Raw genomic sequence first — 72,089 nt, forward strand, 5'->3', positions numbered from 1 at the left:
TGGAACATAGCAGACAAACTAAGCCTATTGAGAACAGCAAGTTCAAAAGGGTGATGATCTTGCCTCATTAACTTAATTGGAAATAAGTCTGTGCCCCCAGTGGTGTGCTGTCTATCTATGCAATGCACGCGTTGCATATCCAACCAGCTGTGCATTGTCCAACTGGATCCAGCCTGTGGGAGGAAGCTGTCTGGCTCCTGAACACACCTGTAGAACAAAATGTCATCCTCCGCACAGCGTGAGCTCACACGCACTGTGCGTACAAGGTCATGCCGCATGGAGGATGCCATTTTGCAGGTTACATCTTGCACGCAAAAAAGTCGTGGTATGCTTACTACAAATGTCATGACACACCACTGTTGCCCTCTCCACCGCATGCTTTAGAAAAGCAGACTTTGACTCCCTCAGAGAACTGATGGGCAAGATCCCCTGGGAGAATAACATGAGGGGGAAAGGAGTCCAGGAGAGCTGGCTGTATTTTAAAGAAGCCTTATTGAGGTGACAGGGACAAACCATCCCAATGTGTACAAAGAATAGTAAATATGGCAGGTGACCAGCTTGGATTCACGGCGAAATCCTTGCTGATCTTAAACACAAAAAAGAGGCTTACAAGAAGTGGAAGATTGGACAAATGACCAGGGATGAGTATATAAATATTGCTCGTGCATATAGGAATGGAATCAGGAAGGCTAAATCACACCTGGAGTTGCAGCTAGCAAGAAATGATAAGAGTAACAAGAAGGGTTTCTTCAGGTATATTGGCAATAAGAAGAAAGCCAAGGAAAGTGTGGGCCCCTTACTAAATGAGGGAGGCAACCTAGTGACAGAGGATGTGGAAAAAGCTAACGTACTCAATGCTTTTTTTGCCTCTGTCTTCACGAACAAGGTCAGCTTCCAGACTACTGCACTGGGCAGCACAGCATGGGGAGGAGGTGGCCAGCCCTCTGTGAAGGAACAAGTGGTTCGGGACTATTTAGAAAAATTGGACGTGCACAAGTCCATGGGGCCGGATGCGCTGCATCCGAGAGTGCTGAAGGAATTGGCGGTTGTGATTGCAGAGCCATTGGCCATTATCTTTGAAAACTCATGACGATCGGGGGAAGTCCCGGAAGATTGGAAAAAGGCTAATGTAGTGCCCATCTTTAAAAAAGGGAAGAAGGAGGATCCTGGGAACTACAGGCCGGTCAGCCTCACCTCAGTCCCTGGAAAAATCATGGAGCATGTCCTCAAGGAATCAATTCTGAAGCACTTAGAGGAGAGGAAAGTGATCAGGAACAGTCAGCATGGATTCACCAAGGGCAAGTCATGCCTGACTAATCTAATTGCCTTCTATGATGAGATAACTGGCTCTGTGGATGAAGGGAAAGCAGTGGACGTGTTGTTCCTCGACTTTAGCAAAGCTTTTGACACAGTATTCTTGTCAGCAAGTTAAAGAAGTATGGGCTGGATGGATGCACTACAAGGTGGGTAGAAAGTTGGCTAGATTGTCGGGCTCAACGGGTAGTGATCAATGGCTCCATGTCTAGTTGGCAGCCGGTATCTAGCGGAGTGCCCCAAGGGTCGGTCCTGGGGTCGGTTTTGTTCAATATCTTCATAAATGATCTGGAGGATGGTGTGGATTGCACCCTCAGCAAGTTTGCGGATGACACTAAACTGGGAGGAGAGGTAGATACGCTGAAGGGTAGGGATAGGATACAGAGGGATCTAGACAAATTGGAGGATTGGGCCAAAAGAAATCTGATGAGGTTCAACAAGGATAAGTGCAGAGTCCTGCACTTAGGACGGAAGAATCCCATGCACCGCTACAGACCAGGGACTGAATAGCTAGGCAGCAGTTCTGCAGAAAAGGACCTAGGGGTGACAGTGGACGAGAAGCTGGATATGAGTCAACAGTGTGCCCTTGTTGCCAAGAAGGCCAATGGCATTTTGGGATGTATACGTAGGGGCATTGCCAGCAGATCGAGGGATGTGATCGTTCCCCTCTATTCAAGATTGGTGAGGCCTCATCTGGACTACTGTGTCCAGTTTTGGGCTCCACACTACAAGAAGTATGTGGAGAAATTGGAGAGAGTCCAGCGAAGGGCAACAAAAATGATTAGGGGTCTGGAACACATGAGTTATGAGGAGAGGCTGAGGGAACTGGGATTGTTTAGTCTACGGAAGAGAAGAATGACTGGGGATTTGATAGCTGCTTTTAACTACCTGAAAGGTGGATCCAAAGAGGATAGATCTAGACTATTCTCAGTGATAACAGATGACAGGACAAGGAGTAATGGTCTCAAGTTGCAGTGGGGGAGGTTTAGGTTGGATATTAGGAAAAACTTTTTCACTAGGAGGGTGGTGAAACACTGGAATGCGTTGCCTAGGAAGGTGGTGGAATCCCCTTCCTTAGAAGTTTTTAAGGTGAGGCTTGACAAAGCCCTGGCTGGGGTGATTTAGTTGGGATTGGTCCTGCTCTGGACAGGGGGTTGGACTAGATGGCCTCCAGAGGTCCCTTCCAACTCTGTTATTCTATGATTCTATGTTAGAGAGTGACTACATGTAAAATCCGTATATGGCATAGATAAGCCCACATTGAGAAGAATATGACAATGCTGATAACAATGCAGGTGTGTATTAGAATCACGGATAATCCCTTACCAGGGAGCAGATAATTCAAAAGTGTCTAATATAGACCATACACTATAATTGCATCTTTCTTCTTGAGTCTCAATAGTTTTTAATTACTCTCTGGGTGCCAGAGGAAATGTTCAGGTGACTCAGAGATGGGTTCTGGTACAAAAAGAGAGGCAGAGTAGATTGATAACTGGGAGGATGGCTATGCAGCCTCCGGGATTTGGGTTACACAAACTATGCAGGACAAAATTCCGACATTCTGAACCTTCTTTAGAACCAAAATCTGCTTGAAAGGTGAGACTTAGGAGGTCGTTTGTGCTTTCACCCCAGTTTCAGGGGGAAATTATATTAAATACAAACTATATTCTCAGTTACTCTGATGTCAAGGGGATGGAATGAGAAAATTCATGGAATCCGTCTCAAGCTTCTAGTCAGAAGGGGAGTAAGAGGAATGGCTGGTTCTGCTCAAGGGGAATGACTATTAGTTGGTCCTCCGTCCTTTGAAGTAATGCTGCCAGGCATCTTGCCTAAACTTTCCCAAACTGCTTCTCCTATAAATCTTCCTTTCTCTTTCCCTCAGTGATTTTGAAGTCGATGGAAATTTGAAATGAGACTCAGGTTCCTGCGAAACAGACTAAGACCTTGATATTCCATAAAGGGAAGGAAATCAAACGGACTTTGTGGCAAAGGAACTGTGAAAAAAGAAGGTTGTGAAGGTGGGAGACTGGGAAGAGCCAATTCCTCCTGTTTCCCCCAAAACGTCTTCACATGTCTATTGCTCCAAGCAAATGGTGTCACTTTGTTTCATGCAGGTTGTAGCGTTATGAGGAACAGCCTCTTTGGGGCATCACTGTATGATCAATATTTACTCCATTGGCACCTAAGGACGCAAATCATTGTCCTAGGTATCGTCCACACACATGAGATAGTCCAAGTCCCAGAGAGCTCGTGATCTAGAATTGTGGACAAATCGCAAGACGTGAACAAGGAAAAGGGAGGAGGAGGGGACAGAAGGATGAACATTGTGTTTACCAAGGACTCCCCACTTTAAATATTTTCTTAATGATAAAGAAAGAGTCAGCCGGCTCACCAGCACCCTGCTGAGGACTTGTGTCCTGGCATTGCCGTGAAACCGCTCTCTCCAGGAGAGGCTGCGCTTGTGTTTTCGTACCGGGGCCTGTGTGTGTGTGGGCGCTTTGTGCTGTGCCTCATTTGCATACATTAAGCCAAGCGAGACATTCCATGTTTCTCAGATTGAACTTTAACCAATGAGCTGGAGTGGGATGAGAATCACCCTTCTTCCCCACCCCCCCTCGTTCCCCACTGGAGTCTCTGTCACAGTATCAGGCTGCTCCAGATTCCTGAGCTGCTCAGCAACATGCTAATGAAAGTCCCCTCCGGTTGTGCTTTTGCACAGAGTGCAAGGAAAGTGACAACCCAGATTTAATGTGAACCCTTGTCAGTGAAATTTCAGGAAATTTCACAGTTTTTTAAACTGCAAGAGGTACCTGCACACGGAAATAGATTTTACTCAATAGATCACAAGGAATGGGGTTGCATGGCTCTATCTCACTAGGCAGAAAGGACAGGAAGCCACTAGAAAGAAATAACCCCCATCAAAATAAATAAATAAATCAGTTGCGCTTGTTAATTCCTCCAAAGAGCTCTGAGCATTTTAAGTTCATCCTTTTTTTAAAGAAATCGCTGCTGAGCTGGGTTGGATTGAAGGCACGAATCATAAAATGTATTCCCACGAACAGGACGCATGGTTTCCGATTTTGTGAATCTTGCATGTCATAGAAGCTAAGGTGAGAGTGTGAGTCAAATGGAAAAATGCCGGAGGTGGAAGAGCTGTGGGCAGTTTCAAAGCAGGGTTCAGGGAGCCATGCATGGCAGGCCCTGGATGGTAGGGCTGGCTTGGTCAAAGGAGCATAAGGGAGCAAGGCACCAGAATTCCAGTGGAAGTTGGACCCCAGTATGACTGCGTCATTTCTATGAACCAGGCAAAGTGTGAAATTGCTGAACTGGATCAACACTGATAAAGGCAGAAGCTTTGCTAACAGCAGACAGCCGGGGGGGGGGGGGGGAGGGGGGGGTTAACAAATGCTTAGTCTTAGTACTCCCCTTGAATGGAGTAAATGGGCCTAGCTAGGCCAGAGGAAATACTGGCATGTGAGAATAAAAGGGACCTGTGTGAGTATTGAGCAGAGGTCCGAGGATCCTTCATTTTGGCTGGCATGTCTCGGTTGTTATGGGATGGCAAGTTGATGTCATCTGCAAAGTCAAAATCCTCTAACTTCTGTGTGAAAGTCCATTGTATGTCCTTGTCTTTCTCATTACCCAATCCACTCCCAGTAAAAAGGTCTTGGATGACACAGAGATCCTTGTCTGGTGGCCACAGTAACCTGAAATGGCTAAGGCAGTTCATTGTTCTGTATTTCTTAGCACATTATATTTTCATAGACTCTCTAAACGATGTTCACAAATTTCGGAAGGATTCCATAGAGTCATAGCAACTTCCATAAAACGGTTCTTTCCACTGTCTCAAAGCCTTTCTGGAAGTCTGTAAAATTCATGTAAAATGGTAACTGCCATTTGATCAATTAGTAGGGTTGAAAACCAGCAGCAAGAAAACTAAAACCTTGAGAATCAACACACAAGAAGAAACACCACTAATGCTTTCTGGGACTGACTTAGAAGAAGTCTGATATTTCACTTATCTTGGCAGCATTGTCAGTACAACAGATGGAACAGCTAAAGACATTTAAGCCAGAATAGTGAAAGCCAGACGTGCCTTTGTAATCTAAAAATGACCTGGAGAAACAGAAATTTTGCCCTCCAAACTGAACTTCATATATTTAACACTATTGAAAAGTCAGGCTTACTAGATGGAGCTTAAAACTTATTATGACCTTCATATCGAAACTCCAAGTTTTCATACGCAGCTGCCTGAGACAAATCCTCAATATCAGATGGCCAGAAAAAAAAAATCACAAATGAAGAACTCTGGATGAGGACAAAACAGAAACCGATAGGACTGAAAATTATGGAACAAAATGGGAATGGCTAGGACACACATGGAGGAAAGTTCTAAATAACAAAACAAGACAGAAATTGGCCTGGAACCCGCAGGGCAAGCGGCAATCAGATAGAGCAAGGGTAACGTGGAAAGTCACAACAGAAGCAGAATTGAAAGATATTGTAATGACACAGGAAGAAGCTAAGACTGCAGCAGGAGACTGGCAAAGATGGAGGGCAGTGGTGCAGGCCCTAGGTTCTGCCTGGGACAGAGAGGCATGAGAGAGAGAGCACACTGATGTTCTATGATCAAGACAGAGATAGAGCCAAGTCCAAAAAACTTCGCAACTGAGAGAACTGTCTGCAACGATTGTTAATGCCAGTAACTTGCCTCACACTTCACAAAACTGAGTCTATGAAGTTTCTTATCAGCTGGGCCAAAAAACAACACTGTGTATGAGCTGTTGTGATAACTGGGCCTGCACATTTACCTTAAAAGTGAGCAAAAATTCATAAGACATCACAATAACCTGTAACAAGAAATGTTGATGGGAAAAGGTGCAAAAAAGAGAGGGCAACTCTGAGGACAAGGATATATTGGCTGAATTAGGGGTTCCTGGTGGAGGGGGGATGCCATCAGGTCTCTGCTGCACTCCAGGGACTTTGTCTTTTGTCCCTGGATCCTGCAAGTGATCACATCATCGTGAAGCCCAGGTCTCAGTGAGGATATCTAACCAGTGCCACCTCACCAATGGAGACTCCAGAAAGATATGAGAGACCCTGCTGTGTTTCCCCTTCCCTTGTCTGTTCCATTCTGCCCCACTATTTTCTCCTGTCCTGTCTTTCTCTTTCTCTCTTGGCTTTTCATCTGATCATGAGGTCAACTGTGCCAGACGGCACAATGAGAGGAGATGGCCCATCCAGCTCTATCGTGTGCTGCCCATCCTAAAAGAGACCAGTTAAAGAGGAGGGGCCATGCCAGGTAGATGATGTCCCAGCTTGTGAAATGAGCCTGAGCCCAGGACAACTGCTGCTGTGGTCAACCTGCCAACACAGAGCATCCATCTGTGTGAGACCTACTGCCCGGAATCCTGAAAACATCAACAAATGCCATATTTTCCCTGCTTTTGTTGTCCTTTCCCTTCTCCCTTCCATGTCTGTCTGTTTGTCAAAGGCAAGAAAAGTGACCATCCTTCCCGTCTCAGAGCTGAGCAACAAGACTCACCAAGACGGGTTGTTCAGTGAAATAAAAGACAAACCAATATCCTCTCATATCTTAGAATCATAGAATCATAGAATATCAGGGTTGGAAGGGACCTCAGGAGGTCATCTAGTCCAACCCCCTGCTCAAAGCAGGACCAATCCCCAATTAAATCATCCCAGCCAGGGCTTTGTCAAGCCTGACCTTAAAAACTTCTAAGGAAGGAGATTCTACCACCTCCCTAGGTAACGCATTCCAGTGTTTCACCACCCTCCTAGTGAAAAAGTTTTTTCCTAATATCCAACCCAAACCTCCCCCACTGCAACTTGAGACCATTACTCCTTGTCCTGTCCTCTTCTACCACTGAGAACAGTCTAGAACCATCCTCTCTGGAACCACCTCTCAGGTAGTTGAAAGCAGCTATCAAATCCCCTCTCATTCTTCTCTTCTGCAGACTAAACATCTCCAGTTCCCTCAGCCTCTCCTCATAAGTCATGTGTTCCAGACCCCTAATCATTTTTGTTGCCCTTCGCTGGACTCTCTCCAATTTCTCCACATCCTTCTTGTAGTGTGGGGCCCAAAACTGGACACAGTACTCCAGATGAGGCCTCACCAATGTCGAATAGAGGGGAACGATCACGTCCCTTGATCTGCTTGCTATGCCCCTACTTAGACATCCCAAAATGCCATTGGCCTTCTTGGCAACAAGGGCACACTGCTGACTCATATCCAGCTTCTCGTCCACTGTCACCCCTAGGTCCTTTTCCGCAGAACTGCTGCCTAGCCATTCGGTCTTCTCTTTTAAGAGGGACATGGATACGTTTGGGTTAAGTTTGTTCTAAATAATCATTCACTTTCAGTTTTAAAGCGTTCTATAATTTGTTTCTCTTGTAAATTGTCTTGAGGCAAGTGCACCCCGTCACCTTGGGGGGTTGAGTAAGAGTGTGGTAGCCCCGTGGTTAAGTCTATGTGGCTGGCCTCAGCCTCAGGACTGCGTGGTCCAACGGTAGGCACCAATGGGACTCCCTTTGTCTGTAGGGAAGTGCGGCCCAATGGCCAGAGTCAGCAGGAGGGGGTGCGGTGGGTCATTCCCCTTTAAGGCGGGGCGGCAGGTAGGGGAATGTGGGCCCTTCCTGCTCCACTGGGTCCCAGGCCAGGGGCCTGGTAGTGTAGAAAGGGTTCACCACTAAGTCAGTGGGGAATCTGCCCACAACACATCGATTGCTGCAGGCACACTGTCAAGTCCCTCCCTGGACTAATTCCTACCGTGACTCCTACAGTTGATGTTGGAGTGTCTTTGGAGTCTCTGGGCTCCTCGGGAAACGACAGCAATCTCCCTGGGGTACAGCTATCTGGGTGTCTGGCTGGGCCTTGATGTCTGCTGCTCCCACAATCTGGGATCCTGACTGCTCCTTGGCTGGAGCTGGCAAGGTGCATCCTTTCTCATCATCAGTCAGCCCAGACTGACCTAGGTCTTTTACAGTATTCTTGCCACCAAGTTAAAAAAGTATGGATTGGATTAATGGATATAAGTTGTATAGAAAGCTGGCTAGATTGTTGGGCTCAAAGGGTAGTGATCAATGGCTCAATGTCTAGTTGTCAGCCAGTATCAAGCGCAATGCCCCAGGGGTCAATCCCGGGGCCAGTTTTGTTCAACATCTTCATTAATGATTTGGATGATGGGATGGATTGCACCCTCAGCAATCTCTGCAGAAAGGGGATTACAGTGGACGAGAAGCTGGATATGAGTCAACAGTGTGCCCTTGTTGCCAAGAAGGCCAATGGCATATTGGGCTTTATTAGGAGGAGCATTGCCAGCAGATTGATGGAAGTGATTATTCCTCTCTATTTGGCACTGGTAAGGCCACACCTGAAGTACTGTGTCCATAGAATCATAGAATCATAGAATATCAGGGTTGGAAGGGACCCCAGAAGGTCATCTAGTCCAACCCCCTGCTTGAAGCAGGACCAATTCCCAGTTAAATCATCCCAGCCAGGGCTTTGTCAAGCCTGACCTTAAAAACCTCTAAGGAAGGAGATTCTACCACCTCTCTAGGTAACGCATTCCAGTGTTTCACCACCCTCTTAGTGAAAAAGTTTTTCCTAATATCCAATCTAAACCTCCCCCACTGCAACTTGAGACCATTACTCCTCGTTCTGTCATCTGCTACCATTGAGAACAGTCTAGAGCCATCCTCTTTGGAACCCCCTTTCAGGTAGTTGAAAGCAGTTATCAAATCCCCCCTCATTCTTCTCTTCTGCAGGCTAAACAATCCCAGCTCCCTCAGCCTCTCCTCATAAGTCATGTGTTCCAGACCCCTAATCATTTTTGTTGCCCTTCGCTGGACTCTCTCCAATTTATCCACATCCTTCTTGTAGTGTGGGGCCCAAAACTGGACACAGTACTCCAGATGAGGCCTCACCAATGTCGAATAGAGGGGAACGATCACGTCCCTCGATCTGCTCGCTATGCCCCTACTTATACATCCCAAAATGCCATTGGCCTTCTTGGCAACAAGGGCACACTGCTGACTCATATCCAGCTTCTCGTCCACTGTCACCCCTAGGTCCTTTTCCGCAGAACTGCTGCCTAGCCATTCGGTCCCTAGTCTGTAGCTGTGCATTGGGTTCTTCCGTCCTAAGTGCAGGACCCTGCACTTATCCTTATTGAACCTCATCAGATTTCTTTTGGCCCAATCTTCCAATTTGTCTAGGTCCTTCTGTATCCTATCCCTCCCCTCCAGCGTATCTACCACTCCTCCCAGTTTAGTATCATCCGCAAATTTGCTGAGAGTGCAATCCACACCATCCTCCAGATCATTTATGAAGATATTGAACAAAACCGGCCCCAGGACCGACCCTTGGGGTACTCCATTTGATACCGGCTGCCAACTAGACAGGGAGCCATTGATCACTACCCGTTGAGCCCGACAATCTTGCCAGCTTTCTACCCACCTTATAGTGCATTCATCCAGCCCACACTTCCTTAACTTGCTGACAAAAATACTGTGGGAGACCGTGTCAAAAGCTTTGCTAAAGTCAAGAAACAATACATCCACTGCTTTCCCTTCATCCACAGAACCAGTAATCTCATCATAAAAGGCGATTAGATTAGTCAGGCATGACCTTCCCTTGGTGAATCCATGCTGGCTGTTCCTGATCACTTTTGATCAGTTTTGGTCCAGTTTTGGTCCCCCCACTACAGAAGGGATGTGGACAAATTGCAGAGAGTCCAGCGGAGGGCAACGGAAATGATCAGGGGGCTGGGGCACATGACGTACAAGGAGAGGCTGAGGGAACTGGGATTATTTAGTCTGCGGAAAAGAAGTGAGGGGGGATTTGATAGCAGCCCTCAATTAGCTGAAGGGGGGTTCCAAAGAGGATGGAGATCAGCTGTTCTCAGTGGTGGCAAATGACACAACAAGGAGCAATGGTCTCAAGTTGCAGTGATATTACAAATAGCCATATATACATTTGGCAGTAGTCAATGGGAGTTAGGCCCATAGACCTTTGAGAATCTGAGCCTAAGTGTCACACAGGAAGCTGGTGATAGGGCAGGGATTTGAACTGAGGTCACCCAAGTTCCAGGCCAGCTCCCTAGCACTGGCCCACCCTTCCTCTCACCTCTTACAAAATGTAGATGCATGAGCTGAAAATGGACCTTATAACAGAGCTTCCCTTCCTATCACCTCCCCATAACGCAGTGTGCACGCGGAGATGGCTCCGTTGCCTGAATTCACAGCTGCTGGTGCACCTCCCTAGATTGCTCCAGGGAGAACGTAAGGACGCAACAGCCGGGGTGCTCCTGGATTCACGGGGGCTGTGAGGATCTCTTGCCGATAATTATTGCCCTAACTCTTCCTGCTGTCACCCATATTTTTCAGGTGAGCAATCAGAGGCTGCAATTTTGTAGCCCATTAGACTATCAAATAAAACTTGTATTTTCACCCGGCAAAGGGATCTGAAAAAAACCTGCAATGGAGTGAAAACAATAATAAAAGAAAAAATAACATTTGAAACAAATTTTTGTTAGTGCGTAACATGGTTTACATGGCCACTGAGCAGCTGGAGACCAGAGGAGCTCTGGTTGGTCGGCGCTGTGATGCTGGTAGGCTGAGAGACGACAGCATTCAGAAGAGATCTGATTTCTAATGTTTCCCATTTGGGTACATGGTGGGACAATGGCTTTGCACACAAATCTCAGATTTCCAATATCCAACTACGCAGTGACATTTGGGATGCAATACAAATACAGGGAAGCAATAAAGAAAAACCATGACCAAAATCAACTCGCCTGGAAATAGCCATTCTTCTGGCAGGAAGAGGTTACAGAAATCTTTGCCGCTAGTGTTAGGAGTGCTAGTCATAATGTAGGATTCAGGTCTGTATTTTTGCCCGAGATAGAATTTTAGGTCTTGTTTGCCCATTTGATTCTTCATACACTTATATTCTTAACTAATGTGTGTGAACAGAGTACAAAGACACCGTGTGTATTGCTTCTGCCTGGCCAGAGGGTTTGTTCGTATAATGGGAACAGATAAGAGCAGTTAGCTGCATAGTGGGAGTACAACATACAAGTACACACACAAGACTGCCTCTACTCCTGTCTCAAGGCAAGGTCAAGCAACTGGTTGGGGGGGGAGGGGTACTGGGGGGGAGGTAAAACACTAAAAGGCCAAAGAAATGCCTGTCCCTGACTGCAGCACAAGTTCACTCTGTACCCCTCCCATGGGGTACAAAAGAGGGGGGATGAAGACCCCAGACTCACGGAACATGACCATAAGCTCTAAGGGGTGGGACCAAGGGTGTGCATTTCAGGGATAATTATGCCTGCTAAGGAGCAGGGCAGACAGGACACTGGGAAACAAGGCTCTGCAACATCAGAGTTATGGACATGCTTGCTGGAAATTAACCCCAATAAATATTGCATTGCCAGCACCTCGGACTTCGGGTCTTCTGCTTTCTGTCTGCCTGACAAGAACCAGGGTAGGAGGTGAAGGGAAAGCCTCTAACAAGTAGGTTCCCCCTCAAACATTCAGGTGTGCTTGTTTTGAATACAAGTATTTCTAGGTTGTAACCGTGAGAAACTTCTCTATGGTGTTGGTATTCTCCAAGAAAAAAAAATCGTATCATGGGCCCTAAGTTGGGAAGTGTCACATTACAGTGAATGGAAATTGTTTTAGTCATTTCTGCATAACAGCTGAAATTGAGAACAATGGATCTCTGACAGACTTGAGATCCCCAGGTGCTACTGTAATGCAAATAAGTACTATGCATTTAGAAATGAAAGCTAAATAAGAACTGTGCTCGATAAAAAACAAAACAAAATCAAAACCACAACCTCCGCAGAATTGCTCCTTATAGTGTATGTCCTAGTACTCTGGATTCATTTGCACCTTCTAAGTGCCAAGTGACAGAAATAGGGCTGGTATTCCGTAATATAACAAAAGTGGAGACATTTTAACCAAAGCTATGATGTGTGCTGTGTAAGGAGCTAGTAAACAGGATACTTTTTAAGAACTGAGGGTTGTGTTCTGTCTTGTGGTGTTACTTTTGCATTCATTGTGTACACATTTGCTTTCCATACAATGGACTGCACATTGTCTCAGAGGTAGAGATGATTTCCATGCAGTATCAAAAATTTCTGGTATGATTTAAGGGACCTTTCTCCAAGCTCAGCATCACAGGAACTGTGTTGGTGCAATGAGAGTAGAGACTTTATTCCACTGAACTAGCTTATCTTTTATATGCTGCACAAAACCAGGTCCCTGTCTTAAGTGCTGCAGAAACAGCTACAGTGTCCTCATTCAAAAAAATAAATGAGAAGACCCCTCAGTGCTTTGACTACCCAGTGCAAACAGAGCCACACTTTGGAAGCCTTCCATTTTCAGGCAAGTATTTTTTTTAATTTGATTTTTTGCTTTGCTGCAGCACATATAAGGCTTTGCATATTTCACCTGGCCACTGTTCCAGTTATTGCTGTTCCAGAAATGTTATCAACAAGAATATCGTTCAAAGCACATTTTTCTCCATGAAAAAACATGCCCTGGGTTACCTCTGCATATTTATGTGACTTGATCATAAAAAAGTCCATCCTCATGTGGGTATATATATTCAGAAAGAAGATTGCTTTCTGGCCTCCATGTCAGATGCCTCATGGCAAGAATGTTCATAAGTTTTAACACTTTCATGACAGCACCTCTTCTTTTCCGCTGGTTCCAACTGAATTGTGTGGACAGTACTGCAAGGGGAAATACTCCAGACAGGAATTTAAAAGAGTAAAAAGGAATGCAAGGAACATCCAGAACATCTTTGTGAAAACTCACAGATGTCGAAGCAGCTCAAAGAACCAAGCAGGCCTGTGAAAGAGACAATTAACCCTTCCCTGGCCACCCCCAAAATAAAAACAAACAAACAAACAAACAATGTCCTCCAATTTCACCATCTCATGAATCTAAGTATGAGACATTGTGTTCCAGGGAAGGGCCCACAGGACATGGACAGCGGAGCCAAGGAGCTCCAGCATGTTCATTGCATGGGGTTTCCTGCACAGTCTTCTTTCAAGCCTGAGGGACATGACTCATCACTTGCATGGAAAGAATTTTGGAGAACTCTGCAGCCTTCCTTGTGGACCGGAGAGCCCTTCCAAACCTGCCCTGCTGCTCCTCCTACCCCCAGTTTCCTGCTCATGTTATAGAAGGAGCCATGCAGGGGTAATGCTCCTTAGCAGGTGTAAGCAAGGTTTGAATGAGCTCTCCCCTGACAGCTAGTGATGAGCTGGGGAGGGGAAAAGTCTTCAGGACCAGACTGTATTTACACGATCACACCCACTCAGTCTAGGTCTGAGCAAACACAGCTGTGTTGAAAAAGTGACCACTTTTGGCTGGTGTTGGGTTGCAAATCACTTTAGAACATCTATTTAGAACACATCACCACAGGTCAGCAATGCCAAGAGAGATGAGCTGGAGTGCCATTGAGAAACAAAGCCCGGAAAGTAACTGAAATACTTCTCTGGTGGATTGTATTTACTGAGGGACAACCTATCCTAAATTCTGAGTTACTGAGGGACAATCTACACTCATTGCTGTATTTGCTTTCCACACCCTACTCTAAGTATAACTTTTTATGAGTGATGAACCAGGATATTTGGAAGCTAATATTTTTACTTTATTGTTAAATTTATTAACCTTAATTTGGAATAATAATAATAATGGGGGATTTCAACTCTCCCCATATTGACTGGGTACATGTCACCTCAGGACGGGGTGCAGAGATAAAGATTCTTGACACCTTAAATGACTGCTTCTTGGAGAAGCTAGTCGCGTAACCCACAAGAAGAGAGGCAATTCTTGATTTAGTTCTAAATGGAGCACAGGATCAGGTCCAGTAGGTGAATAGAGCTGGACCGCTTGGTAATTGTGACCATGATACAATTAAATTTAACATCCCTGTGGTGGGGAAAACAGCAGAGCAGCCCAACACTGTAGCATTTAATTTCAGAAAGGGGGACTACACAAAAATGAGGGGGTTAGTGAAACAAAAATTAAAAGGGGCAGCACCCAAAGTGAAATCCCTGAAAACTGCATGGAAAAATTTTAAAGACACCATCATAGAGGCTCAACATAAATGTATACCCCAAATTAAAAAAAAACATAGTAAGAGAACCAAAACAAAGCCACCGTGACTAAACAACAAAATAAGAGACACAGTGAGGGGCAAAAAGGCATCCTTCAAAAAGTGGAAGTTAAATCCTCATGAGGAAAATAGAAAGGAGCATAAAATGAAGTGTAAAAATATAATCAGGAAGGCCATAAAAGAATTTGAAGAACAGCTAGCCAAAGACTCAAAAAGTAATAGCAATTTTTTTAAGTACATCACAAGCAGGAAGCCGCTAAACAACCCGTGGGCCCCTGGACGATCGAGATGCTAAGGGAGCACTCAAGGACGATAAGACCATTGCAGAGAAACTAAATGAATCCTTTGCATTCTTCACAGCTAAGGGTGTCAGGGAGATTCCCAAACCTGAGCCATTCTTTTTAGGTGGCAAATCTGAGGAACTGGCCCAGATTGAGGTGTCATTAGAGAAGGGTTTGGAACAAATTGATAAATTAAACAGCAATAAGTCACCAGGACCAGATGGGATTCACCCGAGAGTTCTGAAGGAACTCAAATGTGAAATTGCTGAACACTAACTGTGGTTTGTAACCTACCATTTAAATCCACTTCTGTACCAAATGACTGAGGATAGCTAATTTTATACCAATTTTTAAAAAGGTCTCCAGAAATAATCTCTGCAATTATAGGCTGGTAAACCTTACTTCAGTACTGGGCAAACTAGTTGAAACTGTAGTAAAGGACAGAATTGCCAGACACAAAATGAACGTAATTTGTTGGGGAAGAGTCAACATGGTTTTTGTAAAGTGAAATCATGCTTCACCAATCTACTAGAATTCTTTGAGGGGGATCCAGTGGATATAGTGCACTTAGATTTTCAGGAAGCCTTTCACAAGGTCCCTCACCAAAGACTCTTAAGCAAAGTAACTTGTCATGGAATAAAAGGGAAGGTCCTCTCATGGATTAGTAACTCATTAAAAGATAGGAAACAACGAGTAGGAATAAATGGTTTTCAGAATGGAGAGAGGTAAACAGTTGTGCCCTCCAGGGGTCTGTACTGGGCCAAGTCCTATCTGACATACTCATAAACGATCTGGAAAAAGGGGTAAACAGTGACGTGGCAACATTTGCAGATGATACAAAACTACTCAAGATAATTAAGTCCAAAGCAGACTGTGAAGAGCTACAAAAGGATTTCACAAAACTGGGTGACTGGGCAACAAAATGGTAGATGAAATTCAATGTTGATAAATGCAAAACAATGCACATTGGAAAACATAATCCCAACTATACGTATAAAATGATGGGGTCTAAATTAGCGGTTACCACTCAAGAACAAGATCTTGGAGTCGTGGATAGTTCTCTGAACACATCCTCTCAATGTTCTGTGACAGTCAAAAAAGTGAACAAAATGTTGGGAATCATTAAGAAAGGGATCGATAATAAGACTGAAAATATGATATTGCCTCTATATCATGGTGCATCCACATCTTGAATACTGTGTGCAGATGTGGTCACCCCTTCTCAGAAAAAGATATATTGGAATTGGAAAAGGTTCAGAAGGGCAACAAAAATGATTAGGGGTATAGAACAGCTTCTGTATGAGGAGAGATGAATAAGATTGGGACTTTTCACCTTGGAAAAGAGATGACTAAGGGGGATATAACAGAGGTCTATAAAATAATGACTGTTTTGGAGAAAGTAAATAAGGAAGTGTTATTTACTCCTTCCTATAATACAAGAACTAGGGGTCACCAAATGAAATTAATAGGCAGCAGGTTTGAAACAAACAAAAGGAATCATTTATTCACACAATGCACAGTCAACCTGTGGAACTCTTTGCCAGAGGATGTTGTGAAGGCCAAGATCATAACAAGGTCCAAAAACGAAGTAGATCAGTTCATGGAGGATAGGTCCATCAATGTCTATTAGCCAGGATTGGCAATTGGTGTCCCTAGCCTCTGTTTGCCAGAAGGTGGGAACGGGCAATAGGGGATGGATCACTTGATGATTTCCTGTTCTGTTCATTCCCTCTGGAGCACCTGGCATAGGCCACTCTCAGAAGACAGGACACTGGGCTAGATGAACCTTTGGTCTGACACAGTATGGCCCTTCTTATGTTCTTATAACATCCTATATGTATTTTATGATTTTTAAACCAAATTCTGTACTTTTGGATAATTTAAATATTAGACCAGATGTATAGAAACTCTTTTATTAACTTGTGTATTAGATAATTTTTAACAATACTTTAATATTTAAATTTGAATGCAGGGTAATGAAATGTTGTTATCCTTATTGTATGAGTAAATGGCAGCAGAACTGTGTTTAGCCTTTCCTGATTGAGGGAACTGGGCTTAGTTAGTCTGCAGAAGAGAAGAGTGAGGGGGGATTTGATAGCAGCCTTCAACTCCCTGAAGGGGGGTTCCAAAGAGGTTGGAGCTCGGCTGTTCTCAGTGGTGGTAGATGATGGAACAAGGAGCAATGGTCTCAAGTTGCAGTGGGGGAGTCTAGGTTGGATATTAGAATCATAGAATATCAGGGTTGGAAGGAACCTCAGGAGGTCATCTAGTCCAACCCCTGCTCAAAGCAGGACCAATCCCAATTTTTGCCCCACATCCCTAAATGCCCCCCTAAAGGATTGAACTCACAACCCTGGGTTAGCAGGCCAATGCTCAAACCACTGAGCTATAGGAAAGACTATTTCACGAGGAGGGTGGTGAAGCCCTGGAATGCATTACCTAGGGAGGGGGTGGAATCTCCTTCCTTAGAGGTTTTTAAGGTCAGGCTTGACAAAGCCCTGGCTGGGATGATTTAGTTGGGGATCGGTCCTGCTTTGAGCAGGGGGTTGGACTAGATGACCTCCTGAGGTCCCTTCCAACCCTGATATTCTATGATTCTATGATAAGGCGGGTCACCCTCTACTGAACTGAACTCACTATGCAGGGGGCTTGGATGCCAAACCGCTCAGAACGGGACAAGGGGGTGGCGACAGGTGTCCCTGTGGGGAGGTGTGGACTCTGCCTAAGAGTCCTAGGCATGGTTTAACCAGCCCCTCCCCACTGCTCAAAGACAGAGCTAATTAAGACTCCATTAGGATCACTAGAGCTGAAATAGTCGGCTATGGGACCGTGTTTCTGTCCAGCCCACATGAGCAGCGAGGTTCCCCACAAGAGCTGACAGCTGGTGGAATCTCCAGAGGCCGAGCTGCAGAAGCCCCAGCAGGGCGGGAGCAGCCGGTGACAGTGCGTCAGTGCGGTGTTGTGGATGGTGGCATGACAAATAGCAGCAGTGGTGTGACCGACGGCACAGCGGCCGCAGCGACAGAGTGAGCGGTGGCGATGGTGAGTTAATTACGGCAGTGGCAAAGGCGTTGCTCGAGGCTCATTCCCCGTGCCCCGGGGGAGGTGAGCTCATGGGAACGTACCTCTAGACCTCGAGTCTCTGCCAGCCCAGGACAGCAGCTGTGAGCGGGGTGCGGTGGAGGGAGAGGGGAGTGGTGTGTTCAAGGGACATTTGTCAGACTTTCACAGTGCAAGGGGAGAACAGAGGCAAAGGACGCTGCCCAATGAACTCTGGGGTAAGAGTTTTGTTCGTGATTATGGTTTTTTCCCAAATTAAGGCCAGGTTCCTTTCCCTTGTTATTCATTTTTTTCTTTGCTATACACAGCCTCAGCACTAGTTAGAGGGGAAGTATTGCCTCTCAGAGGCACCTGGGGTGGGGTGTAATTATCCCAGACTACTGCTGGGGGCTCGAGTCAGTTCTGTGTTGTATGGTTAAGATGGACCCGGGGGTATTGAACCCAGACCTGGTTGCTACTGACTCCAACTGGCAGAAGGATTACACAACAGATTAATTCCCAGGGAATATCTGCCTAGACTGGAGGGGAGCTGCCAAGAGAATCATCATAGAGTCATAGAATCATAGAATATCAGGGTTGGAAGGGACCTCAGGAGGTCATCTAGTCCAACCCCCTGCTCAAAGCAGGACCAATCCCCAATTAAATCATCCCAGCCAGGGCTTTGTCAAGCCTGACCTTAAAAACTTCTAAGGAAGGAGATTCCACCACCTCCCTAGGCAACGCATTCCAGTGTTTCACCAGTTTTTCCTAATATCCAACCTAAACCTCCCCCACTGCAACTTGAGACCATTACTCCTTGTCCTGTCATCCGCTGCCACTGAGAATAGTCTAGAACCATCCTCTCTGGAACCATCTTTCAGGTAGTTGAAAGCAGCTATCAAATCCCCCCTCATTCTTCTCTTCCGCAGACTAAACAATCCCAGTTCCCTCAGCCTCTCCTCATAAGTCATGTGTTCCAGTCCCCTAATCATTTTTGTTGCCCTCCGCTGGACTCTTTCCAATTTTTCCACATCCTTCTTGTAGTGTGGGGCCCAAAACTGGACACAGTAGTCCAGATGAGGCCTCACCAATGTCGAATAGAGGGGGACGATCACGTCCCTCGATCTGCTGGCAATGCCCCTACTTATACGTCCCAAAATGCCATTGGCCTTCTTGGCAACAAGGGCACGCTGCTGACTCATATCCAGCTTCTCGTTTACTGTAACCCCTAGGTCCTTTTCTGCAGAACTGCTGCCGAGCCATTCGGTCCCTAGTCTGTAGCGGTGCATTGGATTCTTCCTTCCTAAGTGCAGGACTCTGCACTTGTCCTTGTTGAACCTCATCAGATTTCTTTTGGCCCAAGCCTCTAATTTGTCTAGGTCCCTCTGTATCCTATCCCTACCCTCCAGCGTATCTACCTCTCCGCCCAGTTTAGTGTCATCTTCAAACTTGCTGAGGGTGCAATCCACCCCATCCTCCAGGTCATTTATGAAGATATTGAAAAAACCGGTCCCAGGACCAACCCCTGAGGCACTCCACTTGATACCGGCTGCCAACTAGACATGGAGCCATTGATCACTACCCGTTAAGCCCAACAATCTAGCCAGCTTTCTATCCACCTTATAGTCCATCCATCCCGCCCATACTTCTTTAACTTGCTGACAAGAATACTGTGGGAGACAGGTTTCAGAGGAACAGCCGTGTTAGTCTGTATTCGCAAAAAGAAAAGGAGTACTTGTGGCACCTTAGAGACTAACCAATTTATTTGAGCATGAGCTTTCGTGAGCTACAGCTCACTTCATCAGATGTTTACCGTGGAAACTGCAGCAGACTTTATATACACACAGAGAATATGAAACAATACCTCCTCCCACCCCACTGTCCTGCTGGTAATAGCTTATCTAAAGTGATCAACGGGTGGGCCATTTCCAGCACAATTCCAGGTTTTCTCACCCTCCACCCCCCCACACAAATTCACTCTCCTGCTGGTGCTAGACCTAATGGTCTCAATCACAGACATGAAGGTCGCTATCTTAAAACAAAAAAACTTCAAATCCAGACTCCAGCGAGAAACTGCTGAATTGGAATTCATTTGCAAATTGGATACTATTAATTTAGGCTTAAATAGAGACTGGGAGTGGCTAAGTCATTATGCAAGGTAGCCTGTTTCCTCTTGTTTTTTCCTACCCCCCCCCCCCCAGATGTTCTGGTTTAACTTGGATTTAAACTTGGAGAGTGGTCAGTTTAGATGAGCTATTACCAGCAGGAGAGTGAGTTTGTGTGTGTATGGGGGTGGGGGGGATGTGAGAAAACCTGGATCTATGCAGGAAATAGCCCGACTTGACTATGTAAAGAGTTGTCACTTTGGATGGGCTAGCACCAGCAGGAGAGTGAATTTGTGTGGGGGGGTGGAGGGTGAGAAAACCTGGATTTGTGCTGGAAATGGCCCACCCGTTGATCACTTTAGATAAGCTATTACCAGCAGGACAGTGGGGTGGGAGGAGGTATTGTTTCATATTCTCTGTGTGTATATAAAGTCTGCTGCAGTTTCCACGGTAAACATCTGATGAAGTGAGCTGTAGCTCACGAAAGCTCATGCTCAAATAAATTGGTTAGTCTCTAAGGTGCCACAAGTACTACTTTTCTTTTTGTGGGAGACAGTGTCAAAAGTTTTGCTAAAGTCAAGGAACAACACGTCCACTGCTTTCCCTTCATCCACAGAGCCAGTTATCTCATCATAGAAGGCAATTAGATTAGTCAGGCATGACTTGCCCTTGGTGAATCCATGCTGACTGTTCCTGATCACTTTCCTCTCCTCTAAGTCCTTCAGAATTGATTCCTTGAGGACCTGCTCCATGATTTTTCCGGGGACTGAGGTGAGGCTGACCGGCCTGTAGTTCCCAGGATCCTCCTTCTTCCCTTTTTTAAAGATGGGCACTACATTAGCCTTTTTCCAATCTTCCGGGACTTCCCCCGATCGCCATGAGTTTTCAAAGATAATGGCCAATGGCTCTGCAATCACATCCGCCAATTCCTTTAGCACTCTCGGATGCAACGCATCCGGCCCCATGGACTTATGCACGTCCAGTTTTCCTAATAGTCCCGAACCGCTTCTACCTTCACAGAGGGCTGGCCACCTCCTCCCTATGCTGTGCTGCCTAGTGCAGTAGTCTGGGAGCTGACCTTGTTCGTGAAGACAGAGGGAAAAAAAAAGCATTGAGTACGTTAGCTTCTTCCACATCCTCTGTCACTAGTTTGCCTCCCTCATTCAGTAAGGGGCCCACACTTTCCTTGGCTTTCTTCTTATTGCCAACATACCTGAAGAAACCCTTCTTGTTACTCTTAACATCCCTCGCTAGCTGCAACTCCAGGTGAGATTTAGCCTTCCTGATTCCATTCCTACATGCCCGAGCAATATTTATATACTCATCCCTGGTCTTTTGTCCAATCTTCCACTTCTTGTAAGCCTCTTTTTTGTGTTGAAGATCAGCCAGGATTTCACTGGTAAGCCAAGCTGGTCGCCTGCCATATTTACTATTCTTTCTACACATCGGGATGGTTTGTCCCTGTAACCTCAATAAGGCTTCTTTAAAATACAGCCAGCTCTCCTGGACTCCTTTCCCCCTCATGTTATTCTCCCGGGGAATCTTGCCCATCAGTTCCCTGAGGGAGTCAAAGTCTGCTTTTCTGAAGTCCACGGTCCGTATTCTGCTGCTTTACTTTCTTCCTTGTGTCAGGATCCTGAACTCGACCATCTCATGGTCACTGCCTCCCAAGTTCCCATCCACTTTTGCTTCCCCTACTAGTTCTTACCTGTTTGTGAGCAGCGGGTCAAGAAGAGCTCTGCCCCTAGTCGGTTCCTCCAGCACTTGCACCAGGAAATTGTCCCCTACAGTTTCCAAAAACTTCCTGGATTGTCTGTGCACCGCTGTATTGCTCTCCTAGCAGATATCAGGATGATTGAAGTCGCCCATGAGAACCAGGGCGTGCGATCTAGTAGCTTCTGCGACTTGCCGGAAGAAAGCCTTGTCCACCTCACCCCCTGGTCATCCGGTGGTCTATAGCAGACTCCCACCACGACATCACCCTTGTTGCTCACACTTCTAAACTTAATCCAGAGACACTCAGGTTTTTCTGCAGTTTCGTACCGGAGCTCTGAGCAGTCATACTGCTCCCTTACATACAGTGCAACTCCCCCACCTTTTCTGGCCTCCCTGTCCTTCCTGAACAGTTTATACCCATCCATGACAGTACTCCAGTCATGCGAGTTATCCCACCAAGTCTCAGTTATTCCAATCACATCATAATTCCCTGACTCTGCCAGGACTTCCAGTTCTCCCTGCTCATTTCCCAGGCTTCATGCATTTGTGATTAGGCACTTGAGATAACCCGCTGATCGCCCCTCTTTCTCAGTATGAGGCAGGAGCCCTCCCCTCTCACACGCACCTGCTCGTGCTTCCTCCTGGTATTCCGCTTCCCCACTTACCTCAGGGCTTTGGTCTCCGAATTGGTAGGCTTCACTTGAATACTGTACGCAGGTCAGGCACTGCTGTTAATCAGAAAAGCGGGTAAGTGTCTGTGCAGAACGTCCAGCCCAGCAGTGGCATGCGCAGTCCAGCCACGGCGCGGAGCTGGGTTCTGTCAGGCGCATGGCACTGTTCCCAAAGAGCGGCTCTGAGAGATGCTAATCGATGGAGACATGTTTCCTTCCGGACATTATTGTCTTTGAAGTCCACTGGTGTGGCCGAATATGTAGCACATAAAATGATGAACTCTCACTGTCAAGTGTTAATATCAGGAAGGAAAGTGTTATCACCCCGACCAGGGTAAATACCAGACACAATTCAGGGCTCGATCCTATATAAACTCCAGCTCCAAGGGCGCTCGTCCCTCCCTCGCCCGATCCAAAGCTGCCGATGCCCTTGGCATAGTACAGAGCACACACGTCCAGAGGAGGCATAAATAAACAATCCCGCAGAGCAGGAGCACTTCGTCCTCCGCGCCCAGCGCACATGTGCCAGGTGACCAGTCCAGTTGAGGTGGCTCCTCCCCAGCACTGTGTTCTGCTCAGCCGCAATCACGCCTTGGCTGACCCAGTCCCCTGTGCTGTATGCGAATAGGGCACCGTTAGCCTGTGTCAGACCGTGCTTCTGCTGAGCACAGCAATGGCCATGGGGCATGGGGGAAAGGTGGGCTTGCCAGGTCAGCATGTCAGCTTTGGCTGCCCCCAGAGGCCAGCGGGCAGCGGGGCCTGGTGCGTGGGAAGCACATGCTGCCCCCGAGGGCCCTGCTTTCCTTGCCAGCACAACCACACGGAGCCAGATCAACTTCCCCTGGGGGATTTATGGCCGGTCCCATGACGACTGTCCTGCAGTGGTCCCGCCTCAAGGGGACACAGACATGGATCATAGCAGCAGGGTCTGCATTCAAAAGAAACTGCGCCGGCAGTCCTGGCCTGCTGGCGACAATGGGGAGCCTTCCTCTGCATGGCTGCTCTCGGACCCTCTAACTGCTGAGGAGAATCCAGCACCACCCAAGTAACAGCCGGCGCACACCCTCCTTCGAAGGGGTGTGATCACAGCTTCTGGGTGCTTCCCCACCCAACCAGCGCCTGCACCTGATCCAGCTCCAGTCAGCCGGCTCTCAGCCATGCGCCTGTTCCCCCAGACCCATCCTAGGCACCTCAATTACAATGGAGATAGGAAGTCTGGTGTCATCAGCAACGGAAGGATCGACCCTCTGCAAAGCCTTCATGGTGTGAATAAACCCCCTCTGCTAGCAGCTGCCTGGCCCTGAGGCCCAGCTCAGCATTATTAATCCACGAGCTCAGGTGTATGTTTACCAGGGATTTTCGGTCTTTCAGACCCTTACGTTGTACCCTTAACTCTCTTCATAAGCAATAAATAGCATCATGCTGGATGATTTGTTATGACCACCCCCATGCTAACCCGCATCCGCACCATCATTAAATGCAGATTCAAAGTTTCAGGACTTCTGAACTGCCTCTCTTCAGACTGAACATGCCACTGCCAGAAGAGGGCTTTGTACAAGCCTGTGTCACTTGGGCTGAGTAGCTGACGAGGCCTTGCAGGTGGAAGCAATCAGCAGTGCTCCCACCCACACAAGCCACTACTTTTCCTGTCCCTCCCGAGCCATATTCCCTTTCCTGTCTGGCCCATGTGACTCAGTATGATGGGGATGGGTGTAACGAGGGGGGTTCTGGCGGGACCCAGCTGAGAGTGCCAGTTCAGGACAAATTGCTTAAAGCAGGGCAGTTACAGCCCAAGGCTGGGGTTTTTCCACCTCTAAGGCAAACCAAACCAGACAGACAGAGAGGACTTTGGTTTTACCCCACTGGCTAACCACAAGTCACACAAGCAATCCCCTTAGACACCCCAGGTTCCCAGTATCACCACCAGGGCCACTCGTTATGGGGACAGATGGTTACAAAAACCAACACCCCAGTAAAAGAAAAGAGGTTCTCTTGATCCCAAAGGACCAAGCCCCAGACCCAGGTCAATATACAAATCAGATCTTACCCACAAATCACGCTGTTGCCAATCCTTTAGAATCTAAAATCTAAAGGTTTATTCATAAAAGGAAAAGATAGAGATGAGAGCTAGAACTGGTTAAATGGAATCAATGACATACAATAATGGCCAAGTTCTTGGTTCAGGCTTGTAGTAGTGATACAATAAACTGCAGGTTCAAATCCCATCTCTGGAGAACATCCCCAGCTGGAATGGGTCTTTAAGACCTTTGTTCAAAGCTTCAGGATAGCGAAGTCCCTCCAGAGGTAGGAAGCAGGATTGAAGAGAAGATGGAGGGGCTGCAGCAGCTGTTTATAGTCTCTTGCCATGTGGTCTCTGCTTTCTTTGTCCCAAGGACAAGCTGCCCATCCCATGGCCTGGAAACACCTCAGAGTTCTGTCCATAGGCAGGTCCCTGCACACCTGGCTGAGTTCCCAGGCGTGTCTGCCTTCTCTCAATGGGTCACTTGCATCGCTGATGGTCCTTAATGGGCCATCCAGCAGACTAGGCAGAGCTGACCCCAACTTGTCTAGTGTGTCACCCAGAAGCATAGCATAACTTTGAACTACAGACAGTATAGAGCCAATATTCATAACTTTAAATACAAAAATGATACATGCAAACAGAGCATAATCCTAACCAGCAAACCATCGCCTTGTCTTAGATACCTTATTTGACCTGCCTTATGCAAGGTGCGTTGGACACATGGGGGACTGGCAGCATTTCCAGGGAGATTAAACTCTGATCTGCCTTGACCAAAGTCAGCTGTGTCCAACCCAGAGGCAGTAGCAAATCAATGAAAGTCTCTGAATCACCTGATGAATTAGATGTCTTGGCTCTGCACAGCCAAGCTGGGAAAAGGAAAAAAGGTCACATTCAAAAAAGACTTCAAAACTGACATTTCATTCTGTTGCAGAGGCTACATGCTACCATGTGTAGAATCAAAATATTGTCTGTTTTATTGTCAGACAATATTGTCTGTTTTATTGTCAGACAATATTGTCAGCGCCTGGCCACGGCGGAAGCTGAGTTTTCTGTAAGTCAGACAGAACACGGAGTGGAGCAGATAACACTTATGTTTCCTATGTTACATACAATATACGTATAGTGCAGAGCAGTGGGTCTCAAACTCAACAACATCACTTTTATCAGAGGAAATAACCTCCAGCCCTTCCTTCCTGTGTGCTGTCCTGGTCTGCATTTATACAGGGCTACAGACAAGGTTCACGTAAGTGCGTACATTTCAGGCTAGAAGGGACCATTATGATAATCCCATCTGGTCCCTTGCCTGGCACAGGCCCCAGAATTTCTGCTGTGAGTTCTGCATCAAACCCAAAGCATGTTGGCTGTTGATGAGAGGAAAGCACCCCCATGGTTAGGGTGCTATTCTGGGGACTCAGCCTATGGTTCAAATCTCAGCTCTGGCCCAGGCTTCCTGCGACAGCTTGCACAAGTCACTTTGCCTCTCTGTGCCTCGGTCTCCCATCTGTGAACTAGCGGAGGGGTGATGGGTGGATGAATAAATCAGAAGGTTGCAAGATGCTCAGATTCGCTGGTGGCGGGGGCCATGCCAGTGCCTGAGGTAGGTAATGAGATGCCAAAGTACATATGCAGACTAGTTGTGGGTGAGTTTCTCATGGTGCAGTAATTCCCCACTTTCACCTGGATCCGGTGACCTGAGAGATGTCTCGTGACCCGGGAGAGGCAGGGAACGGCCTGGGGGGTGTAATGGAGTCCAGCCGGTTCCTCCCGTCTCCACCCACTTCCTCCGGCTCCTCCGACCGGCTGGAGAGCACAGATCAGTGCTGAGGCCTGAGTGACTCCTGGACATGCCCATGCAGGGGAAGCCCTGCAGGATGGCTAGGACCCCCGCTGGGCTGGGGATGTGTTCATGCAAAAATGAAAGGAAAGTCCCGTGTATGAAGCATTCTCCTGTGGAGCCGGGTGGGCTCCTGAGTCTGTCTTGGAGGAGCCAGGAGGAGAAGCTCACTCTCCAAGCCCCTGATATCATTAATCTATCAACCGCGGTGGCGGGCGACCTGTCCCCACGGGCCAGCATGCAGCACCAGTTCCTGCCTCTGCCAGTCTGACAGGCAAACCCAGCTTTTTCTGCAGACCCAGCCTCTCCAAACCCTGCGCCGGCTTCCCCTTGCCGGCTCTGTTCCCTCATGCCTGCCTGCCTCCCCCTGCTACTTGTGCCAGCACCCAACAGTACTGCTCCGCTGCCCCACCTCTACGAGTCTGCCTCTTCCCCCTGCCTCTGGCTCAGCCTGCCCGCACCCCAGTCCTTGCTGAAAGCATCCAGGCAGACAGCCTTTGCGCGTATTGCTTGGGGGGATGGACATCTCCAAGGCCATCAGGCTGTCGCAGCTTCTCCCCCTACAAGGGAAACAGCGACAAGAGCTAGAGGTTGTGAACACCCCCGGTTGGCTTCTGCAATCCTTCTAGGGCTGCACAGCAAAGCACCTTTGTAGGAATGTTGCAGTCATGTGTGGGGTGCTGATGGTGGGAGCTATGAACAATAAACAGCAAAAGAGCTTGATGTGGAAAAAGCTAATGTACTCAATGCTTTTTTTGCCTCTGTCTTCACGAACAAGGTCAGCTCCCAAACTGTTGCCCTGGGCAGCACAGCATGGGGAGGAGGTGCCCAGCCCTCTGTGGAGAAAGAAGTGGTTTGGGACTATTTAGAAAAACTGGACGAGCACAAGTCCAAGGGGACGGATGCGCTGAAACCGAGAGTGCTAAAGGAGTTGGCGGATGTGATTGCAGAGCCATTGGCCGTTATCTTTGAAAACTCATGGCGATCGGGGCAGGTCCCAGATGACAGGAAAAAGGCCAATGTAGTGCCCATCTTTAAAAAAGGGAAGAAGGAGGATCCAGGGAACTACAGGCCAGTCAAACTCACCTCAGTCCCCGGAAAAATCATGGAGCAGGTCCCCAGGGAATCAATTCTGAAGGACTTAGAGGAGAGGAAAGTGATCAGGAACAGTCAGCATGGATTTACCAAGGGCAAGTCATGCCTGGCTAATCTAATTGCCTTCTATGATGATATAACTGGCTCTGTGGATAAAGGGAAAGCAGTGGACGTGTTATTCTTTGACTTTAGCAAAGCTTTTGACACTGTCTCCCACAGTATTCTTGCCAGCAAGTTAAAGAAATATGGGCTGGATGAATGGACTATAAGGTGGATAGAAAGCTGGCTAGATCGTTGGGCTCAACGGGTAGTGATCAACGGCTCCATGTGTAATTGGCAGCTGGTATAAAGCGGAGTGCCCCAAGGGTCGGTCCTGGGGCTGGTTTTGTTCAATATCTTCATTAATGATCTGAAGGATGGCGTGGATTGCACCCTCAGCAAGTTTGCAGATAACACTAAACTGGGAGGAGAGGATGATACGCTGGAGGGTAGGGATAGGATACAGAGAGACCTAGACAAATTAGAGGCTTGGGCCAAAAGAAATCTGATGAGGTTCAACAAGGACAAGTGCAGGGTCCTGCACTTAGGATGGAAGAATCCAATGCACTGCTACAGACTAGGGACCGTATGGCTCGGCAGCAGTTCTGCAGAAAAGGACCTAGGGGTTACAGTGGACGAGAAGCTGGATATGAGTCAAAGGTATGCCTTTGTTTTCAAGAAGGCCAATGGCATTTTGGGGTGTATAAGTAGGGGCATTGCCAGCAGATCAAGGGATGTGATAATTCCCCTCCATTCAACATTGGTGAGGCCTCATCTGGAGTACTGTGTCCAGTTTTGGGCCCCACGCTACAAGAAGGTTGTGGAAAAATTGGAAAGAGTCCAGCGGAGGGCAACAAAAATTATTAGGGGACTGGAACACATGACTTATGAGGAGAGGCTGAGGGAACTGGGATTGTTTAGTCTGCAGAAGAGAAGAATGAGGGGGGATTTGATCGCTGCTTTCAACTACCTGAAAGGGGGTCCCAAAGAGGATGGATCTAGACTGTTCTCAGTGATAGCAGATGTCAGAACGAGGAGTAATGGTCTCAAGTTGCAGTGGGGGAGGTCTAGGTTGGATATTAGGAAAAACTTTTTCACTAGGAGAGTGGTGAAGCACTGTAATGGGTTACCTAGGGAGGTCGTGGAATCTCCTTCCTTTGAGGTTTTTAAGGTCAGGCTTGACAAAGCCCTGGGCAGGATGATTTAGTTGGGGATTGGTCCTGCTTTGAGCAGGGGGTTGGACTAGATGACCTCCTGAGGTCCCTTCCAACCCTGATATTCTATAATTCTATGATTCTATGATTAATAATGGCTTCCGCCACTTGTAGCATTCATTGGTACAATGTCACGTTGCCACTTCTGCAGTGGAGACGAAACTTTTATCTCATGGTGCCGAGTTCGAAGGGACATTTCCCACTGAAGCTCCCACTCATCCAGACAGCATTCACTCTTACCTGCAAACGTTCAACTAAAATAACACTTAATCATCTCCAGCTGCTAACGTGGAACAGCAGCAGTGCTGGGCTTCTGCTATTATTCATTTAGAGGGATAAAAGCAGAGACAACTTTACAGAAAGAGAACACAAAAGAGACCAGTGGCATGGAGGAGATGACTCATCCAGGCACAGAAAAAAAGTGTATATAGGGATCCTGTCAAGCCAGCCAGGACCAAGTGTGAAGCTCTCGCTCCACTCCACTCTCCCAACTTTGTTGTGATAACTTTTTATTGATTTTCATAAAGAAACAGCCATGACACGTAGCAAAAGGTAAACAACTTAGAGCTTGTACATGCTTCCAAGTAGCACACAATTCACAAGCTCTCCAATAGAATTATGGAACGACACAGTTTTACAGCATGTCAATGCTACAAGATGAGGCAATACAAAACCAGACAATACTGCATAGACATCTCATGTTAGGGCAGGGCGGACAGTGGTAAAATAGGAGACGGCATACGTGAGTAGGGAGAGGATGGGAAAAGGGGACTGAGGGAGGAAAGAGGAGCGTTAGGTGGAAGGGGGGGTCTGACATTCTTTGAGCCATCTCAATATTTTTGTCAATATGTATCTGGAAACGGGGACCAATTCCTACAATTGCTCTGTGGCAATAAGCTGTTCTTTCTTTGGCTTGTAACTCAGACAGCTCTGATTATTCTGTTTTATTCTGGGCATGAGCCTCCTCTTCCATTTCCATAACAGCATGTGCTTGGTGGCAATTGCAGCCCTCACAGACCAATGTCTTAGTGGGGGAGTTAAACCCAGCTTAGCTGGTAAATAACCTAGGCTATAATTTTCAGTGGAGGTTTGGCTGCTGAAGCTGAGCACTATTTTAACTCTTGTGCCCACCATTTCGCACAGCTTTCTGACTGCTGGACAGGCCACAGCATGGGCATCAGGGTGCCCTTTTCCTTGTTACAGCTCCAACAAATCTCAGATGAAAAGGCCTTTTGCTTGTGGAATCTCTGTGCTTTCCAATACATTTTGAATGAAATCTTTTGTTGTTTCAAGTGTAGCCTGATAGCCACAAATCATTTTTAAAATTACAGAGCTGTAATTACTATAAGGTGGGTACTGAGCTGGTGAAAGACTGAACTCAAAGAGTATTTGTCATAACTATAAAGGGAAGGGTAACTACCTTTCTGTATACAGTGCTATAAAATCCCTCCCGGTCAGAGGCAAAACCCTTTCACCTGTAAAGGGTTAAGAAGCTAAGGTAACCTCGCTGGCACCTCACCACAATGACCAATGAGGTGACAAGATTCTTTCAAATCTGGAGGGGGTGGGGAACAAAGGGTTTGGGCTGTCTGTGTGATGCTTTTGCCAGAAACAGAACAGGAATGCAGCCTTACAACTCCTGTAAAGTTAGTAAGTAATCTAGCTAGAAAATGCGTTAGATTTTCTTTTGTTTAATGACTGGTAAAATAGCTGTGCTGAATGGAATGTAGATTCCTGTTTTTGTGTCTTTTTGTAACTTAAGGTTTTGCCTAGAGGGATTCTCTATGTTTTGAATATGATTACCCTGTAAGGTATTTACCATCCTGATTTTACAGAGGTGATTTTTTAATCTTTTCTTTAATTAAAATTCTTCTTTTAAGAACCTGATTGATTTTTCATTGTTCTTAAGATCCAAGGGTTTGGGTCTGTGTTCACCTTTAAAAATGGTGAGGATTTTTATCAAGCCCTCCCCAGGAAAGGAGGTGTAGGGCTTGGGGGGATATTTTGGGGGAAGATGTCTCCAAGTGGGCTCTTTCCCTGTTCTTTGCTTAAAATGCTTGGTGGTGGCAGCATACAGTTCAAGGACAAGGCAAAGTTTGTACCTTGGGGAAGTTTTTAACCTAAGCTGGTAAAAATAAGCTTAGGGGGTCTTTCATGCAGGTCCCCACATCTGTACCCTAGAGTTCAGAGTGGGGAAGCAACCTTGCCAGTACTTATCAATGGTTCACTCTCAAACACAGAGGGCATGCCTAGTGGAGTGCCTTAGGATCAGTCTTGGGTTTAGTACTAGTCAATATTTTCATTAATGACTTGGATAATTGTGTGGAGATGTAGGTTAGATATTAGGAAACACTACCTAACTCTCAGGGGAGTTAAGCTGTGGAACAGGCTTCCAAGGGAGGTTGTGGAATCCCCTTCACAGGATACTTTTAAGAATAAGTTGGACAAACACTTGTCAGGGATGATCTAGGTTCACTTGGTCCAGCCACAGTGCAGGGGGTTGGACTGGATGCCCTCTCAGGGTCCTTTCCAGCCCTACAATATGCTCTGCCACTGGGATTATTTTAAGAGCTGTGATAAGTTCCCTTGCCGTGCTTTCACAAAGAACTCAAGCCGCATGGAGCTCCTCTTGATCAGCCCACATGGGGTCTGAGCAGCTAAGCATTTCTAAACTTCCCAGTAGACCTTGGGCCTTGGCAGTCCTAGGTCATCTCCCAACCCCAACACACACAAAGGGACCTTCCCCATCTCCTATGAGATGCTGCTGCTGTTATCCATGGAAGGACACCTGCATGGTTCAGGCTCAGCCAGGGTTTAACTGGTGAGACTGGGAAGCGATGAGAATGGGAAGATATGAGGGATGGAGTCAAACCCAGTAGATATTGAGGAGGAGGAGGGAAATAGAGGGGATCCAGTGCATGAAGATGGCGATGCAAGGTAGGGATATTTTCCTCCTGGTCACACATAAATATTGGCCTTCAAGACTCTGAGTGACCTGATGGGGAACCCATATGTTGAATCTGTATTGGGTGGTGTGGGAGGAAGAGGACTGTGCCACAAGAGGTCCAGAACTTTGGGAAAGAAACACCTTTGTGGATACAGGCCCAGATTAGCCTTAATTACGCGTGCATGCTAGGAGGGAGTTTTCCAGGCATTGGGCCTCATTCTATCTGTCTGCTGCACTAACGGGCCCTCTTCTGTCAGAAAACTGCCCCTCATGTAGGTGCTTGTAGACTGTGATCACGTTATCTCTCAAGCTTCTCTTTATCAAACTAACTATATTGAGCTGCTTTAATCTCTCCCTGTGAGGCAGGGTGTCCAGACTTCAGATCATTCTTGTGTCTCTTTTCTGAACTCTTTCCAACTTGTTTGAAGGGTGGACACACAGTATTTCAGTAATGGTCTCACTAGTGGCACACAAAGAGGAAATGCCACCTTCCTCCTCCTATTATTCCTCTGTTTATACATCCACCCATTCCAGTAGGCCCCTGGGCCATAGCATCACAGTGGGAGCTCAATGGAGACAAAGGCATGATATGATCCAAGGGCTGGAAACTGAAGTCAGCAAAATGTTTAATATTAAATAAAATAAAGCCAGCAAATTGCAAATCAGACAGACGTTTTTAATAGTGACAGTAATTAGCTATTGCAATAGCTTCCCAAGGGATGTTGAAAATTGTCCACCCCTTGGTTTTAAGTGGAAATTGGACACAATTCTAGAAGGATTGCTCCAAAAGCAACCATACGTTACAGGGTTCAGTGCAGGAACAGCCAGGCAGGTTCTCTGGCCTGACTAGCAGAAGAGGAGCTCAGACTGGATTACCACAAAATTCCCTTTGGACCTTAGAGCTGTGTATATATAAGAGGATGTGACCAGAGTGTCGCAGCTCACCTTCATGGCTATAGAGTGAGCTCAGTGTGTTAGTGCCCAAGGAGACTATTTCTGGATGCATCAAGTTTCTCACTTTCCCGTAGCAAAGGGTCATAAATACAGAGTATTTCCTTGTATTTTTTAACTCTCTGACATGGTCTAGGACACCATGTGGAAGGAATCCCACACAATAAAGTTGTACTCTAAACGACCCGTGTGCTTGCTTTGGGATAAGCTGACTTCCCCTCCCCTACAAACGCTGAGGTTCAGCTCCAAGCACGTTTCACAGCTGCCTTTCAAACCCCTCAACAATGAGGTTGATAATGGAAATGCCGCATGATCCTTAACCACAATGGGTCATCTTGTGCCACTGTAATTATCATCATAAACTGGCAGGTCTCATCCGAGTCACAGACTGAAGCAGGATGGCAAGACAGGCAATTCGTAGTGCTCAAGCTAGACCTTACCGTGGGGTCAGCATGGAGGAAATTGGTACTCAATTACCAGTACAAGTAAGACATGGGAATATCCTCTGCCCGGTCTCAGTGTAATAACATGCTGACACGCTGAACACCCTGGAGAATTGTGACATTCTGGTCTGCACGGGTTGGACAAAGGAAGGGCAGATCACCCCACTGAGGCTCCTTTCTGATGCCACTTCACTGCCTCTTCTCCCAAACGTTCACAACAAAGCCTCGTGCTCGGTTCATTCTGGTGCAGGTTAAGCTCAGAAGGTTAACTGTCTGGGAGCAGAAGCTAGACAAATTCAGAGCAGAAATAAGGTGAGGGCAATTAAACATTGGAAGAATGCACCTAAGGACATAATGGAAAGAATTTAAAGACTGGTGTCTTCTGAAAGATCCTCCCTGGTCAGCCAGTAGGTATGGGCTTGATTCAGGAATCCCTGGTTACGGGTCTGTGGCCTGTGTTATGAAGGAGGTCAGACTGAATGACCAATATGGCCCCTTCTGGCCCTAAAATCTATGTGTCAAGGTTCCTTCCCCACTCTGAACTCTAGGGTACAGATGTGGGGACCTGCATGAAAACCTCCTAAGCTTACTTTTACCAGCTTAGGTTAAAACTTCCCCAAGGTACAAATTAATTTTACCCTTTGCCCTTGGATTTCCACTGCCACCACCAAACTTTATCTGGGTTCCTGAGAAAACGGAGTTTGGACACCTCTTTCCCCGCAAAATCCTCCCAACCCTTGCACCCCACTTCCTGGAGAAGGTTTGGTAAAAATCCTCACCAATTTGCATAGGTGACCACAGACCCAAACCCTTGGATCTTAGAACAATGAAAAAGCATTCAGTTTCCTTACAAGAAGACTTTTAATACAAGTAAAAAAAAAGAATCACCTCTGTGAAATTAGGATGGTGAATACCTTACAGGGTAATTAGATTCAAAACATAGAGAATCCCTCTAGGCAAAACCTTAAGTTACAAAAAAGACACACACTCAGGAATAGTCATTCTATTCAGCACAGCTATTTTCTCAGCCATTTAAAGAAATCCTAATTTAACACATACCTAGCTAGATTACTTACTAAGTTCTAAGCCTCCATTCCTGTTCTATCCCCAGCAAAAGCATCACACAGACAGACAGAAACCCTTTGTTTTTCTCCCTCCTCCCAGCTTTTGAAAGTATCTTGTCTCCTCATTGGTCATTTTGGTCAGGTGCCAGCGAGGTTACCTTTAGCTTCTTAACCCTTTACAGGTGAGAGGATTTTTTCCTCTGCCAGGAGGTATTGTAAAGGGGTTTTACCCTTCCCTTTATTTTTATGACACTATGCATGTGAGAAGAGAGATAAATAAAGTTGCCCTCCTTGTCCATTGAATATCTTCTCTCCACGTAACTTTAAAACAACCCTCCCTTCCATCCATTTTGACACAGGCCCCTAATCAAACGTTTTACTTTATTCAACCCACCCTCTGTACCCTCAGGAATTTGGGTGCTTCTTTATTTTTACTTTCAGCATCTTCTGCAAAGGCTATATCCTCTCCCCGTTCCAATCTCTTCTCAGGACACTCTGTTTCCATGAAGCCTACAGGAAACAGCTCAGCAAATACTGGCTAGGTTGGGGAAATTGGATATAGGGACTGTGTCTCAGAAGTGCAGATAGAAATGTACGTATTTACCATTAAGGCTATCAATATTAAAGTGCTTTGTTATTGCCACTACTGACAGCACTGGAAGGCAGTGTGGGCTAATAAATGGGCCCTGCTTTGGGAGTCAGGGCACCTGGGTTCTGTTCCTGGCTCTGCAACTGACGGGCTGTGTGGCCCTGGGCATGTCTCTTCCCCTCCAGTCTGTTTAGATTCTGAGCTGTTTGGGGCAGAGACTTTAACTCTGTGTCTGTGAGGTGCCTAGCACAATAAGGACCCACAGTGCTACTGTAATAATGAACAGTAACCATGCTCGGCGAGGATACAGGCTGCAGTAGAGTAGTGTGCTGCCCATCTAGCAGAATGGCAGCTGTAGCTCCCAAAGCTGCTTCCAGGCGGTGGGGGTGGCTCTTTCAGAAGTTACTCTCTCGTCCTGCAGTGCGGAGGAGTACTTTTTCCTAAAATGGATTTTAAAAAATATCCCAAATTCTGATTGCCTTTCCTAGTCACATCACCACGCAGTGGAATCTCACTCCTTCAGGTTCAAACCTTCTTTCCTTGGGACGACTTGGCCAAACTAGAAGAGCAGAGCTGGTTGGATATTGGGGGAAAATGTGGTATCTGGTAAATGTCACCTGAGTTCATTATGGGTGAAATCTGTCCCTGCACAGAGAGCCAGCATAAGGCCCATTCACCACAAAAGTCCTCAAAATAGGACTTAAGGGGGACTTAAATAGTGCCTCGGTCTTGCATTAGTCCCTCTGCACAGGAGTGAATTTCACCCCCAGTAGACGATAGCGCTCCAGGAATATTGACCGGTCTGTATAAAATATGGAGCAGTTCACGAAGAACTCTTCTGCAAAGCTAGATGGATTTAAAGTCCAATGTATAGTACAGGCCGCCTCGCCCCCCCATCTCTGTTCCTTCCCTGTGCCATCCCCTCCCTTTTCACACTCTGCTCAGCATTTCCCTCTGCATTAGGACCTGGAGCAACTTTCAGGAAGCCACCTACTTCAGCCTCTTTGGGGCCTCAGCTAGCACCGTTTTCTTATTACTGGAGCATCATTCCTAAAACCGGGAGCTCACCTGAAGGATGATGGGATGGTGTGTATGAGGAGGGGCGAGAGCTTTTCTGTGTAGTTCAGCTGGTCCCCAAAACATCACATCTCAGGGGGTCCAGCCATCTGGTCAACATGCCTTGAAGTGAATTAACTGGTTATCTAGAAGTCGCCCACAAGCTTTGTAGTCCACCAGGAGCTGACAGCCCATAGTGGGTTTATATTTTTAAAACATATTAAGTCTGCCAGGGCTCTAGGAGCAGGGAATGCTGTGGAGACTGGTCTGTTTTTCACACACACACACACAGGCAAGAGAAAACACGGGCACCAAGCACACATGCATTAGCTCTCGAATGCTCTGCCTGCTCTGACCCAAATGAGGGCACTGCCCCTGCTTGTAGGAGTAGGAAGGTGCACTACAGAGAGAAAAACAAGTCACAAATGACCTAGTTACAGACAGCCCTGGGCAGGGCATTCAAACCCAAAGGAAGGAAAGGACACCACGCATACTTGAAACTCATCTCCACCACACAGAGTCCTGGAGTGTGATGAATTGGTGTGTTGATTAATCCCTTAGACCACTAAGGGGTCAATAAGGGTTTGGTCTCCTGACTGGCTACAGCATCAGGGAGATTATTACCAGTATCATTAGAGTGAGAGACCGGAGGAGCACACCAGAAACAGTTGCAATTTATTTTAAGTACTTTTATTAACAAATCCACTAAGCAGCTAAATAATCCCACAAACACTGGAATATCACAGCAGGCAGAGAAATGGAGTACAAAGTATTTAGCCCTATGTGATAAATAAAGGGGGGATAGCTCTCTTTGATGGACACCCAGCCAGCCAGTTCGCTGTAAAATCCCTCTTGGTAGCTGTTCTCTACTTGCTTTACCTGTAAAGGGTTAAAAAGTCCTCCAGGTAAAGAAAAAAAGGGGGCACCTGACCAAAAGAGCCAATGGGAAGGCAGAACTTTTTAAAATTGGGAAAGAAACTTTCCCTTTGTCTGTTGTTCTCTGGGCTGGAAGGACAGAGCAGCCATGCTGTAAGCAGCTTAAGCCAGGTATGATCATAAATCATCAGCTCATACCTAGAATTACTTATCTGAACTCCACGTGTGTAAGTAGATCCCAGTGTTTAGCTAGATGCAATCAGGGTTATTTCTTTTATTTCTCATTGGCTTGTGAACTCCTCCGTGCTAACCCCAGATGCTTTTGTTTGCTTGTCACATTTAAGCTGAACCCCCAAGAAAGCTATTTTGGGTGCTTGATTTTTGGAATTGCTCTTTTAAAATCTAGCAAAATCCAGATGGATTTTCTTTCTTTTTGTTTTTAATAAAATTTACCTTTTTTTAAGAACAGGGTTGGATTTTTGGTGTCCTAAGAGATTTGTGCATGTTGTTTGATCAGCTGATAGCCACAGCTAATTTCCTTTGTTTCCTTTCTCAGCTCTTCGCTTGTGTGCGCGTGTGTTTACCAAGCCAAGGTCAGAGAAAAGCTGTAACCTTGGGAGTTTAATACAAGCCTAGAGTGGCCAGTATTAATTTTTAAAATCCTTGCGGGCCCCACTCTGCACTCAGAGTGACCGAGTGGGGATTCAGCCTTGGCACCCTACAACTGGCATCACTCACATCTCGTACTGGGAGTGTGAGTCATTATCTTCCTCTTCACCATCACCATCCCCACCAGCGACTGTCATCCTGGTGTCTCCACAAGTGCACAGACTGGAGTTCAGCTTCTATAGCGCAATCCTGTGACGGGGGGACTAGGCCCAGAGGCCCCTTCTGGAAACCCCATGGTCCTGCCCCACCCGTCCCAGGAGAGAAGCAGTGGCACTAAGTCCTCCAAGCAGCTTACAGAGACTGTGCAGGAAAGCAGCCAATCAGAGGGTTTCAGGCTAGTATAAAAGGAGCTGTGGTGCAGACTAGAGTCAGTTCCTTGCTAGAGCAAGAGAAGTGTATGTGGTGCTCCCGGCAGGGGCAGGGGCAGGGGCAGGGGCAGGGGCAGGGGCAGGGGCAGGGGCAGGGGCAGGGGCAGGGGCAGGGGCAGGGGCAGGGGCAAGGGCAAGGGCAAGGGCAAGGGCAAGGGCAAGATGAGCCCTTAGGTAAGGATGAAGCTTTGGTGAAGGCTGGGGCTGTGGGGAAGTGGCCTAGGGTGCTGAAGGCAGGCTAGTTAAAGGGATTTGGCTCTGTGTGGCTGCTATTCTTAGGGTCCCTGGGCTGGGACCCAGAGAAGTGGGCAGGTCCACGCGCCCCCATAAGTTACTGGGGAACTGGCCTACAATTGGACAGGAATAAACCCTCAGATGGGGATCTGAACTGTTAAGAGGCCGAGCTGGGGCCAGAAAAGACCAGAGTTGGCGAAGAATCTCCAAGGAGGAAGGCCTGGGTGTATGGCCCCTGTCACACCCCGACAGCCCCCTCCCTCAAGTAGTCCCCTGGGAAGGCAGATCAGCATTGTATATTGCTAATGCTGTTACTCTCATCGCAAAGCATTTTGGGGAGGGTCAGAGGTGTATGAGTGGGAAGTGGAAGTTTCCTTTGCAGGTATGAGAGGTGGGTGGGAGGGGAGGAGAGAAAGAAGAAAGCAGAGAATGGGTTAATTCAACACTGCAGCTAGCAGGATCAGTCCAAAGATAAGAAGCTGATTCCAGTCTAAGGCCAGCCGCTACCTGCCAAGACAGAAAAGGGGGAAGTCCAGTGTGCCATTCCCCCCCCTCCCCGCCCTGACCAGCTGTGAGAAAGGAGAGTTGTTGTACAAAATGCAGGGGCCGGGAAAAGGAGCAAGATGGCGAAGGTCAGCCAGGAACAAACAGAACTGTCTCCCAGCCCTCATACCGGGTGTTTTGGGAAAGGGAAAGAGAGCAAGGAAAGCCAGTTTGGACTGGCACAAAGAGCACCAGGAACAGAGGTTGTGGAATGGAGCAGCCCCAAAGGAGCCCAGGACCTAACACCCCCCTGAGAGCTGGAGGAACTTGGCGAGCACAGCGGATCCTTGGACGGCCTGGGCCGAGGACAGCACTCCCGTCCACCCTCCCCCTCTTCTTCTGACGTTACACGCAGCCTTGGACGGCCTGGGCCCAGGACAGCACTCCCGTCCACCCTCCCCCTCTTCTTCTGCCGTTACACTCAGCCTTGGACGGCCTGGGCCGAGGACAGCACTCCCGTCCACCCTCCCCCTCTTCTTCTGACATTACACGCAGAATAGGCCAGTCTGGGTCGTGCGTGTGTGAGTATGAAAGTGGGTTAGGGCTTGGGGCGTTAACACTTTCTTTCTTCCCCTGAATGATGTTGGAGAGTTCCTAACACTCTCGGTGTTATTTTATTATTTTATTAATAAAGCTTTAAAATTTAGACACTTGGTGTGCCTCGTCATCTCCTCCCCAAAAAGATCCTGTGGCCCCAGCCTGATCAACTGTGGCCCCAGGCAGATTGGTAATGAGAATCTGTCACACGCTTAGCAGAGCCAGGACTGCTTAAAGACTTTGTTGGACTAATACCTTGGAAAGGATCTGTTTGAGTTGTGTTCCATACAGGCAGTGCGTGACTCAGCCGGTGGGCTGCGTCACTGAAACCACCGGAACGGGCCACCAGAAATGGAGAGAAGTGCAGATGCACTTCACCAGAAGGGGGTGCTCATGAGAGGTGAGTGCTATGCTATTACAGTTACGCTGATGCCCACTGGGGTTCATAAATAGTTATGAAGGTTTCAAAACCTTATTTGAATTTCCACAACCCACTACTTTTGGGGTGCCCTGTTTTGTTTTTATAGGCTAACTTGTTAGTTCCCCTTATACTCATTAACATTTATGTAACTCAATCACCATAAGAACCTGTGGTTACCACATTGCTGATACCCTGTATCACTGTGCCTCCATGGGTCACAACTGAGAATACCAAATTTGAGACAAACCGCTGAGACATAGGGCAGACATGCCCCAAAACTGGTGTTTATTCTCCCATAAGATATACCAAACCAGCAACAAAAGTGAACATCTGTTTCACCATGCTGGCTAACAAGAAGTCAGGAAAGCACTCTTCTTAGGCATTTCAGTCCTTGTATCATCACCAAAAACAAAACAAAAAAGTCTCTGGTTGCTTCCAAACCATTGGAAGGTCCTCAGTCCCTTGGTTAGATGCTCCCATTAGTATAAGTTCATAGTCCAGAGGTTTGAGCAGGAAAGAGGCAAAATGGAGATGTTTCCAGAGCCTTTTATAGCTTCTGCCAAGTGAAGGGAAACCCATTGTTCTCACTCTGGAAAATTACAGGTAACAAGATGGTGTTTGGGGTCACGTGGGCAAGTCACATGCTCACGCATGATTTCACTTAGTCAAAGCAGAAGCCATTACCCATACTCCAGATAGAATGTTCATAGGAAAGCCCATTAAGTGTAGATAGGCATCTCCCATGGTCCCTTGTGAGTTGTTCCTTGATGGGCCATTCAACTTAAATAGTTCCTTTACAATGGGCTGGCTAAACATCTCGTTGGTGTTTCCACATGAGCAAACATTTGAAATACAGGTATAGAGCCAATACCCATAACTTCAGATACAAAAATGATACATGCATACAAATAGCATAATCATATGCAGCAAATCATAACTTTTCTAATGACACCTTACTTGACACACTTTGTATAAGATTTGTTGCAACAATGGTAGCAACAATGATCTACATGATCATATTTTAATCAGATAACGTCACACCCTTTGTCTGCAAAAATCCCCAGAATAGTATTGGTAACTCAAAGTCTGATGTGAGTAGTTAACCAATCTTTAGCCACACAAGGCCTCAGGCCAAAGCTAAATATCTTACAGGTCCAAGGGCTGTGGGCCCTGTGTTGCAACATTAAATTAATGCTTATTTTTTACCTCTATACCCTAAACATACCTGATGGATTTTATCCTTGGCTACATGGGTGGGCTAAGACAGTGGTGACAACATGAACAATATGATTTTTCCAGAATTGTGCTGAATGGATAGCAGGAGGGAAGTCTCAGTTTCTGGTGGTGGGGAGTTTGGGGAAGGAGGTTCTGGAAGTCAAAATCCCCACTGGAGCAGAATTAAGGTCATGGTGTGTTGGCCGCAATGTATGGTGGTTACTCTAATGGAGTGTGTCTCTGGCTGGAGAATCATAGAATATCAGGGTTGGAAGGGACCCCAGAAGGTCATCTAGTCCAACCCCCTTCTTGAAGCAGGACCAATTCCCAGTTAAATCATCCCAGCCAGGGCTTTGTCAAGCCTGACCATAAAAACCTCTAAGGAAGGAGATTCCACCACCTCCCTAGGTAACGCATTCCAGTGTTTCACCACCCTCTTAGTGAAAAAGTTTTTCCTAATATCCAATCTAAACCTCCCCCACTGCAGCTTGAGACCATTACTCCTCGTTCTGTCATCTGATACCATTGAGAACAGTCTAGAGCCATCCTCTTTGGAACCCCCTTTCAGGTAGTTGAAAGCAGCTATCAAATCCCCCCTCATTCTTCTCTTCTGCAGGCTAAACAATCCCAGCTCCCTCAGCCTCTCCTCATAACTCATGTGTTCCAGACCCCTAATCATTTTTGTTGCCCTTCGCTGGACTCTCTCCAATTTATCCACATCCTTCTTGAAGTGTGGGGCCCAAAACTGGACACAGTACTCCAGATGAGGCCTCACCAATGTCGAATAGAGGGGAACGATCACGTCCCTCGATCTGCTCGCTATGCCCCTACTTATACATCCCAAAATGCCATTGGCCTTCTTGGCAACAAGGGCACACTGCTGACTCATATCCAGCTTCTCGTCCACTGTCACCCCTAGGTCCTTTTCCGCAGAACTGCTGCCTAGCCATTCGGTCCCTAGTCTGTAGCTGTGCATTGGGTTCTTCCGTCCTAAGTGCAGGACCCTGCACTTATCCTTATTGAACCTCATCAGATTTCTTTTGGCCCAATCCTCCAATTTGTCTAGGTCCTTCTGTATCCTATCCCTCCCCTCCAGCGTATCTACCACTCCTCCCAGTTTAGTATCATCCGCAAATTTGCTGAGAGTGCAATCCACACCATCCTCCAGATCATTTATGAAGATATTGAACAAAACCGGCCCCAGGACCGACCCTTGGGGCACTCCACTTGATACCGGCTGCCAACTAGACATGGAGCCATTGATCACTACCCGTTGAGCCCGACAATCTAGCCAGCTTTCTACCCACCTTATAGTGCATTCATCCAGCCCATACTTCCTTAACTTGCTGACAAGAATACTGTGGGAGACTGTGTCAAAAGCTTTGCTAAAGTCAAGAAACAATACATCCACTGCTTTCCCTTCATCCACAGAACCAGTAATCTCATCATAAAAGGCGATTAGATTAGTCAGGCATGACCTTCCCTTGGTGAATCCATGCTGGCTGTTCCTGATCACTTTCCTCTCATGCAAGTGCTTCAGGATTGATTCTTTGAGGACCTGCTCCATGATTTTTTCCAGGGACTGAGGTGAGGCTGACTGGCCTGTAGTTCCCAGGATCCTCCTTCTTCCCTTTTTTAAAGATTGGCACTACATTAGCCTTTTTCCAGTCATCCGGGACTTCCCCGGTTCGCCACGAGTTTTCAAAGATAATGGCCAATGGCTCTGCAATCACAGCCGCCAATTCCTTCAGCACTCTCGGATGTAACTCGTCTGGCCCCATGGACTTGTGCACGTCCAGCTTTTCTAAATAGTCCCTAACCACCTCTATCTCCACAGAGGGCTGGCCATCTATTCCCCATTTTGTGATGCCCAGCGCAGCAGTCTGGGAGCTGACCTTGTTAGTGAAAACAGAGGCAAAAAAAGCATTGAGTACATTAGCTTTTTCCACATCCTCTGTCACTAGGTTGCCTCCCTCATTCAGTAAGGGGCCCACACTTTCCTTGGCTTTCTTCTTGTTGCCAACATACCTGAAGAAACCCGTCTTGTTACTCTTAACATCTCTGGCTAGCTGCAGCTCCAGGTGCGATTTGGCCCTCCTGATATCATTCCTACATGCCCGAGCAGAAGTAAAAGGCACGTTAGATTAGATGACTTCACTTCTCATTTCCATAGGTTTTGTGTTTGAAATGTTGCATATCGAAAAATCTTAACTCGCACAATTTAGTGCTTGTGGGTACAAATGAAAGACGCTATATATGAGGCAACGCATCTTTACGGTTTAAGCCTCTCACCCTGCATAACTGTAGTTAGACCCCTCCCCATATTCACTGTGAGATCAGGGCCTAATGGACAAGGTACTCAAGCCCAGAGATATTAAGTGACTTACCTAAGGTCACAAAAGAGACCTGTGACAGAGTTTACAGCTGAAGCTTTCTTCACCAATCTTCCTGTGTGCTAACTGCAGGGTTTCATGAGGGAGGAACGGAACCACCCCAGATTAAGGAAAGAACCGCACTAAGAACCACTGAGGAAAAACAACTGATGTGGGGAAATGTTTTAAGGTTTGGGCCCTATACTACATAGTAACCTTTTCATAAAAGCATTGCAATTGTAGGAGGAACCACTGGGAAAATAATTCAAAACTTTTCTGATACAAACCAATATCCACAGTGCAGTGAACACTTACAGCATGTGTTGGATATGACTATATTTACATCACTTATAGAATGGAGAAGAATCAGCCGCACCCCCAGACAAAGACTTCAGAATAATCAGTCTGTTGAAATGCCACCTACTCTGTGATAGAGTGAGTGAGTGTGTGACTTATACTTATGTATAAGTAGGGGCATAGCGAGCAGATCGAGGGACGTGATCGTTCCCCTCTATTCGACATTGGTGAGGCCTCATCTGGAGTACTGTGTCCAGTTTTGGGCCCCACACTTCAAGAAGGATGTGGATAAATTGGAGAGAGTCCAGCGAAGGGCAACAAAAATGATTAGGGGTCTAGAACACATGAGTTATGAGGAGAGGCTGAGGGAGCTGGGATTGTTTAGCCTGCAGAAGAGAAGAATGAGGGGGGATTTGATAGCTGCTTTCAACTACCTGAAAGGGGGTTCCAAAGAGGATGGCTCTAGACTGTTCTCAATGGTATCAGATGACAGAACGAGGAGTAATGGTCTCAAGCTGCAGTGGGGGAGGTTTAGATTGGATATTAGGAAAAACTTTTTCACTAAGAGGGTGGTGAAACACTGGAATGCGTTACCTAGGGAGGTGGTAGAATCTCCTTCCTTAGAGGTTTTTAAGGTCAGGCTTGACAAAGCCCTGGCTGGGATGATTTAACTGGGAATTGGTCCTGCTTCGAGCAGGGGGTTGGACTAGATGACCTTCTGGGGTCCCTTCCAACCCTTATATTCTATGATTCTATGATTCTAACTCTAATTGCTGAAGGAAAAACCTGGCTAAGGGGCTGGTTTCTCTCAGGTAAAGCATGGTGTGACCAGGGCAGGTTTTTAAATGGCAAAATGAGGCTCCCTTAATCTTTATATAACCAAAGAGCTGACAGCAACGCAGCAGGCTGAGCTCATTCTGATTGTGCTGCAAGCCCCAGGGTGGGCCCGAGGACACTTTGCAGCTTGCAGTGTCTGTCTTTTATGCGCTGTGCATAGCACGAGTTAGAGCAAGAGGTTTAATCCGATCTCCTAATAGCCCCCCAGACCAGGAGCAAGGCAGCACTTTCAGTATAGTACAGTTGCATGCACCCCAAAGCCCCTTCTCTCCATTCAGCTCCCGTGCTCCTGGAGGAGGCTGAAAGCCGCGGTGAGGCTCAGTATTCCCATGTCACACCCAACGTTGCTGCCCCAGACGGCCCCCCAGTCTGATGGAGAGAGACATGCTCACTCTCAACGGGTACATCTATACAGTGAGGCTAAGAGCCTGAGTCTACGGACTCGGTCTTCTGGGTCACATACGGCACAAAAACCAGCCGTGTAGATGCTCAGGCTCTAAGCCCAGGGAGGCAGGCGGGCGTCCGAGAACAATCTCCCGCCCAAGCTGGAATGTTTAACAGCTGTGTTTAGGGCTGTAGCACAAGCCCCAGCCTGTTGACGTGAGCTCTCAGATTCACTGCCACGTACTGCGTAGACTGTCTGAGTCCTTCAAACTAGTGTCAGCTGGACCCACTGCTAAAATCCTCTGGTTTGATGCCAACAAAAAATGGCCATCCCGTGTCAGCCCAATGGTCCAGCTAGGCCAGTATCCTGTCTTTCGACAGGGGCCAAGGCCGGGTGCTTCAGAGGGAATGAACTGAGCAATTATCAAGTGATCCATCCCCATTCATCCACTCCCAGCTTCAGGTAGCGAGGTCCTGGCTGTGACTTCCCGGGCCTGAGCGTCCCCAAACAGCAGCTGCATTGGTGCTGAGTTTCTAATCTGCCCAGGCCCCACCCCCGCCCTGCTCCTTCCCACCCTGCCCCACCTCTTCCCGATCCCGCCCCACTGCTTCCCCCCCCCAGTGCCACCCCCCTTCTCTCCCCCCCCCCCCGAGCACGCTGCACCCTCGCTCCTCCACCCCACCCCCGTGCCTCCTGACACCGCAAAACAACTGATCCACGGCAGGCGATAGGTGCTGGGAGGGAGGGGGAGGGGGAGGCGCTGATCAGCAGGGCCCACCAGCGGGCAGGAGGCAGTGGGAGTAGGAAGAGGCATTGATGGGGGGGCTGCTGGTGGATGCTCAGCAACTATGAGCTGCTGCATCCTGACCGCCACCCAAAGTCTGCTGAAATCCAATGGTCCGATGAGATGCTATGACGATAGCATCAGACAAGGCATCACCCATGGGAGCTCTGAGTGGAGGATCACCTAGCTCCACCCACTGGTCCAACTACCCTATTTAAGGCAGAAGGAGGCACAGTAAGCTTGTCTGAACAACCAGGTGATTTCCTGTTGTGGCTGCATTGGACCCTGACTACAAGATCTTTCTTGAGTGGTAATAGCAAACTTAGATCCCGTTTGGAATGTAGAGTTGGGATTCTGTTTTCCAATATTCCTTACTTTGCAGTTATCAACATGGAGTTTGATCTGCCATTGTGTTGCCGAGTCACCCAGGGTTGTGAAATCCCTTTGTAGTTCTTCACAGTCTGCCTGGGACTTAACTATCTTGAGTAGCGGTGCATAGTCTGCAAGCTTTGCCACCTATTCACCCCTTTTTCCAGATCATTTATGACTATGGTGAACAGCACTGGCCCCTGTACAGATCCTTGGAGGACCCTACTATTTACCTCTCTATTGTGCACATTGACCATTTATTCCTACTGTTTCCTGTCTGCTAGCCAGTTACTGATTCAGGAGGGGACCTTCCCTCCTATCCCAAGCCTGCTTACTTTGCTTTAAGAAACTTTGGTGAGGAAACTTGTCAAAGGCTTCAGAAAGGTCCAATTACCCTATATCCACTGGATTACCCTTGTCCACATGCTTATTGACACCCTCAAAGAATTCTAGTGGTTGGGGAGGCAGGATTTCTCTTTTTAAAAGTCATCTTGACTCTTCCCCAGTATATCATGTTCATCTATGTCTGATAATACTGTTCCTTACGACCATTTGAACCAATTTGCCTGGTACTGAAGTTAGCTTACTGGCCTGTAATTGCCAGGATGGCCTGTGAGGGTTTTTTTTTTACCGATGGCTGTTACATTAGCTAGCTACCCTCCAGCAATATGGTGCAGAGTCTGATTCAAGCAGTAGGATGCCTACCACCGTTAGTTATTCTGCAATTTCATATTTGAGTTCCTTCGGAACTCTTGGGTGAACCCCATCTGGTCCTGGAGACTTATTACTGCAGTTTTATCAGCTTGTTCCAAAAGCTTCATTGAGACCCCAATCTGGAATAATTCCTCAGCTTTGTCGTCTAAAAGGAATGGCTCAGGTTTGAGAATCTCCCTCACATCCTCTGCAGTGAAAACTTAAGCAAAGAATTAATTTAGCTGCTCTGCACTGGCCTTGTCTTCCTCAAGTTCTCCTGTAGCACTTCACCACAAATTACATTGGCAGGATGATCGTTGTGTCGTAGGCCATATCTGAGCACCTAAGCCATGCATTACAAACCCCTCTAAATGCTCACCTCTGGGTTGACAGCAACACTGGAGTTTTAGGTGACCTTTATACAGTATTAACTCTGGAATTTGCACCCGTTCATGGTGGTAGCTGTTTTGGTTAAATCCCTAGATCCTGGGACATTTGGTTACATGAGAATCTTCCCTTTCCTTTAAAAATATGAAACACAAGTTTCTAGCCCTCCTAGTTTTCGAGAAGAGGCTGAAAATCTGGCTCCTAAAGACTCAAACAAGAAGGGAAAGAAAAAGCCCAAAAGTTATATCTTAAAAAAAAAAAACCCTCTGAGTTTTTAAGCCAATTTCTGTGTACTTGGGGTGTCAGTGGTGTCTGCGGCCGAGGTCCCCCAAAGTACGTAGGCACCAAGACCCCTATTTAGGTGTTTCTGCCTCTCCACATGTGTACCTCTGTCTCCTTCTTGGTGCCCAGATGCCTAAACCCCAGAGCAGTTCACAAACCAGTGGATGATGGAGTTCACAAACCATGTAAGTCACCTGTGGACCCCAATCCCATAGGGGCATGTGAGCATGCCTACTGGGTCAGTCCCCTCCCATGGGTTCACACAAAACAGCCTGTTGGGGAGGCACTCCCTCCTAACTTTTATCCCAGTGGTTCGGGAACTCACCTGGGTTGTGGGAGACCCACAGTTCTAGTCCCTCCCACCCACGTGCTGAGGAGCTGGGAAAACTCTTTAAACACTGAGCTACGGGATATTCTGGTTTGGGGCTCCCTCTCCTGTTGAAGCTGTTCCCCTCAGGATAAATAAAAAGTGAGTGGTTGGAGCAGGGAGCCTGGATCTGGGATCATCCACAGCCTGGGCGAATGCTCTAACCGTTAGGCCAGGGGGTCACTCATACTGTTGTGTGCTCCGGCTGTCTCTGCCCCACAATGATTCTTTCCTCCTTCCTCGCCCCCAGCTTCTTGCAAAACAGGATAGGCTCCTGACTTCAGAGAGGGTTCCCAGCTGTGGATCACAGCAGCCTGGATTTAGGCACATATCTCTGAGGGGGTGGGGCTTAGCCTATATCCCCTTTGATCAGCATCCCCCATTGGCTGCTTGGGCAGCTCCCCACTTAGCATGCTGGCTTCTGTGAATCGCGGTCTAGGGCACCTGTCTCTCCCCAGTCACTATACAGGGAGCCTGGGCACCTAACCCAGGCTTTGAGGACCTCAGTGTGTTCCTGTGGTTTTCTGGGCCTCTAAACATTAGGTACTTTGGGACAAAGCATCACAACTCCTCATTCCTCTTGCGTGTCCAAACTGCCATGTCTTTTCCCCACCCTCCTGGCTATTTTAGAGTCTAATCAGATCTTACCGTTGGATTAGGACTTTAGCTGGTCTTGCCTTGATATTTTTCTACTTCTGTAGCAATTACAGAACAACTGTCTCCGGGGTAGAAAGATGGATGTCACTAGTCATAACCAGGGACAGGGAAGGTTTGGGAGGTACTATAGTAAATGCCTGGTGTTTCTGTTTTGATAAAGTCAAAGTAAAAGCCTCTGACTGCCAGATGCTTGGACTGAAAGGCATTCAATAATCGACTTTTCTGTTCATTCCCTCGAAACATCTGGCACTGGCCACTGTCAGAACAGGATACTCAGATAAATGGACTATTCATCTGACCCACTATGGCCATTCTTCTGTTCTTAAAGTCTCTATAATACCAATTATAAAGGGAACACAGTTTAGATTGAGTTACCAAAGAGTCATGCTTTGCTGCTCCCTGCCACAGTTCTCGTAATAGTGTTGAAACTGCCTGGAAAGAAAAGGGCGGGGGGATCTCCCGAACCCAAAAGTAAGAGATCAAAGGAGAATTCGATTACACACTCACGTGTGTGACAAAAGGGGCTCTGCTCATGCAAAGTGATCCATAGTCCTGCTGAGCTATGTAAGCTCCAGAAGATTGATGAATGCTTCATACCCAGCCTAGTCATCTGAAATAGGACTAGGTCACTGAAACATTTGTGGGTGTAGATCCAGGCAGGGAGGGTTGGAAAGAAGGTTTCACATAAAATTTCCTACCTAAAGTAAAAGGATCTGACTGTCTGCCTTTGCCTACATAAAGTGGCTATTTTACATAACATGAAGGATTTCCTGAACTGCAGTAGTAAATCATGAGTTTCAGAAAAATAACAGTTTTCTAAAACAAATTGTACTGCACACAACTATTAGGGAAGTCATCATGATACAGAGAGATGAATAAATCACTAGTCTGCAAGCTGATGGTTGCATAGGAACCAGCGATCATGACCTGATTACATTCAATATAGGCAAGCAGAGGACAGTCACAACTAGTAAAATGTATATTTGGGGCTTCAAATGGGCTTGTGTCCCAAAGCTTAGGAGACTTCTGAGCAAAACTTACTGGGAAGAAAAATTTAGTCAAATATAAATGAAAATTGGGAGTTCTTAAAGAAGAGTTTATTAAATAGTCAAAAACCCATGATTCTCCAATCAAGAAAGAGGATAACTTTAGCTAAAAGCCCATTCTGGACCTGTGATGAAGTGAAGAAAACAACTAGAAATAATAATAAAAAGCAATATATAACACGTGGGGGGGGGGAATATAGGTAACAATCGATATAAATTAAATGTTATGAAGTGTAGAAAATAAGGGAAACTAAAAACGTCTCTCGATGTATTCAGATCAAGGTTGTATGCCTTTCTTGAAAATATAGTCAAGCATGTTATTGGACTCAACATGGAGGCAAGTGGGTTTCTTTGTCCTGGTTAAACAGAGGTCAGACTAGGTGATCTGATGGTCCCTTCTGGACTTAGGAGATACAGTATAAACTCAAAGGTCTCTAGTGTGCGTTTGTGTTAGTGTTACCAATTTTGGATGCGGTCTTCCACCATTGACATCCATGGGAATTCTGCTATTGACCTCAGTGGGAGCAACGTCTGATGCTTGGAATGGTTTTCAGATGATAGAGCAAAGCCAAAAAGCAACTCTGCAAATCTACCTAGTGCTAAAAAGTTTGGTTTAAAAGACTTTTTTAGGGCTGCTCCTTGCACCTTCACTAGCAGTTACTGGTGTCAGAGCTCTGGGGGAATTATAGAACTTTAAAGATGATGTGTGATTTCTGCTGTCTCTAATGTGTTTGATAATCTGCAAGAAGCATTTTCGAGCACCTAGAAGAGGTGAGAACCTGCTCTATCCTTCCAGGGGCTGGTGGAGGGTTACTGATTTGGATAATTTGCAAGTTAGACATGTTGCTGTCCTTGCAACTCTGGTGCTAAATTCAGAGAGTGCTTGAGGGGAGCTAGGATGACATGGAAAATAAGTTATTTGTTAAAATATCTGTGGTTCATATTTCATAAAGCTTGAGTCTGACAATGCTGCAGTTTTTAGTGTTGCTTCCCCACATCCTCACCCCTGCAATGAATTCTGAGTTACGGATGGTAGCAGTCTGAAGCTGCATTGGGCTCTCATATAAAAAGCCTCACAGACAGGTGGAGTTTGAGGCTGGCATATAAAAACCATGTGTATGTGCGTCTGCTTTTTGATCAACAGCTAGTGCATTTTCATGGATGGTACAAATGTGTCTACTTTGGGCACTTTAATTTCTCTGGTGAAAGTGTTTTTAGGACACCCATCACTGTACAGTAGAACCTCAGTGACGAACATCAGGAATGGAGGCTGTTTGTAACTCTGAAATGCTCATAATCTTGAACAAAAAGTTATGGTTGTTGTTTTTTTTTTAAGTTTACAACTGACCAGCTTTGAAACTTTACTATGCAGAAGGAAAATGCTGCTTTTCCTTTTTGTAGGAGTTTACGTTTAACACAGCACTGTACAGGGGGGCTGGAACAATTTGTACAGTGGGGGTGCTGAGAGCCATTGAACCAAACTGTGAACCCTGTCTATGACGGACACCCCTGCAAGCCGGGGGGTGCGGCAGCACCCCTAGTCCCAGCACCTGTGGTACTGTATTGGCTTTCTTGGGTCTCCGCTGCTGCCTGATTGCACACTTCCAAATGAGGTGTGTGGTTGACTGATCAGTTTGCATCTCTGGTGTTCAGAATGCTAAGGTTCTACGGTACTTTCTAACCAACCCAGTAATTATAGATGTCAAAACCAGGCCCCACTTGAGGCCAGTGCCATGGGGAGAGTTTAGTAACCTTTGTCTCTGAGAGTTTTACATTTTTATTCAGTGAATGGTCATTGAGCCGCAGGAAGCAAGTGCTTCCCCATAAATGTAGGAGACTCAAATTCAGGTACCTGCTCCAGCAATTATTTATTTATTCAAAGAGGACTAGCTTCAACAGGAGAAACTGAGAGCCACATACCACGGCCCTATGGCTAGGGGACAAAGGTCAAGTTCAAATCCCTTCTCAACATCAGGCTGAGAGGGGACTAGACCTGTCAATCTTCCCCATTTCTGGTGAGTGCCGCAAGTACCGGGTGAAAGCTAATAAGGGGAGGCGGCACTTCCCCTTCGGTGACTCTCGTCCTCTTGTCCTTTGCTTCCGTCCAAAAAGCCTGAAATTGAACCAGGTTTTCAAGTGTCAAACTGAAATGTTTCACTGGGACCCAACTCAAATTTTATCAACGTCTCAATCCACCAAAAATTGAAGAGATTTCATTTTCTGTTTGACCCAGAATGATTTTTTTCTATTGTTTCAGAATTCCCAGCAAACCAAAAACATCCATTAGTCACCACGCTCAAGCAGGACACTTGGGGGCTGAGCTTGTTTTATAGAACCATCGATAGAAGCCGCCTGTAGAAATTCATAATTTGTTCCCTTGCTTTAGTTTTTACTGTGGGGGTTTTTGTCTGTCCGTCTGATTGTTGATGTTACGAAACTATTTGTCATGGACAAGTCTGAGAGTAAATTGCCACATGGTTTGTTCTAGCCTTTATATAATCCAGAGCCAATTTCATATCATTTGAGTAATGAATGGCCCCATACAAGGGAGGGGGAAGAATTAGAGCAAAGGTGCTGGCCATTTAATGCTTCTGGGCAGAGAGCTCTGTAACTCTCCCTTCTGATACTGACCCACCTGTAGAGCTTGTTTAAAAAGCAGGAGTGATGACTGGCCTTGTGTGAAAGTATTCTTGCATTGAACTGTTTGAATGCTGAAAGGACTTAGTTCTGCCGTAATGTCTGCAAACAGAAACAAAGGATTTACATGTCAAAACTAAATATCTACCACTCTGCAAAGCAATCCACTTTCTGAATTTGCTACACAAGCAGCCAAGAGCTCATGGGCCAGATTCACAAGTAGCTTTGCTTTCTGCTACCTCAGAAATACTCAGCTTAACTCACCAATGGCCTCCTGAGAAATACTGTGTGCAGGACTGGCAGTGGTCACCCCAGCTGAAAGGGAAAATGCAGAACTGGGAACGGTTCAGAGAGGAGCAATGAACATAATCCAGAACCTAGAAAAACTCCCACAGGGGGAGAGACTGAATAGAGTGGGAGTATTTAATGTAGAAAGGAGGTGAATAGAAGAGGACATGATAAAAGTAGATGAAATAATGAATGATAAAGAGGGTAGATCAGGGAGTCTGTTCTTTCTGTCTCATAACTAGGGCTAGAACAGGTTCTCCATCAGAAAATGCCATTTTGACAAAACAAACTATTTTATTTAAAAAAAAAAGTGGAGGAGTTGTACTTAGAGACTAACAAATTTATTTAAGCATAAGCTTTCGTGAGCTACATTCATGCATCCGATGAAGTGAGCTGTAGCTCACGAAAGCTTTATGCTTAAATAAATTTGTTAGTCTCTAAGGTGCCACAAGTCCTCCTTTTCTTTTTGCGAATAAGACTAACACGGCTGCTACTCTGAAACCTGTCATTTTATTTTACCGATACAAGTTTGCAAATCATTGTAAAAGACAAATTGGAGAAAACATTTCAAAAAATGCCAAAATATCCTGTTTCGCTATTTTCAGACCCCAAAATTGTTTGTTTTTTTAAATTTACAATATATAATAAAAAAGGTCAAAATCTAAATGCAACACTTCAATTGACCAGAAACATTTTGAAAAAAAATCAACCTTTTGGCTTTTCTTCCTGACTTGGTATGATTCTACCGCACCCCCCAAAATCTCAGTTTTCCTGCTAGCTGTACTCGTAACAGAAGAGGAGAAGGCATTCAATGATATCACAAGCAGGCAAATTAAAAACTGACGAGCAGAAATAGATTTTTCCACACAATGTGTAATTAGGCTGTGAAATTCACTGCCACAAGAAGAACTGAGCAAGATTCTCAAAGTGATTGGCCAGGATATGGCTAACAAGAATAGCCTGAGCTAGCATTAATTATCGAGTTGTTTGAAAAGAGATATTAAATCTGCTGCACAGCTTTAGCCAATCCGTGACTGTTAGCAACCAAGACACAAGGTTGGGGGCAGATTACCCCATGTCTGCTGCTGAAGGGTTCTTACACCTTCCTCTGAAGCAACGGGAGCTAGTTGCTGTCAGACTAGACTAGAAGGATCTCGGCTCTGATCCATTATGACAATTCCTGTGTTCCTACCTGGCCGATGACCCTGAGGGTGTGCGTGCTTTGCATGGTGCTTACTGCCGCCTTATGTCGCAGAGCGGCGCAGTGTATGCAGAGCGTGCCGATGGACCGAGCCCAGGACTCTCACCGCTGGGGAGGTGACAACATGCTCACGCGAGAAGAAGGGCGTGTAGCGGGAGCACTTACACTTACTGCTGCTCCTCAAACCAATGCCAAAAGTCAGGTAAACTAGCAACGACTGGATGTCACTTTGGCCCTGATCCTGCGAAACAAGCCATGGTGCATGAAGGGTCAGTAACATAGGCCTCGTGGCCGGATCTGGGCCCAAGGTGTTAGCAGGCTCCTGTTCTCTCACGAGAATTTAGTGCATAATTAATATTGATGCAGCCAGTTCCAAACAGGACTGAACCAAAGCAGGATCTTCACTCTTCCAATTACAGCTGGGTGAAAACGTGTTCAGGGAATAGCTTATTAGCCCAAAACTCCTGGTCTTGGTGGTGAACGAATGATTCCAAATTGCCATGGTGAATTACAATGAATAGTTACGGGGGGGGAGAGGGAGTGTGATTCCTCCATAACCCAGTGCCGAGGACATACGTCAGTGTTGGGGGAGAGCCAGGTTCAAGTCCTTGCTCAAGAGGCTAATTATATACGGTTTCAGAGTAACAGCCGTGTTAGTCTGTGTTCGCAAAAAGAAAAGGAGGACTTGTGGCACCTTAGAGACTAACCAATTTATTTGAGCATGAGCTTTCGTGAGCTACAGCTCACTTCATCGGATGCTTACGCTCAAATAAATTGGTTAGTCTCTAAGGTGCCACAAGTCCTCCTTTTTTAAATTATGTACGCAAAGTGAAACAGCTTCAATAGGAGAGGATGACAAAAGCCCCTCCCGAATGTCCTGTAGCGCAGTGGTTAGGGCACTGTCCTGCAGCATGGGAGAGCCTAGTTCGCATCCCCTCTCCACGTCAGATGGGGGGGGAACTGAGCCCAGGGCTCCCCCAACCCAGATGAATCCTGTGGTCTGAAAGGGGGTGTGGGTGGCAATAGCACCCCCTCCTCTGGCTGTTCTGTGAAGTTGCCTCGATAGAGATTGCTTGAACAAAGTGCCCTGTTCAGACATTTTAACACTTTTTTCTGAATTTTTAATTCACTGAAACTTTTTTTTGTTTGACCCCCAAAAATAACTTTTTTTTGAACTGCCAGTGAACTGAAATATCTGTTGTTCACCCAGTGTTACTTCCAGTGTGGCAGGGATTTTTAAATTCCGCTTACTGAAAACACTAGCAAAAATATTTTATTTGTGATTAGTGTTAGGATATAGATATTCAGGCCTGTCTGTAAAGGCCTGTACTTTAAGAATTCATGTGTATTCTTATCACTTGGCTAGTTCTAGAGGTATAAAAGAAAGAATCCAAATCACTGTCTGCTGGTGTAAGGGCCTTCTCTTACTGTGACAGGCCCTATTCTTAGGCTAAGGCCTTTGGCTAAGCAGCAGAGGCAGCCATAAGCTGGGAAGCGACCAGTCACCTCCTCACATCCCGACCTAGTCTCATTGAAATAAGGTGCTATTGGGACGTTAGGCCAGGATTGTATCCTATCGCCTCCAGAGAAAGGGAAGTGCCTAGAAAATGTAAAAGGAAACTTAGTTTGATAGCATCCTGTCTGGCAAGAAGAGCAGCGGGCACAAGAAGAGTGCCAGGGGAAGAGGAATTAGAGGAAGAATCTTTCCAGGACAAAGCCCCTTGAGTTCAGCCTTCATTGCGGGTTTCCACGGGCAGTTCAAACCCAGGCCAAACGGCACCCTGGGCCCACCGGGATAAGGTGGGCGAGTTGCCATGCGCAGGTTAATCAGGAGAATGATGAAAAATCTCTGGCAGTGCCCAGCCGGGACCGCGTCCAGTGAGGGCCAGCCTGGTAGGGACCTTTGACCCTGCTGCTGTTCAGAGAAGTACAGTCCAGACCCGGCTTTTCCTTCTGCTTCTGCTTCAGCCACTGCTGACCGAGCGTCTCCCTTCCCCTCTGCATCCTTCGCCTGAGACTGTCTCTGCTTCCCCTGGCAAAGAGAAATGCTGATGTCACCGCAAGATCACAGACACTGTCATTTATCCCTCTTTGCCGGGCCAGCTCTTGAACTGCAATTGCAGCCTGCGGATTCATCAGCATCAGTGAGCCGAGCCGTGGAGTCACCAGAAACAATTAGAAGTTGATCTGAGAGACCTGGCAGCAGCATATTTGCCCATTAAATAGAACTGGGTACGGGAGTGAGGCTTTTAGGCTTCTGGCCAGTGGAAAGCAAGTGTGCTGTGGAGGTGAGGCACTTAGTCTGCGGTCAAACCGCACGTGTTCTGTGCTGTGCTCAGCAAACGGTAAGTGTGTCAGCTACTTTCCTGGGGAACAGTGCTCCCGCTGCAGCTGCCAAAGCAATGCAGAGAGAGCTGGGTGTGTGCAAAGAGCCAACGGAGGGACTGAAGAGTGGAGGCCGAAGCGAGTCTGGCGGAAGGAGTGCCTGGAGCTGCTCAGAACGCGGACAATTGGAACGTTTGTCAGGTAAAATACAGGACGCGCTTTCTGCAACAGAATTTGCAACAACTGTCAGGCACGTGCGAGTTTTCACGTGACAAGGTGACGCAATATTGATCTTCACAGAGATGAAACAGCTCTTGCATCTCTGCTCTCTTTATGGCTGACAGCGAGGTGCTCAGCCTGCTGGCCTTCTGGAGCTGTCCCTCAGAGAAAGACTTTAATGCACAGATATTCCAGGCAAAATCTGTATCTGTTCTAGTAAAAGCATCTTGTGAAATCTTCCCTTCCCTCTCACCAAGGTGGTGGAGAAGGAATGAAGGGTGTGCTTTGATCCGCCCTCCCGCATTGCAGATCCACACAAGCCAGCAGCTTTCCTACCAACCTTTTGGGAGGGACCTGGCCTACCACAGGCACTCTTGTAACTCCTGCATTGCTTGATTTGTACATACAGAGGAGGAAAGCAGCATCCGGCGGGTCCCGGCGGGGAGGGGGAGAGCTGGCTACCTGGCACTGTTCTCCTTCCCCACCCCATGCCTAACACTGAGTCGTTCTGCCCTGCTCCCTGAACCTGTCCCTGTGATTCCACTTCTCCAGCCATCTCCCCCTCCCTCCTCCCTTCCCTGTCTTCATCTTCACCCTTTCAGTGCCACCTCCTTTCCCACGCCGGCTGTGTCTCCCCTCTCCTGACTCACCCTTTACTGCCCCCCACTCCCATGGCAAGGGCCTCGAACGGGCCGGCTGCTCCTAGCCCGTCGACTCAATGTCCTGTCGCTCCCCTGTGCTGACTTCTGCCTTCTCCAGTCCACAGAAACTGCCCTCAATACAGCTACTGCCCATCTTTCCTCCCCTCGGTCCCGCGCTCATTCCCCGGGGTGTCTCTGGTCCCTGGGGCCTTGGGCACCATCCTTGGCTCCCTGAGCCCATGTTCCTCTGGGTCTTTCATGTTGCTGCCTCGACTTCAGCCATTCCTCTGCTTCTCCCTTGTGTAGACGCTTGCCTGTGCTCTGTCCCAGTCCCTTCCCTCCCCAGGCCAGGCGCCCCCACCGAGATTCTCAGGCTGTTAGCTACCATCGGCATGCTGAGGGCTTTCACCCCCAGTCGCCTGCCCCAGGCAGCATCAGTGCTCACTGCTGCCTCTCTGCAGCACTCAGCACCGGTGCAGTCCCTTCCTTACACTCCTAGGAGTCATTTACTTCCCAGAAAACCGGCTTTGCCCATGAGGAAGCCACCCTGGCCTCCCAAACTCCCCAGCCCTTCAGAGTGAGCCAAAAAACTGGGAGGAACCCCCCTCCCCTTCTCAGAACCAGTTCCTGTTCCCATTCCTGCACAAGTCTTGAGGTATTGGTGCAGCCCTTCCCCGCCCATACACCCTTAGAACTAGGTCGACTCATGGGGGACCCTTACCCTGCCATGGCTGCTGCTGGGAATAGAACTATTCTCACTTAATCAAATTAATTAGAAACGAACAAAACCATTGTCGCTGTTACCTTAGGTCAGGCTCATCCCTTACCACCCCATGCCAGCCAAAGGCCTGTGTGCCCTCGCAATGCCGCCCAGAGATATGCTAATCCTGTGTCTCCCTTGGCATCCACATGGAGAGGCACAGAGACCACGCTCCAATGGCCACCACCAGCTCTCAGCACGGGTACCCTGATGGAGGGAACTGGGCCCCTACTCTGGGTGCCTACAGCCTGATACGGGGAACAGATCCTTTGCATGTTAAAGTATCAACCAAAGTGTTAATACCCAGCAAAGGTTTCAGCAGCTAACCTTTGGGAGAGGTACAGTTCCAGGAACGCAATATCCATTTTGATCATATTTGTCCTTCCAGGCTGTGACAGGGTGAGATCAGTCCAGAGGCCCAGATTAGATTCAATTTATTTGAAAATTCAGTTGGGTTTTATGGCTCTAAAGGTCAGACCATTTGTTTGGGATGAGCACTCCTAAATAACGAAGACAAATATTAGACCACTTAAGGGGGAGCAAGCATGTAAGAGCTATATAATTACTGTCATCTCGAGGCACGATCAAAGATGTAGCCCCGTACATCTTGTAATCTAAAATAGCTCCAGAAGACTACATTGTTTCTTAGACAATTGGTAAAGAGGCTGCGGGGTCATTAATGTACAATAAAATGTCTGCATTAGGGAGGTGGAATGAACATGCTGATTTCTCCTTATCATATAACCCTTGAACTCTCTTACCTACAGGCACCAGCACCTGTGTCGTTAATAAGGGTGTATCTACAGTAGCTTCCTTCTCTGAGACTGACTTTAACATCCATCACCCATTTGTCTGGGTCAAAACAGAGCTGACCCACCTGAAATTTCATATATATGTGTTAAACTTATGGAAGAAATTTTCTGGATAATGTGGGGCAAATCAGATGAGGTGTTTGAAGAATATGGAGGTTCAAAAATGGAGGTAACGAGCACTCAGGGTTATTTTCCTTTTTTTCCCCCCTAGAAATTCTACATGTCTATTCATGGTCAGGCTGGTAACGACTGGGGCACCCACTCGTCAGCCCCTGTTCACTTTATAGAGTTCTGGCAGCCGTGCTACATGCCGTACAGACCCCGAGTCATGGCCCCGCATGCTGCAGAAAACACACCTGGGTAATACAGAATGTGTTAAAGCCAGAGCAGGTCTCAGAAACATGACCTACAAGGAAAGATGGTAAAAACTGGGTTTGTTTAATCTGGAGAAGAGGAGCCGGGGGGGATGATCACAGTCTTTAAGTACATAAAAGGCTGTTATAAAGATGAGGGTGATAAATTGTTCTCCTTATCCACTAAGGACAGGACAGGGAGCATTGGGCTTAAACTGAAGCAAGGGAGATGTAGGTTCAACATTAGGAAAAACTTGCTAACTGTCTGAGTAATTAAGCACTGAAACAAATTCTCCATCCAGAGGTTGTGAAAGCTCCATCACTGGATATTTTTAAGAGAAGATCAGATAAACACCTGCCAGAGATGATCTAGATAATACGTAGCCCTGCCTCAGGGTACGAGTCTACGCTAGATGACCTCTCAAGGTCCCTTCCAATTCTATATTTCTTATGATTCTCTGACCAATGCAGGGGCTCTGTATGGAGGTTATGTCCCAAGGGGCGTGTCCTCCTGATGTGCAGCTTGTGAAGGTGACACCCACCTCCTTAAATTCAGCTGCCCATGGCCTAGAGAAACAAGCACAACTGGGAGCCTGTAGGTCCTGTGAAGTCTGTTCCCACCTCTTCTTCTGAAAGGGGTTCACCCTTTGCAGACATTACTTAGTCAGGCCCCCCTGCAAGTTAAACGTTCATCATTAGCCCCATTCTGCAGCTGGTGCTAAAGCTATGGGACAGGGTCTCCAGCCCTCTCCTCTCCAGCAGAGCAAATGTGAGAGAGAACTTCCACAAGTCCCTTGCTAAGAACAGCCAGGTGTGGCAAAGTCTCTAGCTAGTGGAGCCAGCTCCTAGGCTATCTGCCCTGCCCCACCCCGAGTATCAGGGGCCAGGAGGGGCATGGTCAAGTGGAGAGGAACAGGCAGGGGCCAACACTGTGGCTAATGCCAGCATTGCCCATAAGTGCAATATGCAAAGGACCTGCATTTCTTGGGACCTTTTCCTCCTTTTGAAATGAAATGACAAAGCCCTGGCTGGGATGATTTAACTGGGAATTGGTCCTGCTTTGAGCAGGGGGTTGGACTAGATGACCTTCTGGGGTCCCTTCCAACCCTGATATTCTATGATTCTATGAATGCCAGCTTCCTGCTGACTGTCTGGTCACTATTATTTATACCTGCCTCTAGCCCTGCCGGAAATTGGCCAGAATATCATGGGGCTCCAGGCAACAGACCATACGAACCACAACAATTGCCTTGGTATATTCTGCGCCTGAATACTGTGCGCAAGTCTGGTCTCACAGCAGTCACACTAAACTCCTTGATACTCAACTCAGTAATGCCAGGAACATAGTGACAGGGATGCTCAAATTGACTCCAGTTCTCCGACTCCTGGTCCTATTGCACATCCAACCTCCACAGATGAGAAGAGCTGCCCAGACATCTCACTTTCGCAACCATGTCAACACAAACAACGAGGATCCTGCTGCACCATGACCTGCAGAACCCACCAAAGACAAGATTAAAATCCCGCAACGCTCTATGGAACCGCATCAAGACCCTTACACTCAACTTTGATGCTGAGGCTCAATGGAGAGTCACATGGAGCATTCTGACCGCTCAAAACAAACAGCTCCTCACTGACCATGCCGAGGAGCCCCCGGGTTTTGATTTATGTTGGAGAGACTGGTGCAAATTGAATCACATCAGGACAGCTCGTGGGAGAGGTGGACAAACCCTCTTTAAATGGAAAATGAGGCAAACACCTGGCTGCGACTGTGGTCAGCGGGCACAAACGATGGAGCACATCACAGCTGAGTGTCCCCTTCATTCTTTTGCTGGGGGCCTGAAGGACATTCACCAGCTCACTCCTGCGGCAATGTGCTGGCTAGCAAACTTCGATATGACTCTGTAGTTGTTGCTACCTACACCACACGCAAGAAAAAGTGCTGCACTAGGGCATTGGCCAGGCATTGTGGGCAGTGGCTGCAATTACACTGTTGTCATTTCTCATTTGAAAGCCAATATTACAGGAATTCCCTCCCTGAGACAGGCAGTGGGCCATACCCAGTGCTCTTCGGAGCAGCACCGGAAGGATAGTAATCTGAGCACCCTGTCCCTTCCTGATAATGAGAGATCCTCTGGAGAGAGTGAAGGTAAATGTAAACTGCTTATTAATGTGTGGGGATGATCCGTGCGCTGAGTAAGGTGGTTTTAAAACAAAAGAAGCCAAGAGCACTGTGCTGGTTGCAGATGGATTTCTGCTAACTTTTCCATCAGAATGGTTTCGGGTGTACATTGCTCTGGCGACAGCTTCCTCACAGGCTGTCATGCCACCAGTTTATATTTCCCTTTCTTCCCATATGCTTCAGTTTAAGTATGTGAACTTAAATTCAGCCACTGTCCTGTTAACAGTATTAAGCCTGAATTTTGTATTCAGCAGTAATTTTGTGAGTGTCAGCACTGGCCACCTACCTATGATGATTCCAGTTGTTTACCTCTGTAGCAAAGCCATTTAGTCTATTTTTAAGATCCTTTGCCCTCTTTCCTTTTTAAAAACCAAATAAGCTGTATGCAACCCTTTCATGTGGATTTAAAGAGGCAAAAACAGCATAGAATCATAGCAGTGTAGGACTGGAAGGGACTTAAGTAGGTCATCTAGTCCAGTCCCCTGCCCTCCAGGCAGGACTAAGTAATAACTAGACTAGACCATCCCGCACAGGTGTTTGTCTAACCTACTCTTAAAAACCTCCAACGACAAAGATTCTGTAACCTCCCTGGGCAACTTGTTCCAGTGCTTTTCTAACCTGACAGTTAGGAAGTTTTTCCTAATGTCCAACCTAAACCTCCCTTGCTGCAATTTAAGCCCGTTGCTTCTTGTCCGACCCTCAGAGGTTAAGGAGAACAATTTACCTCCCTCCTCCTTGTAACAACTTTTATGTACTTGAAAATTGTTATCATGTCCCCCCTCAGTCTTCTCTCCTCCAGACTAAACAAACCCATTTTTTTCAATCTTCCCTCGTAGGTCATGTTTTCTAGACCTTTACTCATTTTTGTTGCTCTTCTCTGGACTTTCTCCAATTTGTCCACATCTTTCCTGAAATGTGGTGCCCAGAACTGGACACAGGTATCTTTAGGTATCTTCTAAAATAATAGTCTCCACTGGAAGGGCCTTGTCATTATTCAGAAGTACTGATATAGCCCTGGATCCAGCAAAACACTTAAGCATGTGAACAGTTGCACTGACGGCCTTGCGTGTCATCACCCTTGTGTTTAAGTGATTTACTGGACTGGGGCCAAAACTGCTAGCTGAAATCTGGGCAGCATTATCTTATCCACCCACTGGGGAGGGGCGAAGTGATCTGATGTGCGTTTCCTAAATAAAATATTTCTGCTTCAGAATCCCCTGTAACCGTCTAGTCCCACTGTCCTCCAAAGAGTCTCCTGTGCAGAGAATCATGAATATTTCTGCACCGCGGGTTTCAACACCCTCCAAACATCACTCAGATTCCACATTGGACATTTGTAGCATCCCTAAGGTAACTGGCTGGAGGCCTCCCTCACGCCCAATCACGGCCAGGGCTGGCTCTGTCGTGACTCCCCCACATTTCCCTCCTTGCGGTTCCCCAAGAATTCCACACAGGAGTATGTGTCTGTCACCCCCTTCTCTATTTTTTTCTTTGTTTTAGTTTTCTGGTGCTCAGCCCAATGCCTTACTGCTGTAATTACAGCTGCTGTTTCTACTTGCTCTGAGCTGATAGGGAACCATTCGCGGGCAAGGTGGCGGGGTAGAGGAGTGACTGCAAACAAGCAGTTGCTATTTCGGCACACGGGAGGGAAGGCAGCGAGCTGTTAACCAGGCTCAGCAGCTGTTCGAAGCTGGTGTGGAAGTTTTCATTAAGGGCAGACATCCCTGCATGTGCACACGTACCCCTTGGTGAGAAGCTGGAAGCTCCTGTCCAATCGGTAGGGAGTTCTCTCAGGGGTACAAAACTGGCAGCAATGCAGAGTGCCAGTGAGATCCAACACAACCCTGCAGGGAGCTGCCAGGGTAATCCAGACTGAATCTGTGGGTTGGATCTCAGTACAGTTTCCTGTAATTGTACAGAAGTCAGTGGGATTGAGACAGGGAAAATGCTTTGAAGGAGGAATTGCAGGCTGAAGGCCAATGTCTTTGTGGGCTGCATCACATCGTTGAACCAAAGACACAGTGTGACTAACCGCAACAGAAATTGTCACTTGTCTTATTTGCCGTGGTGTATATGCTCAGTACCAGGGGTGCTGAAAGAATTGGTTATGTGGTACCATGAAATGTCTTAACCTGTCACTATAATACACAGGGTGAGCCTACGTGAAATCCAGACATCTCTGATTGTCAAAAGTGCGAAGCCATGTACTTCTTGGGGAGGTTTCCGTATATATTTTAGAGTTTAGGCCAGTTGGTATATTTCTCACTTTAAAGGGAAATAATAAATCTCGAGCGAGTGATGTTAGTCTAGCTAGGGTGTGTTGTAACTGCTGTGCGACAACCGTTTGTCTTTGGAGTGACGAGGTAGGTGAGGGGGTGAGGGAATACCTTTTATTGGACTGACGTTCTGTTGGTGTGAGACCAGCTTTTGAGCTTACACGGAGCTCTGCGTTGCTTGAAAACTTAAATCACAGAATCATAAAAATGGAGGGCTTGAAGGGACCTCAAGAAGTCATCAAGTCCTGTCAGGTCTGAGGGCTTTTTCTGCAGCCACATTAGGACAGCAGCCACCATGAGCTAAAAAGCAGAAAATCGCATCCTCACATTCCATCTAAATTACATTAAAACAATGAAATATCCGGCTGTAAAGAAAGCACCTGTCCTAATAGCACCCACCATCATCAGATAGAGAAAGAGATTTTAAGATGTTTAAAGAAAACTTTGTTTGACAGCATTCTGTCTGGAAAGGAATCACTTATCAACAATTGTGATTGTAAAATCTATGCTTCTTTATTTGTTTCCCTATATGGTCCCTACTTCCCTATTGTTTAACTCTGTGGTTTCTGTCTGGTTCTTTGATTGTTTCTGTCTGTTGCATAACTAATTTTGCAAGGTTTAAATCAATGAAGGTGGTGGGGTCTGATTGGTTAAAGAATTGTTTTGCAATATGTCAGGATTGGTCAAAGAATTATTTTGTAGTACTTTTGTTTAAAATGATTGGACTCAAAAAATCAGGACTCAATTTTAACGATATAAAATGGGGTCCAAAAAGAAGTTCTTTGATACCTAATTCCAGGACATAGTCCAACATCAGAGCTGCCAGACCTCAACACCCCGCCAGCCATATCATGCAGAAGCTGGAGTCCCCTGAATGACCTGATCCTGACTGGCCAGCAGGAAAAGTCCATCTGCCTTATTGGGAGTGGTGCGCATTGTCTGCTTAGCGGGTGCCTTCTGGTTTGGTGATTATTAATAAATAGAGGTTAAGGATATTATTGTGTAAGGCTCTTTCACTGGTAAAAGGCCCCACAATCCCCCAGAAGATTATGCCCTAAGCCCTAGGAACTGGGTATGGGTGGCCCTTAGCCTTATGAACTGGGTAAGGGTAGGTGCCCTTCGCCTGGAGCCCTAGGAACTGGTAAAGGATGAGGATGTCTAAATGAACTGGGTTATGCCTTGAGCCCAGGGAAGGGTAAAGGCGGGGTGCCCCAGAGCGTGCAGGTAACAGTCCAGCCCCCTGCACTGTGGCAGAACCAAGTAAACCTAGACCCCCTCCACCTCCTCCCGACAGGTGTTTTTCCAACTTGTTTGTAAAAGCTTTACAATGATGGGGACTCCACGACCGCTCTTGGAAGCCTGTTCCAGAGTTTAACGACCCTGAGAGTTAGATAGCTTCTCCTAATCTCTAATCTAAATCCCCCTGGCTACAGATGAAGCCTGTTACTTCTTCTCCTATCTTCAGTGGACATGGAGAACAATTGATCAACACCATCTTTGTGACAGTTCTTAACAAATTGGAAAATTATCAGGTTGCCCTCAGTCTCCTTTTCTCAAGACTAAACTTACCCAGTTTTATTTAACTCTTTCTCATAAACCAGGTTTTCTAAACCTTTTATTCATTTTTTGCTCTCTTCTTTACTCTCTCCGGTTTGTCCCCATCTTTCCTAAATTGTGGTGCTCAGAATTGGACACTGTGCTCCAGCTAAAGCCGAGTAAAGTGGTGTGATTGCCTCTTATGTGTTACATCCAACACTCCTCCCTTTTTTGCAGCCACAACAGATTGACAACTCCTATTCAGTTTGTGATCCACTATAACCCCCAGATCCCTTTCAGCTGTACCATCACCTAGCCAGTTATTCCCCATTTTGTAGTTGGGCATTAGATTTTTTCCTTCCTAAGTGAAGTACTTTGCACTTGTCTAATGGAGTAGAGAGGATGCTTATAAAATTTTCAGAAGACACCAAGCCGGGAGGAGTTGCAAAAACTTTAAAGGACAGATTTAAAATTCAAAATGACCTTGACAAATTGGAGAACTGATCAGAATTCAACAACATTAAAGTCAGTAAAGACAAGTCATTAATGAAAATAATGACTTTGTCTCCTACCAACAGAAAGTTGGTCCAATAAAGATATTACTTCTCTCACCTTGTCTCTCTGATATCCTGGGACCAACATAGCTACAACACTGCATATCTTTGCAGTGTCAGTCAGTGAAAAGAAATTTGAACCTACTAATTTTGTGTGAACTGTCTTCTGGTAAAGACTGGTACTGGATTTCTAAGAAAAAAAAGAAATCAAATGCATCATAGAATCATAGAATATCAGGGTTGGAAGGGACCTCAGGAGGTCATCTAGTCCAACCCCCTGCTCAAAAGCAGGACCCATACCCAATTAAATCATCCCAGCCAGGGCTTTGTCAAGCCTGTCCTTAAAAACTTCTAAGGAAGGAGATTCCACCACCTCCCTAGGCAACGCATTTCAGTGTTTCACCACCCTCCTAGTGAAAAAGTTTTTCCTAATATCCAACCTAAACCTCCCCCACTGCAACTTGAGACCATTACTCCTTGTCCTGTCCTCTTCCACCACTGAGAATAATCTAGAACCATCCTCTCTGGAACTACCTCTCAGGTAGTTGAAAGCAGCTATCAAATCCCCCCTCATTCTTCTCTTCCGTAGACTAAACAATCCCAGTTCCCTCAGCCTCTCCTCATAAGTCATGTGTTCTAGACCCCTAATCATTTTTGTTGCCCTTCGCTGGACTTTCTCCAGTTTATCCACATCCTTCTTGTAGTGTGGGGCCCAAAACTGGACACAGTACTCCAGATGAGGCTTCATCAATCTCTAATAGAGGGGGACGATCACGTCCCTCGATCTGCTCACTATGCCCCTACTTATACATCCCAAAATGCCATTGGCCTTCTTGGCAACAAGGGCACACTGCTGGCTCATATCCAGCTTCTCGTCCACTGTCACCCCTAGGTCCTTTTCTGCAGAACTGCTGCCTAGACATTCGGTCCCTAGTCTGTAGCTGTGCATTGGGTTCTTCCGTCCTAAGTGCAGGACCCTGCACTTATCCTTATTGAACCTCATCAGATTTCTTTTGGCCCAATCCTCCAATTTGTCTAGGTCCCCCTGTATCCTATCCCTGCCCTCCAGCGTATCTACCACTCCTCCCAGTTTAGTATCATCCGCAAATTTGCTGAGAGTGCAATCCACACCATCCTTCAGATCATTTATGAAGATATTGAACAAAACCGGCCCCAGGACCGACCCTTGGGGCACTCCACTTGATACCGGCTGCCAACTAGACATGGAGCCATTGATCACTACCCGTTGAGCCCGACAATCTAGCCAACTTTCTACCCACCTTATAGTGCATTCATCCAGCCCATACTTCCTTAACTTGCTGACAAGAATACTGTGGGAGACCGTGTCACAAGCTTTGCTAAAGTCAAGAAACAATACATCCACTGCTTTCCCTTCATCCACAGAACCAGTAATCTCATCATAGAAGGCGATTAGATTAGTCAGGCATGACCTTCCCTTGGTGAATCAATGCTGTCTGTTCCTGATCACTTTCCTCTCATGCAAGTGCTTCAGGATTGATTCTTTGAGGACCTGCTCCATGATTTTTCCAGGGACTGAAGTGAGGCTTACTGGCCTGTAGTTCCCAGGATCCTCCTTCTTCCCTTTTTTAAAGATTGGCACTACATTAGCCTTTTTCCAGTCATCCGGGACTTCCCCCGTTCGCCACGAGTTTTCAAAGATAATGGCCAATGGCTCTGCAATCACAGCCGCCAATTCCTTCAGCACTCTCGGATGCAACTCGTCCGGCCCCATGGACTTGTGCACGTCCAGCTTTTCTAAATAGTCCCTAACCACCTCTTTCTCCACAGAGGGCTGGCCATCTATTCCCCATGTTGTGATGCCCAGCACAGCAGTCTGGGAGCTGACTTTGTTCGTGAAGAGAGAGGCAAAAAAAGCATTGAGTACATTAGCTTTTTCCACATCCTCCGTCACTAGGTTGTCTCCCTCATTCATTAAGGGGCCCACACTTTCCTTGGCTTTCTTCTTGTTGCCAACATACCTGAAGAAACCCTTCTTGTTTCTCTTGACATCTCTGGCTAGCTGCAGCTCCAGGTGCGATTTGGCCCTCCTAATTTCATTCCTACATGCCCGAGCAATATTTTTATACTCTTCCCTGGTCATATGTCCAACCTTCCACTTCTTTTAAGCTTCTTTTTCATGCTTAAGATCTGCTAGGATTTCACCGTTAAGCCAAGCTGGTCGCCTGCCATACTTACTATTCTTTCGACACATCGGGATGGTTTGTCCCTGTAACCTCAACAGGGATTCCTTGAAATACACCCAGCTCTCCTGAACTTCTTTCCCCTTCATGTTAGTCCCCCAGGGGATCCTACCCATCCGTTCCCTGAGGGAGTCGAAGTCTGCTTTCCTGAAGTCCAGGGTCCGTATCCTGCTGCTTACGTTTCTTCCCTTTGTCAGGATCCTGAACTCAACCAACTCATGGTCACTGCCTCCCAGATTCCCATCCACTTTTGCTTCCCCTATTAATTCTTCCCAGTTTGTGAGCAGCAGGTCAAGAAAAGCTCCCCCCCCCAGTTGGCTCCTCTAGCACTTGCACCAGGAAATTGTCCCCTACGCTTTCCAAAAACTTCCTGGATTGTCTATGCACCGCTGTATTGCTCTCCCAGCAGATATCAGGAAAATTAAAGTCACCCATGAGAACCAGGGCATCCTATTACAATTTCCACTTTTAGCATTTAGAGGGTCCCTATAGCAAATCCAGCTGTAGTTTCTTCCAATGGTATGAATTCATGGTCTGTGCAAATATCCTGAGTCAGATAAAGAAGTTCTGTAATGCAGAATTGGTAAGTAAATCAGCTTACCTCCCCTTGAGGTAGGTTACACGTCCGGCAGCACCACCCCCTCCTGAGGTCAGTTTATCAATATAGAAGACACTCAAAATTCAGTCTCTTCCTGTCCAATCTCAACCTGGGCACACCTCTCCGAGCTCTGTCTGGCTTCACACTCCCAACCTGGGCACAGAGTTTCAGCCCTTCCCAGGCTCTGCTCAGTCTCCTCACAACATGCCCTGGTCTCCTTTGGGTCACTCCCTGCTCTCTCTGAGCAGCCACTCCCAGGCCTTGGTCCCAGGGCTCCTCCTGGGGAGGTGAGATCGGTTTCTGCCTCACCTGTGACAAACTATCTCCCTTTAAAGGGCCAGTTACCCTGTCATACCCAGCTGCCTAGAAGACTTAATTCTATGGGAGGGAGTTTGTCCCAGTGGCTAGAGTAAGGACTTGGGACCAAGCTTCCTGGATTCCCTTCCTGGCCAAACTGCTGACGTGCTTTGCATCCTTGAGAAAACCCTTCACTCAGCTGTGCCTCGGGTTCTCGTAAAATAGGTCTAGTGATCCCCTCCATCCCTATCTCACAGGGTTAGTGTGAGGCTAAAAAATCAGGGAAAGAGCCTCCTTGGTTAAAAGGTGTCCGTAAAATGAAAGAGTGATTAATTAGTATTATTATTGAAACCAAACCTGGCAACGGTTGATTCTCTGGGGGCTGGGAACTGCAATCTGCTCTGGCTGGTGGCGGACATGACTCTGGGGAGCATCTTGGGCAGACAGTGATATGTTGACAATGGTTAACAAGAGTCTCCAGCAAAGTCTCCTTGGTCAGCAGTCTACCTGGGCCAGGAGGAGGTCAAGTGCTGTCAGAGGGGAGCCAAGGCACCTGGTCATTTGTTTCCATCTGAGCCCAGAGCAGGGGGTTGGCCCCCACCTGCAGAACAAGCATGTCACGCTGCAGTGCCCTCACCTGGACAGGTAGAGTGCGGTGCTAGGAGATGCTCAGCGAGCCAGCGAGGGGCACCGGGGCTCGCTCCCCCAGAACTGTGCGCGCATGGTCACTTTACATCCCTGCAGCTGGCTGAACTCTGGCCCATTCCAGGGCAACCGAATGCTCTTCTAACTCACGTGGGAAATAGGGAGCTGTACAGAAATCAGGCACAGAAATCACCCCGTCCCTCCCCATTAGTAGGGGCACTGCCAGCGGATCAAGGGACGTGATCGTTCCCCTCTATTCTGCACTGGTGAGGCCACATCTGGAGTCCTGTGTCCAGTTTTGGGCCCCCCACTACAGAAGGGATGTAGATACATTGGAGAGAGTCCCGCGGAGGGCAACGAAATGATCAGGGGGCTGGGGCACAAGACTTATGAGGAGAGGCTGAGGGAGCTGGGATTGTTTAGTCTGCAGAAGAGAAGAATGAGGGGGGATTTGATAGCTGCTTTCAACTACCTGAAAGGGGGTTCCAAAGAGGATGGATCTAGACTGTTCTCAGTGGTAGCAGATGACAGAACGAGGAGTAATGGTCTCCAGTTGCAGTGGGGGGCGGTCTAGGTTGGATATTAGGAAAAACTATTTCACTAGGAGAGTGGTGAAGCACTGGAATGCATTACCTAGGGAGGTGGTGGAATCTCCTTCCTTAGAGGTTTTTAAGGCCTGGCTTGACACAGCCCTGTCTGGGATGATTAGTTGGGCACTGGTCCCGCTTTGAGCAGGAGGTTGGTCTAGATGACCTTCTGGGGTCCCTTCCAACCCTGATATTCTAGGATTCTATGATTCCCCGCAGTCTGGTGGCAGAATTGTGAGCAGAGGCCCCTAGGAGCCTGCTTCCAGCCATGGTTGTCTGCGGGGCTGAGGCATGTAGGAGAACATAATCAGTGCGGATAGATCAAGGCAGGAGAAGTGCTTGTTGGCTGGAAGTGGTGGGAAGGGGAATCACAAAGATGGCTGCATGGAAAGAAATTTTAAAATTGAAATAAAATCCCACCAAACTGCCAGCAAAGCCGGTGGTGGTGTGACGGTGACACAAACCGACCCGTAGAACAGGCTGCCCAGTGAGATGCTCTGTCCTGACCATTCTCAATGAGGCACTTGCAGCCTGCCTCACCCCTAGGGTAACCAGATGTCCTGATTTTATAGGGACAGTCTCAATATTTGGGGCTTTGTGTTATTTAGGTACTTGTTACCTCCCACCCCCGTCCCAATTTCTCACACTTGCTGTCTGGTCACCCTGCTTACCTGGCACATCTCCTGCATGGCCGAAGAGCAGAAATCATTGTGCTGTGTGACGTGCTTTGGCCGTGTCTGGTTTATAGTGGGTGGGTTTATACCTAGTGAAGTAAAAGCTCTGTTTTGATTCATTAAGGAAGGAAAATCTCCACCAGTGTCCTTGTGATGAGACCTCTGGCTGGTTCTTTGGTTTTTCCAATAGAACTGTTAAACAGGCAATGTGCATGCAAGGTGGAGGGAGTAGCATGAGAACACGCGTTCAAATCTTCCTTCAGGTACAGGACCTGAATCTGAGGGTGCAAATCAAGTTGCTGAGTTTGCAGTTACCAAGTACCAGGTTTTACACATACATCTGACCCTATGGAAAAGTCCCATAGCATTCGGTAACAGTGACAACCCCATTATGAAATCCTAGAGGATGGTTTAAAACTCTTTATAGAAAGAGTCTAATCTCGACTGCATCCTTTAGATTTTTAGAAAACTGGATATGGAACCCTATTACATTTATATCCACCTATTACATTATACAGGACTCATCCATTAGGATGCATACACCGAGCCTATAACTGTTTCCAAACTCAGTCATTTCCCAGTGCTAATCTCAGGCATTTGGCCAAGCAAAGCTGTGACATCCGTGTTTGGAGAGCGACGGTACAAACACATTCTGTGCACACACAGGACAATGAAGACTTGCTGAGCCAGTGGCCTTTGGGGTTAGGGTCGCTGTGTTCTGCTCGGAGACTCGGAGACGTTCTGCAAAGGCACCTGAACGTTATTGAAATAAGCCTCTTTTCATTTTTCTTAAAATAAGTTTAGGATAAAATGGCGGCCGTGCCGAAGACTCCCCTGCATTCAGCGCTAGCTGCAGCAGTAACATGGCCTCTCCCTTTCGGAAATGCTGCACGAAGGCCTCTCGCAGTGGGACTCCTGGGATGTTAGAAGAGGAACTCCCAGCCTTAGCAGACAAAAGCCCAGCTCCGTTACCGGGCAAAAACCTGTTCCTCAGCAACTCGTGAATAATTCACAGCAACGGACTAAGAGAAAAGTTATACGTGAAATCAGTTTGGATCTGTCAGGTTAAACAGCCAGCACGGCAGTTTTCTCCTGCCAGGATTCATCGGTGTCTTCGTCTTTTCTTCTTCTTTGTGCTGCCTCTGACCGGGAGGTTGCTGATTGCCCGCGTACACATTTGCAGTCGGGACAGAGTTGGAACCTTCCCCTCTCCTGTGGACACCAGTCTGCGTGACAAAGCTTCCGACGGAACTGGCTCTCGCTTCCTCTGGTTTGCCTGCCCGCTCGCCTGGCAGGCTGAATGCTGGAAGCGAACTGCTCTGCGATCGGCAAGCGATGGCTAGCTCTGCTATAAACCCAGAGGCCAGCTGAGTAAGCGGTTGGGGCCAGTCTGGCAGCAGTACAAACCAGCGTCCAGTGGAGCAGGGGGTGGCCCTGCTGCCCTTACAAAATAGCACAAACGCAGAGACGGTGCATGTCGGGCCATTGCAAACTAAACCTGTGGCCATCTCTAGCCACAGTGTGACTGGATTAAGTTTAGAAGTGTGTGCAACAAGAGTGATGTAGTGGTGGGAGTCTGCTATAGACCACCGGACCAGGGGGATGAGGTAGATGAGGCTTTCTTCCGGCAGCTCACGGAAGCTACTAGATCGCATGTCCTGATTCTCATGGGTGACTTTAATTTTCCTGATATCTGCTGGGAGAGCAATACAGCGGTGCATAGACAATCCAGGAAGTTTTTGGAAAGCGTAGGGGACAATTTCCTGGTGCAAGTGCTAGAGGAGCCAACTAGGGGGGGGCGCTTTTCTTGACCTGCTGCTCACAAACCGGGTAGAATTAGTGGGGGAAGCAAAAGTGGATGGGAATCTGGGAGGCAGTGACCATGAGTTGGTTGAGTTCAGGACCCTGACACAGGGAAGAAAGGTAAGCAGCAGGATACGAACCCTGGACTTCAGGAAAGCAGACTTCGACTCCCTCAGGGAACGGATGGCCAGGATCCCCTGGGGGACTAACTTGAAGGGGAAAGGAGTCCAGGAGAGCTGGCTGTATTTCAAGGAATCCCTGTTGAGGTTACAGGGACAAACCATCCCGATGAGTCGAAAGAATAGTAAATATGGCAGGCGACCAGCTTGGCTTAATGGTGAAATCCTAGCGGATCCTAAACATAAAAAAGAGGCTTACAAGAAGTGGAAGGTTGGACATATGACCAGGGAAGAGTATAAAAATATTGCTCTGGCATGTAGGAATGATATCAGGAGGGCCAAATCGCACCTGGAGCTGCAGCTAGCCAGAGATGTCAAGAGTAACAAGAAGGGTTTCTTCAGGTATGTTGGCAACAAGAAGAAAGCCAAGGAAAGTGTGGGCCCCTTACTGAATGAGGGAGGCAACCTAGTGACGGAGGATGTG

The sequence above is a fragment of the Caretta caretta genome, chromosome 6 (genome assembly GCF_965140235.1).
Source record: "Caretta caretta isolate rCarCar2 chromosome 6, rCarCar1.hap1, whole genome shotgun sequence".
Lineage (NCBI taxonomy): Eukaryota > Metazoa > Chordata > Testudines > Cheloniidae > Caretta > Caretta caretta.